The sequence below is a fragment of the Pseudophryne corroboree genome, chromosome 10 (assembly GCF_028390025.1).
Source record: "Pseudophryne corroboree isolate aPseCor3 chromosome 10, aPseCor3.hap2, whole genome shotgun sequence".
NCBI classification, from domain to species: domain Eukaryota; kingdom Metazoa; phylum Chordata; class Amphibia; order Anura; family Myobatrachidae; genus Pseudophryne; species Pseudophryne corroboree.
The window spans coordinates 221,606,107-221,678,195 of record NC_086453.1 but is presented as its reverse complement, the minus strand read 5'-3'; positions in this window follow the sequence as shown (position 1 = coordinate 221,678,195).

Genomic DNA, 72,089 nt, shown 5'->3' with positions numbered 1-72,089 from the left:
TTTGGTATTTTGCCCAGGCATCACAATGGACTTATTGATCCCACGGACAACTGCTTCCACCGGTGCCTGATTTAAACAAACCACATCACCATCAGAATCCTCATCGTCAACTTCCTCCTCAGCGCAAGCAACACCCATATCCTCATCCTGGTGTACTTCAACAGTGACATCTTCAATTTGAATATCAGAAACTGGACTGTGGGTGTTACTTCCAGCACTTGCAGAGCGCATGCAAATGGTGGAAGGAGTCACCTCTTCTCATCCAGTGTTGGGAAGGTCAGGCATCACAACCGCTGACACACTTGGGCTCTCCTTGGGGATTTGTGATACCATCTTAGAACGCACAGTTCTTTGCTGTGCTTTTACCAGCTTAACTCTTATCATTTTTCTAGCGAGAGGATGAGGGCTTCCATCGTCATGTGACGCTGAACCACTAGTCATGAACATAGGCCAGGGCCTTGCCACTCCGTATCGTAAATGGCATATTGGCAAGTTTAAGTTTCTCCTCAGACCATTTCAATTTATTTTTTTGGGTCTTTTTACTGAACTTTGGCTTTTTGGATTTTACATGCCCTCTACTATCACATTGGGCATTGGCCTTGGCAGACGACGTTGATGGCATTTCATCATCTATGTCATGACTAGTGGCAGCAACTTCAGCACTAGGAGGAAGTGGTTCTTGATCTTTCCCTATTTTATCCTCCAAATTTTTGTTCTCCATTATTTTTCTGGAGTTATATAACACAATATGCGGCACAGGACAGCGTATACCTACACCACACAGGGCAAACCATGTAAAAATGATTTTGATTAAATATTAATAATCCCTTTAAATGGAGTAAATAATATACAGCACAGGACAGTACCACTGGATTTATATAGCAGTACCACTGGAATTATATGGCAGTATCACTGGAATTATACGGCAGTATCATTGAAATTATATGGCAGTACCACTGGATTTATACGGCATTACCACTGGACTGGATTTATACAGCAGTATCACTGGATTTATACGCCAGTACCAGTGGAATTATACGGCAGTATCTCTGGAATTATACGGCAGTACCACTGGTCTTATATGGCAGTACCACTGGACTGTATTTATATTGCAGTATCACTGGAATTATACGGCAGTATCACTGGAATTATATGACAGTACCACTGGATTTATATGGCAGTACCACTGGACTGGATTTATACAGCAGTAACATTGTAATTATACGCCAGTACCACTGGAATTATACGTCAGTATCACTGGAATTATATGGCAGTACCACTGGACTTATACGCCAGTGCCACTGGAATTATACGGCAGTATCACTGGAATTATATGGCAGTACCACTGGATTTATACACCAGTACAACTGGAATTATACGGCAGTATCACTGGAATTATGCGGCAGTACCACTGGATTTATACGGCAGTACCTCTGAACTGGATTTATACGACAGTATCACTGGATTTATAAACCAGTATTACTGGAGTTATACAGCAGTATCACTGGATTTACTGTATATGGCAGTACCACTGGATTTATACGCCAGTGTCACTGGAATTATATGGCAGTATCACTGGAATTATATGACAGTACCACTGGAATTATATGGCAGTATCACTGGAATTATATAACAGTACCACTGGAATTATACGTCAGTATCACTGGAATTATATGGCAGTGCCACTGGATTTATACGGCAGTACCACTGAAATTATATGACAGTATCACTGGAATTATATGACAGTACCACTGGAATTATATGGCAGTATCACTGTAATTATACGGCAGTACCAATGGATTTATACGGCAGTACCACTGGATTTATACGGCAGTACCACTGGATTTATACGGCAATACCACTGAAATTATACGGCAATATCACTGGAATTATACGGCAGTACCACTGGACTTATACGGCAGTACCACTGGACTTATACGGCAGTACCACTGGACTGGATTTATACGCCAGTACCACTGGAATAATATGGCAGTACCACTGGACTGGATTTATATGGCAGTATCACTGGAATTATACGGCAGTACCACTGGAATTATACGGCAGTATCACTGGATTTATATAGCAGTACCACTGGATTTATACAGCAGTACCACTGGATTTATACAGCAGTACCACTGGACTGGATTTATACAACAGTTTCACTGGATTTATACTCCAGTACCACTGGAATTATACGGCAGTATCACTGGAATTATACAGCAGTACCACTGGACTTATATGGCAGTACCACTGGACTGGATTTATACGGCAGTATCACTGGATTTATACGCCAGTACCAGTGGAATTATACGGCAGTATCTCTGGAATTATACGGCAGTACCACTGGTCTTATATGGCAGTACCACTGGACTGGATTTATATGGCAGTATCACTGGAATTATACGGCAGTATCACTGGAATTATATGACAGTACCACTGGATTTATATGGCAGTACCACTGGATTTATACGCCAGTACCACTGGAAATATACGTCAGTATCACTGGAATTATATGGCAGTACCACTGGACTTATACACCAGTGCCACTGGAATTATACGGCAGAATCACTGGAATTATATGGCAGTACCACTGGATTTATACACCAGTACCACTGCAATTATACGGCAGTATCACTGGAATTATGCGGCAGTACCACTGGATTTATACGGCAGTACCACTGGACTGGATTTATACAACAGTATCACTGGACTTATACGCCAGTACCACTGGAGTTATACAGCCGTATCACTGGATTTACTGTATATGGCAGTACCACTGGATTTATATGCCAGTGTCACTGGAATTATATGGCAGTATCACTGAAATTATATGACAGTACCACTGGAATTATATGGCAGTATCACTGGAATTATATGACAGTACCACTGGAATTATACAGCAGTATCACTGGAATTATACGGCAGTACCACTGGACTTATACGGCAGTACGACTGGAATTATATGACAGTATCACTGGAATTATATGACAGTACCACTGGAATTATATGGCAGTATCACTGGAATTATACGGCAGTACCAATGGACTTATACGGCATTACCACTGGATTTATACGGCAATACCACTGAAATTATATGGCAGTATCACTGGAATTATACGGCAGTACCACTGGACTTATACGGCAGTACCACTGTACTTATACGGCAGTACCACTGGACTGGATTTATATGCCAGTACCACTGGAATTATATGGCAGTACCACTGGACTGGATTTATATGGCAGTTTCACTGGAATTATACGGCAGTACCACTGGAATTATACGGCAGTATCACTGGATTTATATGGCAGTACCACTGGATTTATACAGCAGTACCACTGGACTTATACAGCAGTACCACTGGACTGGATTTATACAACAGTATCACTGGATTTATACTCCAGTACCACTGGAATTATACGGCAGTATCACTGGAATTATACAGCAGTACCGCTGGATTTATATGGCAGTACTACTGGACTGGATTTATACAGCAGTATCACTGGAATTATACGGCAGTATCACTGGAATTATACAGCAGTACCACTGGACTTATATGGCAGTACTACTGGACTGGATTTATACAGCAGTATCACTTGAATTTTACAGCAGTATCACTGGAATTATATGGCAGTACCACTGGAATTATACGACAGTATCACTGGATTTATATGGCAGTACCACTGGATTTATACAGCAGTACCACTGAATTTATACAGCAGTACCACTGAACTGGATTTATATGGCAGTATCACTGGACTTATACTCCAGTACCACTGGAATTATACGTCAGTATCACTGGAATTATATGGCAGTACCACTGGATTTATATGGCAGTATCACTGGACTGGATTTATACCGGCAGTATCACTGGATTTATTTGCCAGTACCACTGGAATTATACGGCAGTATCACTGGAATTATACAGCAGTACCACTGGATTTATATGGCAGTACCTGGACTGGATTTATGTGTCAGTATCACTGGACTTATACACCAGTACCGCTGGAATTATAAGGCAGTATCACTGGAATTATATGGCAGTACCACTGGAGTTATACGGCAGTACCACTGGACTGGATTTACATGGCAGTATCACTGGAATTATACGGCAGTATCACTGGAGTTATACGGCAGTACCACTGGATTTATACACCAGTACCACTGGATTTATACGGCAGTATCACTGGACATATACGGCAGTATCACTGGAATTATATGGCAGTACCACTAGACATATACGGCAGTATCACTGGATTTATATGGCAGTACCGCTGGACATATATAGCAGTATCACTGGACATATGCGGCAGTATCACTGGACATATACAGCAGCACAGGGACACCACCACTGGACTGATGCAGGACAACACAGAACCACTGCAATGGACTGGATTTATACAGCAGCACTGGACATATGACAGCAGAGGACACCACCACTGTGACTGGACTGATGCAGCACAAGACACCAGCACTGGACTGATGCAGGACAACACAGCACCACTGCAATGGACTGCACTTATACAGCAGCACTGGACATATGGCAGCAGAGGACACCACCACTGTGACTGGATTGATGCAGCATAAGACACTACACTGGACTGAGCAGCACAAGACAGCACTGGAATCGCCACCCCACTTTCCCTCCCGCACAATGACGACGGAGACATGTCCTCTCATTACACTCTCCTGGATTGGAGTGAAAATGGCAACGCGCAGCTCCTTATATGGAATCCAAACCCCGCGAGAATCCGACAGTGGGATGATGACGTTTTACCTCGTTCTGGTTTCTGAGTCAGGTGGGAAAACCGGAGCCGGGCTTGGAACCGGGCTTGGGTAGTAAAGTTTGTATGGGTTCGGTTCTCAGGGAACCGAACCCGCTCATCTCGAGTTCTTGGGCACTCTGAAGCCTTCTTCACAACTATTGAACCTCTCTCCTTGAAGTCCTTGATGATCCGATAAATGGTTGATTTAGGTGCAATCTTACTACAGGTTGAGTATCCCATATCCAAAATGCTAGGGACCAGAAATATTTTGGATATTGGATTTTTCCGTATTTTGGAATAATTGCATACCATAATGAGATATGATGGCGATGGGACCCAAGTCTAAGCACAGAATGCATTTATGTTTCATATACACCTTATACACACAGCCTGAAGGTAATTTTAGCAATATTTTAATAACTTTGTGCATTAAACAAATTTTGTGTACATAAACACAAATCATTTATGTTTCATATACAATTTATACACACAGCCTGAAGGTCCTTTAATACAATATTTTTTAACAACTTTGTGCATTAAACAAAGTTTGTGTTCATTGAGCCATCAGAAAACAAAGGTTTTACTATCTCAGTCTTACTCAAAAAATTCTGTATTTCGGAATATTTGGATATTGGATACTCAACCTGTATCAACAAAATCCATGCCTGTGAAGCCCTTTTTGTACAAACCAATGATGACTGCATGTGTTTCCTTGCAGGTAACCATGGTTAACAGAGAAAGAACAATGATTTCAAGCACCACCCTCCTTTTAAAGCTTCCAGTCTGTTATTCTAACTCAATCAGCATGACAGAGTGATCTCCAGCCTTGTCCTCAACAATACTCTCACCTGGTTAACGAGAGAATCACTGACATAATGTTAGCGGGTCCTTCTGTGGCAGGGCATAAATGCAGTGGAAATGTTGTTTTGGGATTAAGTTCATTGTCATGGCAAAGAGGGACTTTGCAGTTAATTGCAATTCATCGGATCTCTCTTCATGACATTCTGACTTTGTGAAAATTAATATTTGTGTAATTCTCAAAACTTTTGGCCATGGCTGTACATACCACCAGGGACTGGGAGGTGGGAGCAGATGGGCAGCACTGTGAGGACGATGGGAGCTGGTGTGGCTGAGCATGCGCAACCAGCAGCTCCTCCCGGACTTTCTGTATACAGAGAGCTACATAGCTAACTGCTGATGCAGCAGCTCTTTTACTGAGATGGAGACTGAGACTGCTGTCTACGTATTAGAAGTAAAAAATGTGGCTCATCAGTGGTGTTCCAGGTACTTGGAAACCCACATGCGTTTGCCACTGAGAGGGGTATTTTCAGATCCCCTCCCACTGTGTCCCTGCTACCTTCGGCTCCAGCAACATTACCTCCCTTCTCCCCATCCACGGCACCTGCAGCTGCATGTCAGTCCAGGACAGCTTCACATCTGGGTATCTATCTGCATGGTTGGCAATAGTGAAACCTCAAAGGGGGAATGGGTGTGTGTGTGTGTGTGGGGGGGGGGGGTGCTCCATGGGACCTTATGCTAAGGCTAATAACAACATTATTTACATTATTTATTCATATATGATTTATTTATTAACATTTTCTTACATAGCGCATCATATTCTGTTACGCTTTACAATTGGAACAATAGTAATAGAACAAAACTGGGTTAAAAGAGATAGGCATAGAGGTAGGAAGGCCCTGCTCGCAAACTTACAATCTATAGAGAAATAGGCATTGATACACAAGGATAGATGCTACCTATTACATAATGGCCAACCAGAGTGCAAAGGTTCTTAATTGGCTGTATGATATGGTCACCCAGCAATGTTGGCCAAGGGTCAGGAGGATATGAAAGTAAAGAAAGACAAAATATATGAGATGATGTGTGGACTGTACAGATGGGATGTAATTAGATAGGGAGGCATTGAAGGTTATGTTGGTGGGTCCAGAATTTGATAAGCTTGCCTGAAGGGGTGAGTTTTCAGGGAACGTTTAGAGGGCATTCCACAGAGTGTGCAGTCCAGATAAAGGGAGTTATCCAGAGATGAACGCAGATGGCTGCATACGCAGCCAGATCTGCATTCATCTCTGCACACGCTGGGAACCAGCCAGCACAGGGCAGGGTCACCCTGCATGTTAGGCCACCTCCCAATGTGTCTGCAGTCTAATTGTGGATGCATCAGAACCAAGGTTGACCCCTGGCAGTGTAGCCTTCCTGCGCTGTCAGTGGCCATTTTTTTTATTAGAGCGGCTGCATGTGACATCACATAGTTGCCCCAAAAAGGGTCCCAACATGCCCCTCAACACTACGTCACCGCCCCGCAAACACCCACCACTGTCAATCACATTGTAGCCACATCCATCGGGCATGCGACCGCAATGTGTGTGTCCACGCACCCACTGTGTGGCCACTGCGCTATGCGGGCCGCATTAGCTGCTGGGTCTGAATGACCCTCCAAGTCTGTAATTTTGAGTGTGAACAAGTAATGCGTGTGGATGAGAGACACAGATCTTGTGCAGAGAGGAGAGGTTGGGTAGGGAAATATTTTGAGATGAGTAAAGAGATGTATGTTGGTGCAGTTTGGTTAATAGCCTTGTATGTAAGTAAAAGTATTGTATATTTAATATGGTAAAATATCGGTAACCAATGAAGGAACTGACAGAGTGGATCCGCAGACAATGAACGTCTAGCTAGAAAAAAAATCAGTCTTGCATATGCATTCCAAATGGATTGTAGTAGTGAGAGCCTATGTTTGGGAAGAGCAGTAAGGAGACTATTGCAATAATCAGTGCTGGAAATAATGAGAGCATGGTTTAGAGTTTTTGCTGTGTCTTGTCTTGTGTAGGGTATGGTCGTATTTTGTACATGATTCTTAGATGTACGTAACATGATTATGAGACAGATTGAACATGGGGAACAAAGGACAGTTCAGAGTCAAGAATGACACCTAGGCAGCGAGCTTGTGGTGTAGGGTTGTTTGTTGAGTTATCAACAGTGATAGAGATATCAGGTTGGTAACTATTATTGGACAGTGGAAATATAATTAATTCTGTTTTGGAAATATTACGTTTGAGATGGCGAGAAATCATCCCAGATGAAATGGCAGAAAGACATTCAGTGACACAGTCCAATTCAGATGGTGACAAATCTGGGGAGGATAGGTAGAATGATAAATATTTATCACTTAGTGCTTACAATCTATAGTCCGTACCACATGTACACATGTCCTACAAATTGTGAGATATGGCTCGGACTTGTTTTTCCAGCAGATCCCACAGATGCTTGATCTGATTGAGATCTGGGGAATTTGGGGCCAAGTAAACACCTTGAACTCCGTCAAGTTTCCTCAAACCATTCCTGAACAATTTTTGCAGGGTGACAGGGCACATTATCCTGCTGAAAAAAGCCACTGCCACCAGATAATACAGCTGTCATGAAGGGATGTACTTGGTCTGCAACAATGTTTAGGTAGTTGGTACATGTCAAAGTAACATCCACATGAATGCCAGGACCCAAGGTTTCACAGCAGAACATTGCCCAGAGCATCACACTGCTTCTGCTGGCTTACCTTCTTCCCATAGTGCATCCTGGTACCTTATCTTCCCCAGGTAAATGACGCACACACAGCTGGCCTTCCACTTGATGTAAAAGAAAATGTGATTCATCAGACCAGGCCTTCTTCCATTGTTCCATGGTCAAGTTCTGACACACACCTGCCCATTGTAGGTGCTTTCAGTGGTGGACATGGGTCAATATGGACACTGTGACCAGTCTGCGGCTACGCAGGCCCATACGCAGCAAGCTGTCATGTACTGTGTGTTCTGCCATCTTTCTGTCATAGCCAGCATTTACCTTTTCAGCAACTTTTGCCACAGTTGGCTTCGCTCCCCACGTTCATCAAATAGCCTTGCTCATCCATGACCCTGTTGCTGGTTCACCAGTTGTCCTTTAGATCACTTTTGGTAGGTACTAACTAACCACTGAGTACTGGGAACACCTCATAAGACCTACTGTTTTGGAGATGCTCTGACCCAGATCCATATGCTTGCCCATTTTTCCTGCTTCTAACACATCAACTTCAAGAACTGAATGTTCACTTGCTGCCTAATATATCCTTCCCCTTGACAGGTGTCATTGTAACAAGATAGTCAATGTTATTCACTCTGCCTGTCAGTGGTTTTAATGTAATGGCTGATAAATGTATAAACTGGGCTTCATTTTTGTCAGAGGACAGTTAGCCTACCAGTATGTCTTTGACTTACGGCAGGAAACCAGAGTGCCCGGAGGAAACTTACGCAAAGGGAGAACATACAAACTCCACACAAATATAACTCTTAACTTAATATAACTCTTAACTTCTATATATGCTGTTTATATATATAGACAGCAAAATAATTGTAAGAAGTCAATTTAATTAAGTGTGAGAGGGACGAGTTGTCATTATAATGGCATGGAAATGCTGGCTACCTCACCTCATCTAAACCCCCTCACGCCCTGATCTCAACCCGTATTCACAGATATTTGTACACAGCTCTGTTGGGCTGCGAACAAGAATCAGTGAGTCCAGAGGTACTGTAAGTGTGGCATATAGCCACACTTACACGCACACACTCGCGGGACAAGACTAATTGAATGAACCCCTAAGTGTCTGTTCTGTAGGTACAGGTGCATCCATCCTCCCTCCTCCCCTTCAGTGTCAGAGAGGATTTATACTGTAACCTCCAATGGGGCAGATAGTGATGTGGATGACAAATATTCTGTGATCATCGTAGTAATTGGTGGCGCTATACAAATAAACAATAGTAATAAAAGGATGCATCTACCAGTGAGGCTGGAGCTTTATAAACTTGATAAAATTGTGCCCCATTGTATAACTTTTATGGGGGTCAAATGTATTTAGGCACCTTGCGATGCTAAAGACCCTTATTATACAGGTATGGGTACTTCATTTTTCAAAGTAAACTTCAGAGTCTTGTCCTTTAAATTAGCTATACTTGTCAAAAAATTACCGAACACATGGCAAGCCGTCCACCATAAAAGAGCTTTTTATTTTAGTATGTATTGATTTTCTGGTGGGTGAACTTTGGCTGACTGTTTCTATTGATAATCCCAGACTCTGTGACCCTGAGAATCTAGTCTAGTGACCACAAGATGAGCTTGGACCCGGAGACCTCAGAACAGTGAGAGCAATTGCAGGGGGTGAATGATGAATAGACCCTGCTGTTGTCTGTTACATTTTATTCTGAGCTGCAAACATAGGGCCTAATTCAGTAAGGATTGCAAATTCTGCTAATTAGCAGAATTTGCAATCGTTTGGATCGCATGCTGGGGGGGGGGGCGCCTATCGCTGGGCAAGTCCGCCCAGTATGCTGACTGGCACCTCCCCCGTTCAACAAGCAGAGATTGCGAACGCATCGCATTGCCTTCAACCCCCCCCCTTCGCCCTGCAACGCCTCTACCTGATTGACATGCGCATGCACCCGCATCTTTTTCTCATTAGTTGCGGATGGATCGCAAACTGCGATCCAACCTGAATTAGGCCCATTGACAAATGGGCAACCGCTGCCTGCAGCACACAGCCGCCTGGAGAGGAGAGGAGCGCAGCCGACACGAGGGGAAGGAGGAGGAGGGAGGTGGAGGAGGGAGCCGCAGCAGCGCCTCAACCAATAAAACAGCGCTGCTGCGGCTCCCTCCTCCACCTCCCTCCTCCTCCTTCCCCTCGTGTCGGCTAGTAAGTAAGGTGGAATGCACAGGCCAGATGTGGCTGCGCTAGACCGGATTCCAGGCCCCGCCCAAGCAGGAAGTGGTGTGCAGCCTCCTCCCGGTTACTGGCAGCAGCAGGTAATGTCCTGTGTTATTGGTGCTGATCACGTGTACGGCTTCTTATCTCACTCATACTGTGTATAAGGGGCAGGGGACCTGTGGTACTACATAGCCCAGCATGCCCAGCCGCAGTGTTCTGGTTAGGGCATGCTGGGATGTGTAGTGCCACAGGCTGCCTCCCCCTGCTGTATATGGGGGGTTACAGGCATGTCAGGCAGTAAGTGCCTCTTGTGCTATAGCAGTGTCATTATACAGTATGGTCTGGGAGCTCAGGGGCCTATTTACTAAGCCTTGGTTGGAGATAAAGTACCAACCAGTCAGCTCCTAACTGTCCCTCTGCTTCACTATAGGCTGTCTTCCGCCGCTGTGAAGCGCATCCCAGCATTCACTGCGGCGGAGAACAGCCTATGGTGAAGGACTGGGACAGCAGCAGCAGCGCCTCCACCAATAACACAGCGCTGCTGCGGCTCCCTCCTCCACTTCCCTCCTCCTCCTTCTCTCCTACTCGGGAATCGTGATCTCTGCCAGAAGCTGCACCGAGGAGCCTGAGCCAGCGGAGAGAGTAAGTATAATTCTTTCTTTCTTTCTTTCCAAAAAGGGGGACTGTCTGCCGTAAGGTGTAAAAAGGGGGACTCTGCCAGCCTGCCATAAGGTGTAAAAAGGGCACGCTGTCTGCCGTAATGTGTAAAAAGGGCACGCTGTCTGCCGTAATGTGTAACAAGGGCACGCTGTCTGCCGTTATGTGTAAAAAGGGGTAATCTGCCAGCCTGCCTTAATGTGTAAAAAGGGCACGCTGTCTGCCGTAATGTGTAACAAGGGCACGCTGTCTGCCATAATGTGTAAAAAGGGGACGCTGTCTGCCGTTATGTGTAAAAAGGGGACGCTGTCTGCCGTAATGTGTAAAAAGGGGACGCTGTCTGCCGTTATGTGTAAAAAGGGGACGCTGTCTGCCGTAATGTGTAACAAGGGCACACTGTCTGCTGTAATGTGTAAAAAGGGCACGCTGTCTGCCTTAATGTGTAAAAAGGGGACGCTGTCTGCCGTAATGTGTAAAAAGGGGAATCTGTCCGCTGTAAGTTGTAAAAGGGTCTCTACCTGGTGTAGTGGTGCTACTGTGCGGCATAAATTGAATAATGGAGACTACTGTGCACCGTTTTATGAATTGGTATTATTTTGTGGCCACACCCCTTCCCCACGAAGCCACACCCCTATGTATTTTTGCGCACGCCTACGCCACGCACTGCCCCTGTTTTGCATGTAGGGGTGGGGCTCCGATGCCGTTTCTTGCACACAGTGCTAAAATTAGAGATGAGCGGGTTCGGTTTCTCTGAATCTGAACCCGCCCGAACTTCATGTTTTTTTACACGGGTCCGAGCGACTCGGATCTTCCCGCCTTGCTCGGTTAACCCGAGCGCGCCCGAACGTCATCATCACGCTGTCGGATTCTCGCGAGGCTCGGATTCTATCGCGAGGCTCGGATTCTATATAAGGAGCCGCGCGTCGTGGCCATTTTCACACGTGCATTGAGATTGATAGGGAGAGGACGTGGCTGGCGTCCTCTCCGTTTAGAAATTAAAATAGATAGGAGAGTGAGAGTGAGACACTTCATTTACTTACTGGAGCTTAGGAGGAGTTATACTAGTGACTGATGACCAGTGACCTGACCCACCAGTGCAGTTTTATAATTTATTATTATTTAATAATCCGTTCTGTTCTTGTTCTCTGCCTGAAAAAAACGATACACAGTGACTCAGTCACACTCACATACCATATCTGTGCTCAGCCCAGTGTGCTGCATCATCTATGTATAATATCTGACTGTGCTCACACAGCTTAATTGTGGGGGAGACTGGGGAGCAGTTATAGGTTATAGCAGGAGCCAGGAGTACATATTAAACAGTGCACACTTTTGCTGCCAGAGTGCCCCTGCCAGTGTGACTGACCACTGACCACTGTGACCAGTGACCTGACCACACTGACCACCAGTATAGTATATTGTGATTGTCTGCCTGAAAAAGTACACTCGTCGTGTGACTTGTGTGGTGTTTTTTATTCTATAAAAATTAAAAAACTCATTCTGCTGACAGACAGTGTCCAGCAGGTCCCTCATTATATAATATATACCTGTCCGGCTGCAGTAGTGATATATATATATTTTTTATATCATTATTTATCATCCAGTCCATACTAGCAGCAGACACAGTACGGTAGTTCACGGCTGTAGCTACCTCTGTGTCGGCACTCGGCAGTCCATCCATAATTGTATACCACCTACCCGTGTTTTTTTTTTTCTTTCTTCTTTATACATACTACATCTCATTATCATCCAGTCTATATTAGCAGCAGACACAGTACAGTACGGTAGTCCACGGCTGTAGCTACCTCTGTATCGGCACTCGGCAGTCCATCCATAATTGTATACCACCTACCCGTGGTTTTTTTTTTCTTTCTTCTTTATACATACTACATCTCATTATCATCCAGTCTATATTAGCAGCAGACACAGTACAGTACGGTAGTCCACGGCTGTAGCTACCTCTGTGTCGGCACTCGGCAGTCCATCCATAATTGTATACCACCTACCCGTGGTTTTTTTTTTCTTTCTTCTTTATACATACTACATCTCATTATCATCCAGTCTATATTAGCAGCAGACACAGTACAGTATGGTAGTCCACGGCTGTAGCTATCTCTGTGTCGGCACTCGGCAGTCCATCCATAATTGTATACCACCTACCCGTGGTTTTTTTTTTCTTTCTTCTTTATACATACTACATCTCATTATCAACCAGTCTATATTAGCAGCAGACACAGTACGGTAGTTCACGGCTGTAGCTACCTCTGTGTCGGCACTCGGCAGTCCATCCATAATTGTATACCACCTACCCGTGGTTTTTTTTTCTTTCTTCTTTATACATACTACATCTCATTATCATCCAGTCTATATTAGCAGCAGACACAGTACAGTACGGTAGTCCACGGCTGTAGCTACCTCTGTGTCGGCACTCGGCAGTCCATCCATAATTGTATACAACCTACCCGTGGTTTTTTTTTTCTTTCTTCTTTATACATACTACATCTCATTATCATCCAGTCTATATTAGCAGCAGACACAGTACAGTACGGTAGTCCATGGCTGTAGCTACCTCTGTGTCGGCACTCGGCAGTCCATCCATAATTGTATACCACCTACCCGTGGTTTTTTTTTTCTTTCTTCTTTATACATACTACATCTCATTATCAACCAGTCTATATTAGCAGCAGACACAGTACGGTAGTCCACGGCTGTAGCTACCTCTGTGTCGGCACTCGGCAGTCCATCCATAATTGTATACCACCTACCCGTGGTTTTTTTTTCTTTCTTCTTTATACATACTACATCTCATTATCAACCAGTCTATATTAGCAGCAGACACAGTACGGTAGTTCACGGCTGTAGCTACCTCTGTGTCGGCACTCGGCAGTCCATCCATAATTGTATACCACCTACCCGTGGTTTTTTTTTCTTTCTTCTTTATACATACTACATCTCATTATCATCCAGTCTATATTAGCAGCAGACACAGTACAGTACGGTAGTCCACGGCTGTAGCTACCTCTGTGTCGGCACTCGGAAATTCCATCTTGCACCTCTTTTTTCTTTAATTTTTCTTTGCGTCATGTGCTGTTTGGGGAGGGTTTTTTGGAAGGGACATCCTGCGTGACACTGCAGTGCCACTCCTAGATGGGCCCGGTGTTTGTGTCGGCCACTAGGGTCGCTTATCTTACTCACACAGCTACCTCATTGCGCCTCTTTTTTTCTTTGCGTCATGTGCTGTTTGGGGAGGGTTTTTTGGAAGGGACATCCTGCGTGACACTGCAGTGCCACTCCTAGATGGGCCCGGTGTTTGTGTCGGCCACTAGGGTCGCTTATCTTATTCACACAGCTACCTCATTGCGCCTCTTTTTTTCTTTGCGTCATGTGCTGTTTGGGGAGGGTTTTTTGGAAGGGACATCCTGCGTGACACTGCAGTGCCACTCCTAGATGGGCCCGGTGTTTGTGTCGGCCACTAGGGTCGCTTATCTTACTCACACAGCTACCTCATTGCGCCTCTTTTTTTCTTTGCGTCATGTGCTGTTTGGGGAGGGTTTTTTGGAAGGGACATCCTGCGTGACACTGCAGTGACACTCCTAGATGGGCCCGGTGTTTGTGTCGGCCACTAGGGTCGCTTAGCTTAGTCATCCAGCGACCTAGGTGCAAATTTTAGGACTAAAAATAGTATTGTGAGGTGTGAGGTATTCAGAATAGACTGAAAATGAGTGTAAATTATGGTTTTTGAGGTTAATAATACTTTGGGATCAAAATGACCCCCAAATTCTATGATTTAAGCTGTTTTTTAGTGTTTTTTGAAAAAAACACCCGAATCCAAAACACACCCGAATCCGACAAAAAAAATTCGGTTAGGTTTTGCCAAAACACGGTCGAACCCAAAACACGGCCGCGGAACCGAACCCAAAACCAAAACACAAAACCCGAAAAATTTCCGGCGCTCATCTCTAGCTAAAATGTCTAGTTACGGCACTGTTGCTAGGTATCAATTTCTCTGGCCCTGAGCAGGTCCCCCTCGCGAGATCCAGGGGTGAGGGGGTGGACTTGGATGGGATGTGGGGGGGCCCAAAGCATTTTGTCGCACCTGGGCCCATCGCTCGCTTGTTCCGCCACTGAATGTTGCCTCTTTTGTTTGTGCAAAGGCTTAGGGGACGATTTGATTAGCCAAGGGTTGTGTCACATGGTTGCTTCTCCCAGGGAAGTACTGGGAGCTATTCAAGATAAAACCTACCCACGAGCAGCCCCAAAACATCTATCACTCATTTCTGCTTGCAGCCTCCAGATGTGTGAGCAAACATAAGCAGAAACCCCGTCTCAGGGCTGCTCGCATGTTGATTACAGGTTTCCTTGTGTATGGGTAATACAAAAAAGAGTAGTAGAACATAACAATGTGGGGGGGAATGCAATTGGCAGCAGTAAATTACAGCAGCTAATTGATACTCGTGGGGGGGGGGGGGGGGGGGGTGGAGGGTATTTTAGTTGGCCAGCACCATTGGGAATTTTTGTTTCATCTGCCCAGAGGCAGGAGAAACAAAATCCCCAATAAGTGCCATGTTTTCGTGGGCGCGATTGCGAAAACACATGGTCCGAGGAAATCATCCCAGGTCCTGTGTGTTTTCGTGCGCAAAAAAGCTGGGTGTAAATTAATTACCCTGAAAAGAATAGCAGTAAAATGGGAATTTGTGAGATATTCAATTAGAGACTACAAAGTATTCATTTATTGCGTATATCACCCGTTAATTTCACTTATTGCCTGCTATTGGGTTTTTTAACTGATCATGCAATCCAAATAGAAAATGGGTGCTTTACCACATAATTCTTGCTGGTTTTTCACATCTTAAGTATAAGTGTAAATGGGGAAATCTGCCTGTACCCCAACGACAAACTATTATCATACCTCCCAACTTTTCTGTCCTGTGAATAGGGACCCTCGCGCCGTAGATGTGCGGGACCAAGAAAGGTGGCAGGGTAAGGTGGCATCGCCTAGGGTGGGAGGGGTGTGGCTGCTGCCGAGTGGCCATGTCCTTGCATCACGGACCTGTTTTCAAACATTTTGGGGGCGTGCCCAGCATGCCTCAGCAGCTGGGTATCCCCCGGCTCACCTCCCTGTACTGTATAGTTGCTGTGCGCATGTGCAGAGATTAATTACTGTTTTGCAGATCACTATATTTGTATAATTTTAAGCTACTTCAAAAAAACACCTCTAAAAGAATTCGATGGCCAAATAGGACTGAGAATAAATAAGCGTCCTGGTTTTTTAAAAGAAGGAAGCCTGGGGCAGGGAATGGGAGAAAGGGGGAGGGGAGGGGAAAGGGGAGGATAGAGCAGGTAGCATAGCAGCATCCTGTAGGAAAAAGGGGAGGAGAGTTACCTGGGAGGTACAAAAGACCAGGAATGCCAGGCAGGCTCCCTCTTTCATGCTGAACAAGGATCCAAGAAGGCACCACCCTCACAGCTCCTGGAATCAAAGGAAGAATAAGTACAATTTTAATAATTAATCCTCCCCGCGCTCCCCCTCTCCTACGCTGCAGGTATAAACACACGGCAGCAGTATACCGCAAACCACATTTAAACAACCCTCTATACACTGCAGCGTTTATTAAGCCATACCCACACACTTCCCCATACGCAGCAATATCAACCAGCACCCACCCCGCAACATGCCCAGGCCCAGGAGGAATGCCCCCCCACCCCGGCGGCTCATACAAGCGGATGCGACCATGTCCACGCCAGCGCGCGGCACAGCATCCACCCGAGGGCCACGGACGGGGACGGCGGGACCAGCGCCCGCTTCACCCCTCCACACTTGGCTATCACGCGGCGGGCCGGAAGCAGGCTCCGGCGCGCCAGCTCACAGCCCGTCGCAGGGCACGCCCCCCCCTCTTCCGGCGCCGAGCGATCGCGTCACGCTCGGCGCCGCCCAACAGCAGCAGCAGCCGCATATCTCGGCTCCGGCGGGACAGGCCCCACCGCCGGAGCCCGTGCATACACCCCCCGCGACGCTGCAGATGAGCCACTCGTACCTGGTACGTGGCAGCCTCACACCGCACACACAGGCAGCGCAGCCAGCCACAATACACCGCGGCACAGCAACTGGGGTGGGGGCAGCAGCCTGCAGCGCTCCCCCCCCCCCTGGTGGCAGGCAGGGCTGCACCTCCCCCCGGCCCATTACTCTCAATGGGCAAACTACTGGCCCACCACTGCCCAACCCCCATGGTACCCACCCCCGTTGCACCCCGCAGGCGCGAGCCAATACACACACCCGTTAGGAGCCCACCACAGCCCAACCCCCCACCAGCCATGCGGGCTACCCCTCCCCTTAGAGATCGGCCCGCAGCAGCAGCAGGGTCAGATAATGTCTGCAGGGGTCAGCGGAAGTTTGGGGTCAGGAGACCGCGAACAGAACCGTGGGGCACAGGCCCTCCAGCCGCTGGAGGGGCAACAGCAGCAGCACCCGACGGAGCAGCCTCAGTCGCAACCAGCGGATACGTTACATATTTCCTCTGTGAGATTACAGGTTCCAGCCACCATAGATGGTAGCCAACCGGCAGCCGGGTCATCATCGGATCAAGTCGCGGCGGGCGCGCTGCGCGACGAGGGACAGAAGGGAGCGGCGGAGAAGGTCAGCCATACACCCTCGGCTTCAGGAACAGGTGAGCAAAAATCTTCTTCAAGCAGTAGCGACTCATATACTGACTCTAGCGACTCATCAAGTTCCGCCGAAAGGCGGCGACAGTTCAGAAAATATTTTAAGCGCAAAAGGAGTAGCAAGAAGCGTAGCAAGGAAGCGGGGAAGAAGGGGGACGCGGGGCCAGATTCGCAAGAGAGCATGGTGCACTGCGCCAATACAGCGATATTGAGGGGGATTAGGCCAAAGATAAAGGATGGTATACGTAAGGGGAAGTTCGTGGACGTCTTCGCAATGACTGAGGAAGCAAAGCGCAGTCTAGATGCGGCTAAGGCACCGGGCACAAGGGAGGAGGAGGTGCGGAGAGATTACGCGCATTGGACGGAGGGTATGTATGTTTTCGCGGCATGCTACATTGAATCGAGGCCGGCCGAAGCCTTGAACATCCTCCGTTACATGCACATGATACATAGCATGTACATGACGGCCAGAGCGTGGGTTTGGAGGCAATATGACGAGAAATTTAGAAAAAAGCAGGAAGGGTTGAAGGTTATTAGCTTTGGGGTGAAAGACGTAGAAGTTTGGCTGGAAGTCACAAATCAGGCGGCGCAAGCAGCAGAGCGCAGGCAGCCCTTTCTGCCAAAATCAAGCGGAAGCCCCGCAGCAAAAGGAAAATGCTATGCGTTTAATTTCGCACTATGCAGCAGGGGAGCGGGTTGCCGCTACAAACACTCATGCATGCGCTGCAACGCAAATCACCCAGCCAAAGACTGCAGTCGCGCCCAAGGCAAAGGGGGGGATAAGCAAGGCGCCCTCCCCAATAAATACTGAAGCCCTACAGCGTTGGCTAGGCCGCTACCCGCTAAGAGGGGAGGCGGCCATTTTGGAAAAAGGGTTCATGGAGGGTTTCAAGTTGCCACTAGAGAGGCCAGTGTCAGCAGTAGCTAAGAAGAATTTAAAGTCAGCTAGAGATTTCCCGGAGGTGGTCAGGGCCAAAATAGACGGGGAAATTCAGTTGGGGCGCATGGCCGGCCCATTCCCCTCGCCGCCCCTCGAAGGTCTGTGCATCTCACCGTTAGGGGTCGTCCCTAAGAAGGAGGCAGGGAAGTTCCGGTTGATTCAGCACCTATCTTTTCCAGAAGGCGAATCAATAAACGATGCCCTAGACCCCCAGGCTTGTAGCGTCTCATACCAATCGTTCGAGCAGGCTCTAGCAATGGTACAGGGATGCGGCGAAGGGGCGTTGCTAGCGAAAGTGGATATCGAGTCCGCATTTCGCCTGCTACCACTCCACCCAAATTCCTTCAAGTACATGGGTTTTAAACTAGGGGACCAATACTACATAGACAAATGCTTGCCAATGGGTTGCTCTATTTCCTGCGCTTTCTTCGAGCGGTTCAGCTCATTCCTAGAATGGTGCGTGAGGGCAGGGACAGGCACGAAGGGGGTAACACATTACCTAGACGACTTCCTGCTAATGGGCCCTAAGGGCAGCCAGGAGTGCAAGGAGCTATTATTCTCGACACAGGCTCTTTTCCGGCAGCTAGGGGTCCCGATAGCGGCAGAGAAGACTGAGGGGCCCACACCAAGGCTAACGTTTCTGGGCATAGAGATCGACACGGAGCTTGGCCTTTGCCGGCTACCGGTTGAGAAGATAGAAAAGCTGAGGGGCAGGCTGCAGGAATGCGCAGGAGCGAGAAAAGTCACTCTTAAACAGATGCAGTCACTGTTAGGGTTGTTGAATTTTGCATGCAGGGTCATTCCCATGGGCAAAGTGTTTTGTCGCAGGTTAGAGAAGGCGACCTGCGGGGTCAAAAAAGCGCGATATAGGATACGCATGTCAAGCGAGCTGAGGCAGGACATGCAGGTATGGTTGGAATTCCTAAAGGGCTTCAATGGGGTCTGGATATGGCTGCCCGAGCCGGTACACAGCACAGGGCTACAATTGTACACCGACGCCTCTGGGGCAGTCGGCTTTGGGGCTTACTTGGGAGGGGAATGGTATGCACAGCCCTGGCCGGAGGCATGGCGAGCGGCCGGGTGGACAAAAAATATGTTGCTGCTGGAGCTCTTCCCGATAATAGTGGCGGTGGAGTTATGGGCAGACAGGTTGGCAAACAAAAGCATAGTATTCTGGTGCGATAACTTAGGGGTGGTACAGGCGATAAGCAACCAGAAAGCGGAATCACCACAAGCGCTTAGGCTACTGAGGCACCTAGTGCTGCGCTGCTTGCAAAAGAACATAGACTTCATAGCACGCCACGTCCCGGGGGTGGAGAATGAGATTGCGGATGCGCTTTCCAGGTTCCAGTGGGGTAGATTCAGGACGCTCACGCCACAAGCCAGGTCAGAGGGTTTACACTGTCACGATTATATCTGGCAGATTATCAAGCCAGGCTAGCAAGGCTAGCACGAGAGGCAGTGGCACCGCGGACGCTGAGGACGTACGAGGCGGCTTTCAGCAAATGGCAGGCATTCAGGATAGAAAAAGGAGAGGCGGGTAAGAACGCTCGCGAAGAACTGTTGGAGTACGTGTGGCAGGGGTATAGCGAGGGGAGATCTAAGGCGACAATGTCCGCAGCATTGGCAGGGATTGCATACGTCTCAAGGCTTAGAGGGGAGGAGGACCCAACAAAGTCATTTTTGTTGGCAAAAGCCCTAAAAGGGTGGGCAAGAGAGCAAGCAACGCCAGGCGACGTACGCAGGCCCATAGGCCGCCCCATGCTTAAGAACTTAATAGAAGTAGTCAGCCACATCGCAGCGGACGAGTACGAAACAGGGCTATTCCGCCTGGCTTTTTCCCTCGCCTTCTTCGGAGCCTTCAGGGTAGGGGAGCTGGTAGCGAGCTCCAAGAGTTCAAAGGATTCTGGCCTATTGTCAGGCAACGTAGCGGTGGAAAAGGATAGGGTGCTCTGCAAAATACACAAGTCAAAAACAGATCAGTTGGGCCGGGGGCGCTGGGTAGCGATAGGCAGACAGGAAGAAGAAAGCACATGCGCAGTGACACTAGCAAGTGATTACGAACGGAAACGCCCGCAAGGGCCCTGGCCGCAGTGGCTCGTGCATGGTAGCGGATCCCCCCTGACTACATTTCAGTTCCAAAGCATATTCAAGAAAGGCCTGCGGGCTTTGCAGCTTCCCGTCGGGCAGTACGGGACCCATTCCTTTAGGATAGGAGCGCAACTTGTGCGGAGGCCGAGGGGTTGTCAGCAGGCGAGATTAAAAAGTTGGGCAGGTGGAAATCAGGAGCGTACAAGGTTTACTTGCGCGCAGAAAAGCAAGACTAGGAGGCAGGCGCGCGTCGGCTTTCGCGAAACCCAAGGCCTTAAGCTGCCCGCCATAACTGGGGGAATGAAGGACTTTACAATTTTGCCCTCAAACAAAAAGAGGTTTTGTGGTTTTCACCTTCATATGGGTCGCGCGAAAGTTCGCACTATAGGTCCGTATAGAACAGGGGGTAACGAGTATGTGTAATTCTGCTTTTCAGGAGGGCAAAAGAAGGACTGGAGAGTCTGGATGGTCGGCCACTCGTATATTTACTGGGCCAGCAGACACAAATCAGCAGGGAACTTAGCACAAAAGTGGGGGGTGAAGGTAGAATGGATAGGCATCAGGGGTTTGAGGTGGAACGGGCTACGGGACCTGTTGCTAAGGAACGAGCAGGCACAGGGGATACCAGAGAGGGTTGTCATACACCTAGGGGGCAACGATCTAGGAAAAAGCAAGGGGAGCGAGCTGATTATGGCAATCCAAGCCGACATACAATAGTTGAAGGGCCGGTGGCCTAGTACAGGGATCACATGGTCAGATATAGTCCCAAGGGCACAGGGGGGCCCGGGGTTAGAAAGGGTCAGAAGAAAGGTGAACAAGGCTGTAGCCCGTCTCTTGACGGGAGAAGGCGATACGATCGCCAGACACCCGTTGTTGAGGTTCGGAGAAGAAGGGCTGTTTAGGCAAGATGGAGTACACCTGACAGAGAGGGGTTTAGCTTTATTCTTGGGCGACATCACAGAAAGCGTCAGTGGGAGGCCGGTGGTAGCAGCGGGTGGCGGGCCTGGGTTCTAGGAACCAGGCTATGACGGCAAGCAGTGCTCCTCGGCAGTCTGTAGTAGCGCAACGTCGGTTGGCCGGCACTTCCCCCAGATACTCGGCGAGTTTGTCGTGGCCTCAAGGGCCGACACGGTCGTCATCTTAAGGGTGGACCGGTGCTATGCCAATGGTGGGAAGTGGTACCGCTCAGCTAACTTGCGCAAGGGCGGGACTTAGGTTCCGCCCCGTTGTTTAATTTAAGAGAAATTTAATATGTAGGCTGTAGCCGGGGGTACGCACTGCTTTCTCGCCACCCACTTATAGAGTACCAATTCTAATTCGATCAATAAATTTGGCTGTGACCTTTTAAATCGCAATTCAGTTGTCCGAGTGATTATTGGGGTGAAAAGGTGGTAGGGGGTGAGGGGCGAGAGCATTAATAAAATCAATGGACGGCTTACAGCCACCTGCAATCTTAAAAACACCTGTCCCATTATACAGCACATCCATATACCTGCCCCACATCAATTAGCCCATTTTCCTGATATTTGCACATTTTCACCCTACAAATGACATGTCATTATTGGCCAAATGAAGATAATGAAAAAATAAAATAAAGTAGCTAATTAATCAATATGGAGGGTGTCCCATTGGCTGTGAACCATGTTCATACATGTTTACCTTAAAATAGGAATATTTCTCCAACTTTTACATGCTCAGGAGGTGGTGAAAAAAAATTGTGTCAAATCCTGTGGAGAATTAGGAGTACCAACCTGGCTTTGCCTTGTAAATAATTGGCGCTTTAAAAATATAGTCACCTCCGGGCGAAGGCTATTACATTTAGTCCATGGTTTGAAAATACTGCCCAAGTTTAATTCATGATAACTGACCACAGGGTGGTACTGTTTTATTGCTATCTAGCCTATAGATGATTTTTTAATTTGACAGGAAATAAGTATAGTATATGGCAACAAAAACCAGTGTTATCAAAGGTTGAAGACGGGCTTGTGTGCAGCAGACCACCCAGGACCCTAAACATCTCACCTTTTGCAGGCATGTGGGTGCCCCGTCCTTCATGATATTCATGAAGATTGCACATGTGAAAAGTTTTTTTAAGATGTCACTGGAAAGATGTCTCTGTCACAACTCCGGCGCGCCAATCCTCCAGATATGCCAATCTGAGAATAGTCTCCCATGACACCTTCTGGTTACCTCAGCGCGTGTGTTTAATCACTGCCACCAGCTAAAGTGACTTTTTGAGACACGTCCAGGGCAAGCTTCACGTCTCACCCGCACACACAGTTATTTATAAAATAAATAGGTAACATGGGCCACTTGAGGTCTTGGGTCAGGAAACACAGAAGCAGGACTATAATTATGGTATTTAATTCAAGAATATCTTCAAAGCTTATAGTTACAAAAAAGGTTACAAGATTATGGGGGTAATTCAGATCTGATCGCAGCAGCAAATTTGTTAGCAGTTGGGCAAAACCATGTGCACTGCAGGTGTGACAGATATAACATTTGCAGAGAGAGAGTTAGATCTGGGTGGATTATATTGTTTCTGTGCAGGGTAAATATTGGCTGCTTTATTTTTACACTGCAGTTTAGATTTCAGATTGACCACACCCCACCCAAATCAAACTCTCTCTGCACATGTTATATCTGCCCCCCTGCAGTGCACATGGGGGGGGGGGGGGGTAATTCAGAGTTGATCGCAGCAGCAAATTTGTTAGCAGTTGGACAAAACCATGTGCACTGCAGGTGTGGCAGATATAACATCTGCAGAGAGAGATTTGGGTGGGTTATTGTGTATCTCTGCAGGGTAAATACTGGCTGCTTTATTATTACACTGCAATTTAGATTTCAGTTTGAACACACCCCACCCAAATCTAACTCTCTCTGCACAAGTTATATCTTCTCCCCCCCCCCCCCCCCCCCGCAGTGCACATGGTTTTGCCCAACTGCTAACAAATTTGCTGCTGTGATCAGATCTGAATTAGGCCCTATAATAGTTTAAATAGTCACACAAGTAATCACAATTTCAAGAAATAAAGGGAAGAAACAACATTCATTTCACCTGTAGTATCGAACGATGGTATGGAAGTGAAGTCTCTTCCTGTGGTTTTGGTTCCATCATGATCCAATGGATCCCTTCACGACAATGAACACTATCTGTGGAGTGTTTCTCATATTTCAACCCACTGCAGTTCACTCGCAGCCCCCACTCCTTGGGATTCCTTTTAACCCTTTCAAAACGACAATTGATTAATTCTAAGGTTATGCTATGGGGTCTCTGGGTCACTCGAGCAGGGGCGGATGCTATTATTTGTGTTACTATTTGAAGACTGGAGACCAGGCCTGTGTCAACAAACTCTAGCTCCTTTATACACCAGCTCAGGAAGAAGGTTTTACACCTTGGTAGACAATGTGTCTTTCTCTGGGCAGAGCCGGCCCTAACCAATATGATGCCATAGGAAAGATTTTGGCTGGGCTGGTGCCACCTAACACCACCACTAGTTCCATCTCTGACCCTGCACCCCTTTCTGAGCACCATCATACTTCACCCATAGCAGTCCTCATTTTGGTGCTCCTACCCCCTATATTTTAAATAGGGGCGTGTTCTTACTGGGAAGGGGCATGGCCACACAGTAGTATTCCCAATTCAAATTACGTCACACAGTAGTGCAACTTTATTCACATTATATCATGCGATAGTGTCCCTTATTCATGTTACATCACACAGTAGTACCACTTCACCTTATATACGTTACTCCTCACATTAGTGACCCTTATTCACATTACAACACACTGAATTGCTCCTTATTCACATTACACCACACTGCCCTTTCTATATGTTACGCCATGCAGTAGAGCACCTTATACACATAATGCCACACATTAGTACTGCTTTTATACACATAATATCACACAGTAATGTTCCTTACACATATGACACACATTATTAATGTCCTTATACACATAATGACATGCATAATGCCCCCTTACACCTATGCCAAACACTATTGTACAACCAACCCACCTGTACACAACACTCACATGGCCGCTAACACTGTGACCTCTGCCTCTGCCTGGATACAGATGTGTCCTCATACATCTATGCCATGCAGCAGGAGCCTGGCATGAGTCACCTGGCAGCTATAGGCCAGCTCTGCTAACTTCGTACACCTTTTTTGCTGAAAATGCATCTTATTTGCATTGCTATGTGACTAGGATGCACAAGCAGCTGCTACTGATTAAAATGATATGCGGTATGCTTATATTCTGTGTGCAACTGTGGCTTTATCTTCATATGAAATGCTACGCTACAGTGATTTTCAGGAATACACTGTAACGTAGCATTTCGTATGCAGATAAGGGCGTAGCTACCATAGGTGCAGAGAGTGCAGCTGCTATGGAGAGCTCAGAGCTGAGAGGGACCCACTTTCCCTGCCAAAGTAACATTTTTCACCATTGGGTGATACATATGGGCCCTTACAAACTTTAGTCTTGGGGTCTGCAATATATATTTTGGTAAACCTTGGACCTTCTTATTGTAATGTTGTATAAAATTACCTGGAGGGCATTATAATGTTACATAATATGAACTGGGGCATTGTAATGTATCACAATATGAAGTGGAGGAAGTGGAGGCACTATAGTGTGTCATAATATGAATCTGGGGCATTATAGTGTGACATAATATGAACTGGGGACACTGTACAGGTATGTCGTAGTGGCCAAACCCCCCCCCCCCCCCCCCTCTTTCCCTCATTCTGCAGGAGACTCCCTGAAGTGGTAGCAATCTCCCGGACTCCCTGAATAGACCAGCAAGCTCCCTGATGGCACCTTACCCCCATTATGTAGCTGTTACATTCTTGGGAGAGAAAAAAATAATCAGAGATACATACATTCAAATGGGCTCATTAGTGCAATTTCCCTGCATTGGTTATAAGGCACAATGAACCCTATGTCTACATGCATCTTAAATAAGGTTCTCGTGGCCACTTACAGTATATGGAACCTCTTGTAAGACATAATACACAAACAAATCCTGAAAATTATCAGTGTCCTTTCTTCAACAAGTAGGTAGATCTTACTAACTTTGGGGTCATTTACATTTGGATGTAAGTAATTTTTATGACACGCCTCTCAGATGTAGCAGTACACATTCGCGCTGACAAGTGTCACTTTCACAATCTCCCTGAAATGCTTTTTCTCTAGCATCCATAAGGGATATTGGGGACAGAATTAGTACGATGGGGTATAGACAGGTCCAAAGGAGCAAGTGCACTTTAAAATTCTTCCACTGGGTGTGCTGGCTCCTCCCCTCTATGCCTCTTCCTGCAGCTCAGTTAGAAAAAAGTGCCCTCAGGAGAGGATGCACACTCTGAATCTCCAGAGTTTTTCTTCATTTTCTTTTAAAGTTTTATTTATTTCAGTATGCTGTTTGGGCTACAGCATACCTTCGCCGTGGAAGATGGGGAGGGGGGGGGGTCACCGGCCCCTTGAGGTGCAGAGCCGCATCTCTGCTGCAGGACCACCGTCCTGAGGGGCTGTTTGTTCAGCGGGGCATGGCGCCTTGGCTGTCGCAGCCACAGCATGCCACACACCTCTAACGCTGCCTGAAGGTGATAATCGGTGGTGAGTACTAACCCGCTAGGGGGGTCCCCCGGTTTAATGTGCGGCTGAGGCGCGTGTGAGGCATACGGGTCCCTCCTGGGGGGACCCGCTGTAGCCCCTGCGTGAGTCTGGCTAACACTAAGGTAAAGCAAGCATTTATGTGAGGTTTTTATATGCTGGGAGACATGGCCAGTATAAATATACAGCAGTAGCTCCGGCGCCATGGCGGGGGCCGAAGCTACATTAAAGCGGGCTCTGCGGCATCTTGGCGCCTTCCTCTGCATAAGCAGCAGCTGCAGCAGCCTCCACAGCTCCTCCACAACTGTCCCTGGATATGCTGGTACCGGGTATAGGGGGGAGAGCCGCTATCATTGTGCACAATAATCCCCTTTGGGATTTTATCAGTAATCTCACTGTGTTTACACTTATGTAAAACCGCTGACAGCCTCACTGGGGCAGTACAGCGTTGAGTGCGCTGGAGTTCTCTCTTCCCTGTCTCCTCTCACATGCAATAGGGCAGGCTTGTAATATATATATATATATATATCAGGCTGTATTGTGTGTGCATATTGGGGGTAATTCCAAGTTGATCGTAGCAGGAAATTTTGTAGCAGTTGGGCAAAACCATGGGGGTAATTCCAAGTTGATCGCAGCAGGATTTTTGATAGCAATTGGGCAAAACCATGTGCACTGCAGGAGGGGCAGATATAACATGTGCACGGAGAGTTAGATTTGGGTGTGGTGTGTTCAATCTGCAATCTAAATTGCAGTGTAAAAATAAAGCAGCCAGTATTTACCCTGCACAGAAACAAAATAACCCACCCAAATCTAACTCTCTCTGCAAATGTTATATCTGCCTCCCCTGCAGTGCACATGGTTTTGCCGAACTGCTAAAAAAAATTCCTGCTGCGATCAACTCAGAATTACCCCCATTGTACCTGTTTTTCTGATCACAATGGTAAAACAGACGTCATACAGTGTATGTAATGCCAGGTTCTCTCATAGTACATCCAGCTCAATATCATGTGAGCAGTGTAGTCAGACATCTCAGCATGCTGATAACAATGTGGGGGAGAATCCAGAGCCCTCCTGGTTGGGGGCTATCAAAACTATGATGTCGGATATGTCATCTCAGCTCACTGCAAATGCCAATAAGACACAAGAACTGCAACAAGCAGTGGCTACCCTTACTGCTAAGCGTCCCTCCCTGCCTGCTTCAGGCGCACAAAAACGTGCTCTGCCTGCACTCCTATCAGATACTGATGATGATATACAGGATACTGGGGATGATGTGGATCCCATAAGTGGGGATCCCACCCTGATTCAGGGTATCGAACCCCTCATATTGGCTATTAGGGAGGAGTTAAAGCTCTCCCTAGGGGATGCAACTACTCAACAGTCATTTTTCCTCCCTCAAGAGGAACCAAAAGTCACATTCCCTGATTCCACGGAACTGGATGACTTATTTAAACTAGCCTGGAAGAATCCAGCTAAAAAATATCAAGTGTCAGAAAGGTTTTTGAATACCTTACCCTTTGCCTCTGAAGGCAGGAAATTCTGGGAAGAATCTCCAGCAGTAGACGTCTCAGTCTCTCGCCTTTTTAAAAAGGCAGTGCTCCCTGCTCCGGGCTCCCTTACTGTAAAGGCGTCGGTGGATAGGAAAATAGAGACCACTCTAAAATCTATTTACATTGCTGCAGGTGTTGCACAAAGGCCGGTCATTGCAGGTTGCTGGATGACACATGCAATTCATTCCTGGGCCAGCCAAATTAAGGGGCGGGTCTCTCGGGTGATATGACCTTAGTCGATATTGTTGCTTTTCTGACTCACATTCAGGACACGGCAAGAGTCCTCTGTGACTCCCTTAAATAGATTGGCACTATTAATGCTAGAAACACGGCTATGGCTGTGTCTGCGGGCAGAATCATATTGTTACGTCAGTGGATCGCTGATGTGGACTCCAAACGTAATGTGGAATCTCTCCCATTCACAGGTGAATGGCTCTTTGGTGGTGACTTGGACGCATAGATTTCCAAAGCTACGGCTCGGAAATTCACGTTTCTTCCTTCAGGGGACCCACCTGTTAGACGTACCTATCCGGGACCGTCTACCAGGGGTGTATCTACCCATTGGCCAGGATGGCACTCACCAGGGGCGCCAGGCAAGGAGGGGGCGCCGCCTGGCAGTGCCACCCGCGGCCAAAGGGTTAGAAAAGTAGTACTGTCAGACTGTTCCTGGTCAGAGTCTGTTACTGCCGCCGCAGCCCCGGTTTCTGTCAGCACCGCACTGCACTAGTGATCAGACTAGTGTCCAGTACCTGGAAAACTACACGATTTTCATGCATGTTAGATGTAAGTAAGCAAAAACTTTAACTTGTGTGTAATAAAGAAAATACATATCTTACCTATTTCAAGGCCAGGTTCAAGGAAATGTATATCAGTTAATTGTATAATTGATCATTTTATCTAGGAAACGATGGCACCCTGATCTTTTTTCTAACAGGAAGCACTTCTACCATCCAACTAATGGTGTTTGGTTAATGGCTGGGTCAATTTGAGGTTCATCTCACAGCATCTCATTAGCATTTCATTCGGGATGCAGTCAAGATGCCGGTGTTTGGCATCCCGGCGGTCAGAAAGCTGACGCCAGCATCCCGAAACTGCTCAGAATGCTGATGCTGGCATCCCAACATAGATAGCGATGCAGATTGCCAAAATCCGGATCGAGTTGGTGCCAAAGTCTCCACTGGCAAGCCACGTGGGAGGGTTAGGGTTAGGCTGCGAGGGTGGGAGGGTTAGATTTAGGCTGCGAGGGTGGGAAGGTTAGGGATAGGTTGCAGGGAGGGAGATTAGGAAGGGTGGGTCAGGGTTAGGCACCACTGAAGAGGCTGTGGGGGCGGGTTAGGGTCAGGCTGTGGGAAAGGTGGGTTAGGATTAGGGGGGAGGGATGGTGTAACGTGAATACGAGACACTACTGTGCGGTGTAATGTGAATAAGGGACACTACTGTGTGGCATAATTTGGATTGGAAGTACTATTGTGACCACACCCTTCCCCTACAAGACCATCCCCCATTTCCAATACTCACACCTTATTTCAAATGTGTGTAGGGTGTGTGTGTGTGGGGGCAGCCCCTTACTTTGCCAGGGGCGCTCAGACCCCTAGATACACCCCTGCCATCTACTCAGTCCTTTTGGTCCTCCAGATTTTGAACTAGAGCCAGAGGGGCCAGCTAGAGGCTCCAGAGGAAAACCTAGAAAACCAGCAGTGGCTGGGTCTCAGGACCAGAACACCAGTTCTGCTTCCGCAAAAACTTCAGCATGACGGTTCCCACCCACCTCGTGGTGGGAGCCTGGTTACGTCACTTCAACCACATCTGGGACGGTTCTTGCCAAGATGCTTGGATAAGGCACCTTATATCTCAGGGCTGCTGTCACAACTGATGGCTGAGGCTGACCTGGGGAAGCCTCAGGTGTAGGGGCTGGCGTGTAGGTGAACCGGGGAGGTAGAATTGGGTTCCTAGACATACTGGAGATCTAGCACCATCTGCCCGAAGGCGTGACCATGACAACAGAGTTGTAAAAATAAAAGTCAGTTTATTGAACACACAGTATAGACACCTTGGTTATGCAATGACTTCAACAGTAAATGTGCAGAGAGATATTACAGTACAGTTCCTAGAAGCGCAGAGGTAATAAGTGCTGTGGCTTTGCAGAACAGTATATTAAAGTCCTTGCCAAATCCAGAGCTGGTAAGTCCATATGCCACAGCTAACTGCTGAAGTGAGGAACGAGCTGGTACTGCCCAGCAGATGATGCACAGAGGCTGGGGTAAACACAGGTGCACAGAAGTTGAGATGGTACTTGGTAGAATTGCAGAGAATACCGGATGGAACCGGTGTGAACAAAAGGTGTACTGAACTCACTGCTGAAGTTTAGAGTCCGATGGTGAGCATTGATGGAAATTGTGGTTCGATGTTTTGTGGTCACAGATGCAGAGCGATATTGGAATACCGCTGGTAACGTAGAATGATACAGGAGATAATGTAGAACACCGCTTGAAGGCTGATATTGATACAGGAGCACTGTAGAAAGCTGGTAACCAGTGATGAATTCACTATGAAGCATAGAGAGCGATGCTGCAGGGAATAGAAGCTAGAAGCGATACCAGGACACCGCTGGAGGCTGGAGGTGAAGCAGGACCAACGCTGTGAGTAGTGTCCGATCACAGCAGGTAACCGGGAGCAATGCTGGAACACTGCAGAAGTCAGGCGGCACTGCAGGATGGTAACTGGTACAAGTCTCTTAGTGGAGCTGGATCACAGGAGCTGGAATACCTGGAGGAACAAGCTGTAGAATCCTCAAACAGGAGAGACATGTGTACAAGGTTAGACAACCAAAGCACTGACAACTATCCAGCCCCAGAGCAGGATATTTATACCAGCTGGTAAGCAGGTATTGGCTGGATAATGATGCAGAGTCCAGAGTGCAATGGATAGGCTGCAGAATAACGTGACGGAAACAAACATGGCTGCGCCCATATTTAAATCTGGAGGGAAAGTCTGTTTGTACATTACATGTTGTAATCAGTAGTAATGGCAACGGAGGCCGCGGAGGGCAGGAGATGCCATTCTTTAAAACATGTGGGATAAACTGTAAAGTTGCCATGACAGTGCTGCCGGGATCACAGAGAAGAGACTTGAGGCAATGATATACAGCGCGCTGCCCGCAGACAGCGCAGGTGAAATTCAGGCTTGGAATGCTGGGCCAGTCTCAGGAGACACTTAGAAGGTAAATAGTGGCTAATTACCCAGATCGTGACAGCACCACCCCTTTAGGAGTGGCCCCAAGACACTTCTTAGGCTTGCGAGGAAATCTGGCATGGAAAGCCTGGACCAACTTGAGAGCATGGACATCCGATGCATTTGTCCAGGAGCGTTCCTCAGGGCCATAGCCCTTCCAATCAATCAGGTACTGGAGGTGACCGTACCAGAAGCGTGAGTCCAAAATCTTGGCGACCTCATACTCAACACCACGTTGAGTCTGGACCTTAGGTGCAGTGGGGAGCGCAGAATGAAAATGATTCAGGACCACCGGCTTGAGGAGAGAGATGTGAAATGTCCTAGGGATCTTCAGAAATGGAGGCAATTTGACTTTATAGGCAACTGGATTGACGACTTGTTCAATCTGGAAGGGACCGATATAACGAGGAGCAAACATCATACTTGGAACTTTCAATCTTAGATTTTTGGTAGACAGCCAAACACGCTTCTTGTCCGCAAACTTCTTGTACCTTGAGGATGCTTTTAAGAGAGCTGCCCGGATATTCTTCCAGTTTTGGGAAAACTGACGAAGGGTGATATCAGCTGCAGGTACTGATGTTGCTGGAAGTGGTTGAAACCCTGGCACCTTTGGATGGAACCCGTAGTTGGTAAAAAATGGCGTAGAAGAAGATGAAGAATGGTACTGATTGTTGTGACAGAATTCGGCCCACGGAAGAAGATGAATTCCGTTGTCTTGAGAAGAGGATACATAAATTCGGAGGAAGGCCTCCAAGTCCTGATTCACCCTCTTGGTTTGCCCATTGGTTTGGGGGTGATCAGCAGTAAAAAACTTTAGTTTGTCTTGGAGTGCCAAACACAGACTTCGCCAGAATTTGGCCACGAACTGGACACGTCTATCGGAGATAATCTCTTCAGGAAGACCATGTAATATGAAGATCTCTTGAATAAAGACTTGAGCCAGCTTGGACGCTGATGGAAGACCAGTGAGAGGGACGAAGTGAGCAATCTTGGTGAACTGGTCAACTACCACCCAGATGGTATTATACTTGTTACACTCAGGAAAATCTGAAATAAAGTCCATGAATAAATGGGTCCATGGGCAGTGAGGAATAGACAAGGGTCCAGCGGGCGACTGGCGAGGTACCTTGTGCTGAGCACACTTGGGGCAGGATTCAATAAATTCAGTAGTGCCCTTCTTCGGGGTCGGCCACCAGTATGATCTGGAAATGAATTTGAAGGTTTTCTGAATACCCGCATGTCCATCGAAGCGAGAGGAATGTGCCCATTGCAAGAGCTTCCTTTTGAGAGCTGGTTTTATGAAGCTTTTCCCTGGCGGAGGCATAGAGTCCACTCTCACAGCGGAGAATGCCACTGGATCGAGAATAGGATGTTTACCAGTAGATTCAGACTCGTTTTCTTGCTCCCAGGAACAGGAAAGAGCATCAGCCTTGCGATTCTGTGACCCTGGACAAAACGAGAGTTAAAAGTCAAACCTGGAGAAGAAGAGTGCCCATTGGGCTTGACGTCGATTGAGGCATTGGGCGGCTTTTAAGTACAGGAGATTCTTGTGGTCTGTCAGTATAGTGATGGTATGAGAAGCTCCCTCCATTAGATATCTCCATTCTTCGAGAGCAAGCTTGATAGCCAGAAGTTCTTGGTCACCAATAGCGTAATTGCGCTCAGCAGGAGAGAACTTCCATGAGAAGAAGCCACAGGGATGTAAGTGGCCATCATCGGCTATTTGAGACAGGACTGCGCCAACTCCAGCAGAAAAGGCATTCACCTCCAGGGTGAAGGGCGAGCTGGTATCAGGCTGTTTCAGAACTGGAGCAGAGACAAACTTTTGTTTAAGTAAATAAAAGGCTTGAGTAGCTTCTTCCGACCACTTGGAGGGATTAGCACCTTTCCTCGTAAGAGCAGTGATAGGTGCCACTATAGTAGTGTTAAGTTCATTTAACTTTCAGGGAAATGCAATACCTTATAATACTATGGTTCGGGTCGCTGCGGCCGCTGAATGCAGATAATACCTCTACGATGTGAATGCACATAGCGTATACACGCCAACACGCTATGCGCACTATACAGCGACACGTGTGGCTGAATACACCTCTATACCCAAACAAGAATGGAATACGACACCAATTGTATATGTTATGTTGTGGTCCAACGCAGCAACAAATATTTACTAAAAGGGATATACACAGAAATACAACAATATCACAAGGGAAGAGCTACAACCAATAGTACATACGTTTGTTCGCCTGCTCCTCCCGGATCCGGTCCTCAGTCAGTCTTAGCAAGATGACCTTCAGAGAATTAGACTGAGACCAGCCAGGAGGCCTTGCTTTTATACAATGGTCCAAAACACAATACAAAGGAAACTGTAAGCTCTTCTTCCATAGGTCAAGGGGCAGGTCATTTCCAGTACGTGAGGGGTCATAGGTTGGTTTGAATAGGTGGGCGATGCTTGGTCCAGGTGTACTTGCAGAGGTCCTCCACTGGGTTCCCACCGAATATCACGAGTACAGTTATTACAGTAAGTTATGAATATTGTATTCCTGCGCATATCTATGTGCAGGAGCATGCTATAATCTGCAAACTGTGATCGGAATGTAGCCCTTGAAATACTGTACATCTGGATACCAAACACTATGTCCTAACCTAGTTCTGTCCCCTCACATCCTGTAAAGCTGGATATCTCTGTTGTTCTATTTCCTAAGTAAATGTAACTTGCTGGGGTGGTGTGTGTAGATTATGTGTAAATTATGCACTATGTGGATAAAATATTGAATATGTCTTAGTGGCTCTTCTATGCAAATGCGTATACTACCGTATTTACTCATACCACGCGCTAATACGCAGGGCTTTGTGAGCCAATGTACGTAGCATGCAGGTATACGCACGCACAGCAGAACACGTACACGCACAGAGGCCACTCTGTGTACTGTTTGCACGTGCTGAGTGTAGGTGTAATATTTTCGACTTCGACAGCCCACCCTTTGGCAGTAAACAATAACTGCCATAAATTATTAACAAACAGAAAATATTTCATATACAATATGTACAACATTCGAGTTGGTACCTTTGAACAGGAGGAAGAGTTGTAGGTGGGAAATTTATGGCCTATTGGGATAGGAAAAGTGTGTATGTATTAGTAAATGTTTGAGGGGGATGTATCATCGTGCCGTTTAAGTTCTATGAAAGCTTCAAGGTTCTGCGAAGTATACATTTAATCCTTCTCATCCCGTATTAAGGGTCTGTACATGGTCAAACAAACATTACCGAGCTCTTTCTAGACAAGGGCTTTTCGCCCTCACCTTGTTTGGCTTCTTCCAATAATAAATGGGTAGCACATTTATCTGATGATACATGCGGGGAGATGTATGTGTATGCCATTATATGTGGGTAACGTTTATCGGCTATGTGTGTTATTAACTGAAGATTGCAGAGATGAAGGTAAGACATATAACGGTACATACACCTAAATCAAGGTACACTGATGTTTCTCTGACGTCCTAGTGGATGCTGGGAACTCCGAAAGGACCATGGGGAATAGCGGCTCCGCAGGAGACTGGGCACAAAAATAAAAGCTTTAGGACTAGCTGGTGTGCACTGGCTCCTCCCCCTATGACCCTCCTCCAAGCCTCAGTTAGATTTTTGTGCCCGAACGAGAAGGGTGCAATCTAGGTGGCTCTCCTGAGCTGCTTAGAGTAAAAGTTTAAATTAGGTTTTTTATTTTCAGTGAGTCCTGCTGGCAACAGGCTCACTGCATCGAGGGACTAAGGGGAGAAGAAGCGAACTCACCTGCGTGCAGAGTGGATTGGGCTTCTTAGGCTACTGGACATTAGCTCCAGAGGGACGATCACAGGCCCAGCCATGGATGGGTCCCAGAGCCGCGCCGCCGTCCCCCTTACAGAGCCAGAAGAGCAGAAGAGGTCCGGAAAATCGGCGGCAGAAGACGTCCTGTCTTCAATAAGGTAGCGCACAGCACCGCAGCTGTGCGCCATTGCTCTCAGCACACTTCACACTCCGGTCACTGAGGGTGCAGGGCGCTGGGGGGGGGGCGCCCTGAGACGCAATAAAAATACCTTAGATGGCAAAAAATACATCACATATAGCTCCTGGGCTATATGGATGCATTTAACCCCTGCCAGTTTTTCCTTAAAAAAGCGGGAGAAAGGCCGCCGAGAAGGGGGCGGAGCCTATCTCCTCAGCACACTGGCGCCATTTTCCCTCACAGCTCTGTTGGAGGGAAGCTCCCTGGCTCTCCCCTGCAGTCCTGCACTACAGAAACAGGGTAAAACAAGAGAGGGGGGCACTAATTTGGCAGATAAATCAATACAGCAGCTATATAAGGGAAAAACACTTATATAAGGTTATCCCTGTATATATATATAGCGCTCTGGTGTGTGCTGGCAAACTCTCCCTCTGTCTCCCCAAAGGGCTAGTGGGGTCCTGTCCTCTATCAGAGCATTCCCTGTGTGTGTGCTGTGTGTCGGTACGTTGTGTCGACATGTATGAGGAGGAAAATGGTATGGAGGCGGAGCAATTGCCTGTAATAGTGATATCACCCCCTAGGGAGTCGACACCTGACTGGTTGGTCTTATGGAAGGAATTACGTGATAGCGTCAGCACTTTACAAAAGACTGTTGACGACATGAGACAGCCGGCAAATCAGTTATTACCTGTACAGGCGTCTCAAACACCGTCGGGGGCTCTAAAGCGCCCGTTACCTCAGATGGTCGACACAGACCCAGACACGGACACTGACTCCAGTGTCGACAGTGAGGAAACAAACGTATTTTCCAGTAGGGCCACACGTTACATGATCACGGCAATGAAGGAGGTTTTGAACATTTCTGATACTATAAGTACCACAAAAAAGGGTATTATGTGGGGTGTGAAAAAACTACCCGTAGTTTTTCCTGAATCAGATGAATTAAATGAGGTGTGTGATGAAGCGTGGGTTTCCCCCGATAAAAAACTGCTAATTTCTAAAAAATTATTGGCATTATACCCTTTCCCGCCAGAGGTTAGGGCGCGTTGGGAAACACCCCCTAGGGTAGATAAGGCGCTCACACGCTTATCAAAACAAGTGGCGTTACCGTCTCCTGATACGGCCGCCCTCAAGGAACCAGCTGATAGGAAGCTGGAAAATATCCTTAAAAGTATATACACACATACTGGTATTATACTGCGACCAGCAATCGCCTCAGCCTGGATGTGCAGTGCTGGGGTGGCTTGGTCGGATTCCCTGACTGAAAATATTGATACCCTGGACAGGGACAGTATATTATTGACTATAGAGCATTTAAAGGATGCATTTCTATATATGCGAGATGCACAGAGGGATATTTGCACTCTGGCATCAAGAGTAAGTGCGCTGTCCATTTCTGCCAGAAGAGGGTTATGGACGCGACAGTGGTCAGGTGATGCGGATTCCAAACGGCATATGGAAGTATTGCCGTATAAAGGGGAGGAGTTATTTGGGGTCGGTCTATCGGACCTGGTGGCCACGGCAACGGCTGGGAAATCCACCTTTTTACCCCAGGTCACCTCTCAGCAGAAAAAGACACCGTCTTTTCAGGCTCAGTCCTTTCGTCCCCATAAGGGCAAGCGGGCAAAAGGCCACTCATATCTGCCCCGGGGCAGAGGAAGGGGAAAAAGACTGCAGCAGGCAGCCTCTTCCCAGGAACAGAAGCCCTCCCCCGCTTCTGCCAAGTCCTCAGCATGACGCTGGGGCCTTACAAGCGGACTCAGGCACGGTGGGGGCCCGTCTCAAGAATTTCAGCGCGCAGTGGGCTCACTCGCAAGTGGACCCCTGGATCCTGCAGGTAGTATCTCAGGGGTACAAATTGGAATTCGAGACGTCTCCCCCTCGCCGGTTCCTGAAGTCTGCTTTACCAACGTCTCCCTCCGACAGGGAGGCGGTATTGGAAGCCATTCACAAGCTGTATTCCCAGCAGGTGATAATCAAGGTACCCCTCCTACAACAGGGAAAGGGGTATTATTCCACGCTGTTGTGGTACCGAAGCCGGACGGCTCGGTGAGACCTATTTTAAATCTGAAATCCTTGAACACTTACATACAAAGGTTCAAATTCAAGATGGAGTCACTCAGAGCAGTGATAGCGAACCTGGAAGAAGGGGACTATATGGTGTCTCTGGACATCAAGGATGCTTACCTCCATGTCCCAATTTGCCCTTCTCACCAAGGGTACCTCAGGTTTGTGGTACAGAACTGTCATTATCAGTTTCAGACGCTGCCGTTTGGATTGTCCACGGCACCCCGGGTCTTTACCAAGGTAATGGCCGAAATGATGATTCTTCTTCGAAGAAAAGGCGTCTTAATTATCCCTTACTTGGACGATCTCCTGATAAGGGCAAGGTCCAGGGAACAGTTAGAGGTCGGAGTAGCACTATCTCAAGTAGTACTACGACAGCACGGGTGGATTCTAAATATTCCAAAATCGCAGCTGATTCCGACGACACGTCTGCTGTTCCTAGGGATGATTCTGGACACAGTCCAGAAAAAGGTGTTTCTCCCGGAGGAGAAAGCCAGGGAGTTATCCGAGCTAGTCAGGAACCTCCTAAAACCAGGCCAAGTGTCAGTGCATCAATGCACAAGGGTCCTGGGAAAAATGGTGGCTTCTTACGAAGCGATTCCATTCGGCAGATTCCACGCAAGAACTTTTCAGTGGGATCTGCTGGACAAATGGTCCGGATCGCATCTTCAGATGCATCAGCGGATAACCCTGTCTCCAAGGACAAGGGTGTCTCTCCTGTGGTGGTTGCAGAGTGCTCATCTTCTAGAGGGCTGCAGATTCGGCATTCAGGACTGGGTCCTGGTGACCACGGATGCCAGCCTGAGAGGCTGGGGAGCAGTCACACAGGGAAGAAATTTCCAGGGCTTGTGGTCAAGCATGGAAACGTCATTTCACATAAATATCCTGGAACTAAGGGCCATTTACAATGCCCTAAGTCAAGCAAGGCCTCTGCTTCAGGGTCAGCCGGTGTTGATCCAGTCGGACAACATCACGGCAGTCGCCCACGTAAACAGACAGGGCGGCACAAGAAGCAGGAGGGCAATGACGGAAGTTGCAAGGATTCTTCGCTGGGCGGAAAATCATGTGATAGCACTGTCAGCAGTGTTCATTCCGGGAGTGGACAACTGGGAAGCAGACTTCCTCAGCAGACACGACCTCCACCCGGGGGAGTGGGGACTTCACCCAGAAGTCTTCCACATGATTGTGAACCGTTGGGAAAAACCAAAGGTGGACATGATGGCGTCCCGCCTCAACAAAAAACTAGACAGATATTGCGCCAGGTCAAGGGACCCTCAGGCAATAGCTGTGGACGCTCTGGTAACACCGTGGGTGTACCAGTCAGTGTATGTGTTCCCTCCTCTGCCTCTCATACCCAAGGTACTGAGAATCATAAGAAGGAGAGGAGTAAGATCTATACTCGTGGCTCCGGATTGGCCAAGAAGGACTTGGTACCCGGAACTTCAAGAGATGCTCACGGAGGACCCGTGGCCTCTACCTCTAAGAAAGGACCTGCTCCAGCAGGGACCATGTCTGTTCCAAGACTTACCGCGGCTGCGTTTGACGGCATGGCGGTTGAACGCCGGATCCTGAAGGAAAAAGGCATTCCGGATGAAGTCATCCCTACCCTGATCAAAGCCAGGAAGGAAGTAACTGTGCAACATTATCACTGTATTTGGCGTAAATATGTTGCGTGGCGTGAGGCCACGAAGGCCCCTACAGAGGAATTTCAACTGGGTCGTTTCCTGCATTTCCTGCAAACAGGACTGTCTATGGGCCTAAAATTAGGGTCCATTAATGTTCAAATTTCGGCCCTGTCGATTTTCTTCCAGAAAGAACTAGCTTCAGTCCCTGAAGTTCAGACGTTTGTCAAGGGGGTACTGCATATACAGCCTCCTTTTGTGCCTCCAGTGGCACCTTGGGATCTCAATGTAGTTTTGGGGTTCCTAAAATCACATTGGTTTGAACCACTCACCACTGTGGACTTAAAATATCTCACATGGAAAGTGGTAATGCTGTTAGCCCTGGCTTCAGCCAGGCGTGTCTCAGAATTGGCGGCTTTATCCTATAAAAGCCCTTACCTAATTTTTCATACGGACAGGGCAGAATTGAGGACTCGTCCTCAATTTCTCCCTAAGGTGGTTTCAGCGTTTCACTTAAACCAGCCTATTGTGGTACCTGCGGCTACTAGGGACTTGGAGGATTCCAAGTTGCTGGACGTAGTCAGGGCCCTGAAAATATATGTTTCCAGGACGGCTGGAGTCAGAAAATCTGACTCGCTGTTTATCCTGTATGCACCCAACAAGCTGGGTGCTCCTGCTTCTAAGCAGACTATTGCTCGTTGGATTTGTAGTATAATTCAGCTTGCACATTCTGTGGCAGGCCTGCCACAGCCAAAATCTGTAAAAGCCCATTCCACAAGGAAAGTGGGCTCATCTTGGGCGGCTGCCCGAGGGGTCTCGGCTTTACAACTTTGCCGAGCAGCTACTTGGTCAGGGGCAAACACGTTTGCTAAATTCTACAAATTTGATACCCTGGCTGAGGAGGACCTGGAGTTCTCTCATTTGGTGCTGCAGAGTCATCCGCACTCTCCCGCCCGTTTGGGAGCTTTGGTATAATCCCCATGGTCCTTTCGGAGTTCCCAGCATCCACTAGGACGTCAGAGAAAATAAGAATTTACTTACCGATAATTCTATTTCTCATAGTCCGTAGTGGATGCTGGGCGCCCATCCCAAGTGCGGATTGTCTGCAATACTTGTACATAGTTACAAAAATCGGGTTATTATTGTTGTGAGCCATCTTTTCAGAGGCTCCTCTGTTATCATGCTGTTAACTGGGTTCAGATCACAGGTTGTACGGTGTGATTGGTGTGGCTGGTATGAGTCTTACCCGGGATTCAAAATCCTTCCTTATTGTGTACGCTCGTCCGGGCACAGTATCCTAACTGAGGCTTGGAGGAGGGTCATAGGGGGAGGAGCCAGTGCACACCAGCTAGTCCTAAAGCTTTTATTTTTGTGCCCAGTCTCCTGCGGAGCTGCTATTCCCCATGGTCCTTTCGGAGTTCCCAGCATCCACTACGGACTATGAGAAATAGAATTATCGGTAAGTAAATTCTTATTTTCTAATTGTAGATCTCTGGGTAGAGGAGAAAACAAAAATAGTGAAGAGAAACAGATCATGAAATTCATTTACATTCCTTATCACAACACTGTTTCTATGGTTGGGTCGTATATCAAATCTGCCGCATTTACAATGCACCCGCTCCTTAGACTCATCAAATTTGTATTATGTATTTTTCGCTGCGTCAAAATTCGAACACATTTAAATATCAGGCCGATAATTATGACAACACCCAGGATACAGAGGAGGAACTTTCCTACACTTGCAATCACACTTTGTGCCCACTCTCCTAAGCCAGAGAACCATTTGAGTGGGTTCAACTATGAGGCCCATCCGGTCAATTCATTACCCACTGCCGCTAAAGTGAGGTTGTGTTTCCTTCTGAACTCCCACTTCAACTGCAAGATCTCGTCCATCTTTTGATCGATGATCTCCGTTGGGTCCTCGGTACTGTTCGTAATATACGTGCAGCACTTCACACCATATTGAGTCGCCAAAGTAACACAATACCCACCTGTCATGGCCGTGACATAGTTTAAGACCATTCTGTGCTGGACCAGTTCCTTCTTGTAGGCCTGTAGTTCCCTACCTGTATACCTGAAGGTGTCATCATACATCTCAGTGATATTATCTATCAAGTTCGCTAGCGCATGGATGTACCTATAATTTATAATTCCTCTGGCAGTATGGGTGATATCTAATGAGAGAAGAATCTGAATCCCGGTAGATTCATGGATCAAATTGGAGGCTGCGAGCTCTCACCTATGAGGTGTCTCTTGAAAATGTGTTCATAGTGGGTGTGAGTATAAGGAGGCGGAGCGCTGCGGTGAATATCTTTCATTTTGTCATGTGCGATGGTCATGACCTCTGGTAGTACTCTGCCTATGTAACACAACCCTTCAGAGCTCGGAGTAATCCACTTGTACGCCTTCCTTTCACATATGAAATAGGCATCGTCTGGAAGAACATGGGACAAAATGCATCAAGATCATGTCACAAATAACTTTCACGAAGAAACCCGTCCCCAGCTCTTCCATCTGTTTGATACAAGTATCGGGCTGGATGATGTGCGCACAATATCCCTGTGACACTTTTCAAGCCCACATGGTTTTGATCCCACGTGTATACCTGTATCGGAAGCACTTCCCACTGGTGGCTATCCCACGTACAAGTTCGGAGTTGATGGGTTCTTTATCAGCTCTATGTGAGAAGGTCATTGTCTGATTGTTCCATGTCACCTCCCAATTTCCTGGTTTCCGGAAACTGGATACGTTGAAACACAGTAGTGACCTATCGACGTGGTACTGGTGGGGCTTCAAGCTAGGGGGCCAAGATATATTGAATTTTCTGTCCACCGGTCTCCCCCCATGCAATTTGAGTGCCTCATTTACTGTTAAGGGGTATGGCACTAGTCCCGATTTACTCTGTCCTTGAGGTACTTGTGAGCACACCCAGCATTCCGTCTGGTTTAAGACCGCACCCACTAATGAGTGATAGTCACTGAAAGGATGTCTGTCAATATTGATATTATTGTTTGAGTGACATCTCTGGATGCACCTATCTTCGACTATGTTATCGCAGTACTTACATATGCAGTATTCATCAGACAATAACCCCTCACATTGCTTCCGAGCTCCGTGACTACCAGATCTCTTACTGATACCAGCTTTGACAAAAGTGATGGACTGATCCTAGGGTCCTACAAATTCATCCTCTCCATCAGAACCCATTCCAGATCCTTGCTCGACGTCTCGGGGGCCCTCACAAAAACAAATTGTCCTGATCAAAAACAGAATCACAAGAAAAATCCAGAATACAGTCTCTTGATGTGGATCCATTTCGTTAAGGAAAAGAGGAAAAGGAAAAAAAAAGGAGGGTAGGAAAAAAAAAAAAAAGGGGGGGGGGGGCGTTTGGAGAGAATTTTTTTTTAAGACAACCGTCCTTGATTTTGCTTTTCACCATGCTCAGGTGCCGTTCAACAGTCCTGCCTTTCAGCCTTCCCAGAACAGATTCTCTAGTGATATGAGGTTCTCTTCACCTTTCTCCTTCTCACGAGTTTTCTCCGGGTCAGCGACCTTCTTGCAGTGGGATGAGTGGACCCTAGTCTCTCTCTCGGCAACCTTTAGTGCTGTCGTGCTGGCCAAAAAAACTTTATACGGTCCTTCCCACCTGTCTATAAGGCAACCTGAGCGTAGAAAATTTTGAATCATCACATAGTCCCCAGGTTCAATTTCATGACTTTGCTGGTTTCTCAGTTGCTGGCTCATCCTAACCAAATATTGCACAGTCATTTCATTATTGCACTTCTGATCATCCTGGGGGTCTATCATTACATGGGGCTGTCAGAAGAGGTGACCTGGGAGTGGTTCTGATGCTGTACTAAACTAGTGGCAGTGCTTCCGGCCACAACAGTCCAGTTTCAGCCATCACTTTTCTCAGCTTGTTCTTAATAGTGCTATTCGTTCTCTCCACCTTCGCACTGGCCTGTGGCTGGTAGGGAGTATGTAGCTTACTATTAATACCCATAAGTTTGCACATGCTTTGAAAGACTTCACCTGTAAAATGGGTACCCCTATCACTTTCAATCATTTTAGGGATACCATATCTACACACAAATTCTTGTACAATTTTCTTAGCAGTGAATACGGCAGTATTTGTGGCGGTGGGGAATGCCTCTACCCAGTTCGAGAAGACATCAGTGCATACCAAAATGTACTTTAAATTCCTACAGGGTGGTAGCTGTATGAAGTCAATTTGTATTACCTGGAAAGGTCAGTCTGTAGGAGGGATATGGGATGGTTCCGTTGGTATTGTCTTACCAATATTCTTCCTCAAGCAAGTAACACATGTCATTGCTTTCTTGCTCGCCTGAGAAGAGAACCCTGGTGCACTCCAGTAGGCTCTTACCAATTTGCACATACCTTCCTTGCCCAGATGAGTCAGACCATGTGCCGCTTCAGCTAGGCTTGGGAGATATGCCCTGGGGGCCACTGGCTTACCTTGTCCATCCCTCCAGAGTCCTGAGGACTCCTGGCCATATCCCTTCACCTACCAGACTGCCTTTTCCTGTAGGGAACACAAATTTTGCATTTTAATTAATTGTTGCATGTTTACCGTGTTGAATGTCATCAGTTGTGTGGTGTTAATTTGTGTGGTAGTGATTGCTGCTGATTTTGCAGCTTCGTCCGCTTGGCTGTTACCAAGTGAAATTGGGTCTTGGTTGTAAGTGTGTGCTTTACACTTGCTAACAGCCACTCTGTCAGGTTCCTGTATGGCTGTCAGGAGCCTTTTGATGTGTGACACATGCGCCACAGGTGTGCCAGCTGCCATCATGAAATTTATGAGGCGCCACAGGACTCCGAAATCATACACCACTCCAAAGGCATATCTAGAGTCCGTGTATATATTAGCTGACTTACCCTTTGCCAGCACACATGCTCTGGTCAGTGCTACCAGCTCAGCGACTTGTGCTGAGTGAGGTGGACAAAGGGGTTCAGCTTCTATGATACATTCGTCATCTACAACTAGTGATGAGCGGGTTCATTTCTCGGAATCCGAACCCCCCCGAACTTCAGCCTTTTTACACGGGTCAGAGCCGTGCTCGGATTCTCCCGTGTGGCTCGGGTAAACCGAGCGCGCCCGAACGTCATCATCCCGCTGTCGGATTCTCGCGAGATTCGGATTCTATATAAGCAGCCGCGCGTCGCCGCCATTTTCACACGTGCATTGAGATTGATAGGGAGAGGACGTGGCTGGCGTCCTCTCCGTTTATATAGTTGATAATAATTATATACACTTACAGTTGATCTGATTGCTTATGCTTAGCTTATTGTGGGGAGGTTTGGGGAGCAGCTGTTAGGAGGAGTACAGTGCAGAGTTTTGCTATCCGTTCTCTGCCTGAAAAAAACGCTCCATACCATATCTGTGCTCAGCCTCAGTGTGCTGCATGATATATCTGACTGTGCTGAGTGCTCACACTGCTTAATTGTGTGGGAGACTGGGGAGCAGCTATAGCAGGAGTACAGTGCACAGTTTTGCTGACAGTGACCACCAGTATACGTTTGTCTGCCTGAAAAACACTCCTGTGGTGTCTTTTTTTCTTTACACTATAAGTATAAACGCAGTCTGCTGACAGTGTCCACCAGGTCCATTATACTGTATATAGCAGTACGGTAGGCCACTGCTGTACCTACCTCTGTGTCGTCACTCGTCGTCATACATAAAGTATACTATCCATCCATCTACATTGTATACCTGTGGTGTCTTTTTTTTCTTTATACTATAAACGCAGTCTGCTGACAGTGTCCACCAGGTCCATTATACTGTTAATAGCAGTACGGTAGGCCACTGCTGTACCTACCTCTGTGTCGTCACTCGTCGACATACATAAAGTATACTAGTATCCATCCATCTACATTGTATACCTGTGGTGTCTTTTTTTCTTTATACTATAAACGCAGTCTGCTGACAGTGTCCACCAGGTCCATTATACTGTATATAGCAGTATGGTAGGCCACTGCTGTACCTACCTCTGTGTTGTCACTCGTCGTCATACATAAAGTATACTATCCATCCATCTACATTGTATACCTGTGGTGCCTTTTTTTTCTTTATACTATAAACGCAGTCTGCTGACAGTGTCCACCAGGTCCATTATACTGTATATAGCAGTACGGTAGGCCACTGCTGTACCTACCTCTGTGTCGTCACTCGTCGTCATACATAAAGTATATTAGTATCCATCCATCTACATTGTATACCTGTGGTGTCTTTTTTTCTTTATACTATAAACGCAGTCTGCTGACAGTGTCCACCAGGTCCATTATACTGTATATAGCAGTACGGTAGGCCACTGCTGTAACTACCTCTGTGTCGTCACTCGTCGTCATACATAAAGTATACTATCCATCCATCTACATTGTATACCTGTGGTGTCTTTTTTTTTTCATTATACTATAAACGCAGTCTGCTGACAGTGTCCACCAGGTCCATTATACTGTATATAGCAGTACGGTAGGCCACTGCTGTACCTACCTCTGTGTCGTCACTCGTCGACATACATAAAGTATACTAGTATCCATCCATCTACATTGTATACCTGTGGTGTCTTTTTTTCTTTATACTATAAACGCAGTCTGCTGACAGTGTCCACCAGGTCCATTATACTGTATATAGCAGTACGGTAGGCCACTGCTGTACCTACCTCTGTGTCGTCACTCGTCTTCATACATAAAGTATACTATCCATCCATCTACATTGTATACCTGTGGTGTCTTTTTTTTCTTTATACTATAAACGCAGTCTGCTGACAGTGTCCACCAGGTCCATTATACTGTATATAGCAGTACGGTAGGCCACTGCTGTACCTACCTCTGTGTCGTCACTCGTCTTCATACATAAAGTATAGTATCCATCCATCTACATTGTATACCTGTGGTGTCTTTTTTTTCTTTATACTATAAACGCAGTCTGCTGACAGTGTCCACCAGGTTTATTATACTGTATATAGCAGTACGGTAGGCCACTGCTGTACCTACCTCTGTGTCGTCACTCGTCGACATACATAAAGTATACTAGTATCCATCCATCTACATTGAATACCTGTGGTGTCTTTTTTTCTTTATACTATAAACGCAGTCTGCTGACAGTGTCCACCAGGTCCATTATACTGTATATAGCAGTACGGTAGGCCACTGCTGTACCTACCTCTCTGTCGTCACTCGTCGTCATACATAAAGTATACTAGTATCCATCCATCTACATTGTATACCTGTGGTGTCTTTTTTTCTTTATACTATAAACGCAGTCTGCTGACAGTGTCCACCAGGTCCATTATACTGTATATAGCAGTACGGTAGGCCACTGCTGTACCTACCTCTGTGTCGTACTCGTCGTCATACATAAAGTATACTATCCATCCATCTACATTGTATACCTGTGGTGTCTTTTTTTTCTTTATACTATAAACGCAGTCTGCTGACAGTGTCCACCAGGTCCATTATACTGTATATAGCAGTACGGTAGGCCACTGCTGTACCTACCTCTGTGTCGTCACTCGTCGTCATACATAAAGTATACTATCCATCCATCTACATTGTATACCTGTGGTGTCTTTTTTTCATTATACTATAAACGCAGTCTGCTGACAGTGTCCACCAGGTCCATTATACTGTATATAGCAGTACGGTAGGCCACTGCTGTACCTACCTCTGTGTCGTCACTCGTCGTCATACATAAAGTATACTAGTATCCATCCATCTACATTGTATACCTGTGGTGTCTTTTTTTCTTTATACTATAAACGCAGTCTGCTGACAGTGTCCACCAGGTCCATTATACTGTATATAGCAGTACGGTAGGCCACTGCTGTAGATGGATACTAGTAAACTACCTCTGTGTCGTCACTCGTCGACATACATAAAGTGTACTAGTATCCATCCATCTACATTGTATACCTGTGGTGTCTTTTTTTCTTTATACTATAAACGCAGTCTGCTGACAGTGTCCACCAGGTCCATTATACTGTATATAGCAGTACGGTAGGCCACTGCTGTACCTACCTCTGTGTCGTCACTCGTCTTCATACATAAAGTATACTATCCATCCATCTACATTGTATACCTGTGGTGTCTTTTTTTTCATTATACTATAAACGCAGTCTGCTGACAGTGTCCACCAGGTCCATTATACTGTATATAGCAGCACGGTAGGCCACTGCTGTAGATGGATACTAGTAAACTACCTCTGTGTCGTCACTCGTCGACATACATAAAGTATACTAGTATCCATCCATCTACATTGTATACCTGTGGTGTCTTTTTTTCTTTATACTATAAACGCAGTCTGCTGACAGTGTCCACCAGGTCCATTATACTGTATATAGCAGTACGGTAGGCCACTGCTGTACCTACCTCTGTGTCGTCACTCGTCTTCATACATAAAGTATACTATCCATCCATCTACATTGTATACCTGTGGTGTCTTTTTTTTCATTATACTATAAACGCAGTCTGCTGACAGTGTCCACCAGGTCCATTATACTGTATATAGCAGTACGATAGGCCACTGCTGTACCTACCTCTGTGTCGTCACTCGTCGTCATACATAAAGTATACTAGTATCCATCCATCTACATTGTATACCTGTGGTGTCTTTTTTTCTAAATACTATAAACGCAGTCTGCTGACAGTGTCCACCAGGTCCATTATACTGTATATAGCAGTACGGTAGGCCACTGCTGTACCTACCTCTGTGTCGTCACTCGTCTTCATACATAAAGTATACTATCCATCCATCTACATTGTATACCTGTGGTGTCTTTTTTTTCTTTATACTATAAACGCAGTCTGCTGACAGTGTCCACCAGGTCCATTATACTGTATATAGCAGTACGGTAGGCCACTGCTGTACCTACCTCTGTGTCGTCACTCGTCTTCATACATAAAGTATACTATCCATCCATCTACATTGTATACCTGTGGTGTCTTTTTTTTCATTATACTATAAACGCAGTCTGCTGACAGTGTCCACCAGGTCCATTATACTGTATATAGCAGTACGGTAGGCCACTGCTGTACCTACCTCTGTGTCGTCACTCGTCGTCATACATAAAGTATACTAGTATCCATCCATCTGCATTGTATACCTGTGGTGTCTTTTTTTCTAAATACTATAAACGCAGTCTGCTGACAGTGTCCACCAGGTCCATTATACTGTATATAGCAGTACGGTAGGCCACTGCTGTACCTACCTCTGTGTCGTCACTCGTCTTCATACATAAAGTATACTATCCATCCATCTACATTGTATACCTGTGGTGTCTTTTTTTTCTTTATACTATAAACGCAGTCTGCTGACAGTGTCCACCAGGTCCATTATACTGTATATAGCAGTACGGTAGGCCACTGCTGTACCTACCTCTGTGTCGTCACTCGTCGACATACATAAAGTATACTAGTATCCATCCATCTACATTGTATACCTGTGGTGTCTTTTTTTCTTTATACTATAAACGCAGTCTGCTGACAGTGTCCACCAGGTCCATTATACTGTATATAGCAGTACGGTAGGCCACTGCTGTACCTACCTCTGTGTCGTCACTCATCAACATACATAAAGTATACTAGTATCCATCCATCTACATTGTATACCTGTGGTGTCTTTTTTTCTTTATACTATAAACGCAGTCTGCTGACAGTGTCCACCAGGTCCATTATACTGTATATAGCAGTACGGTAGGCCACTGCTGTACCTACCTCTGTGTCGTCACTCGTCAACATACATAAAGTATACTAGTATCCATCCATCTACATTGTATACCTGTGGTGTCTTTTTTTCTAAATACTATAAACGCAGTCTGCTGACAGTGTCCACCAGGTCCATTATACTGTATATAGCAGTACGGTAGGCCACTGCTGTACCTACCTCTGTGTCGTCACTCGTCGTCATACATAAAGTATACTATCCATCCATCTACATTGTATACCTGTGGTGTCTTTTTTTTCTTTATACTATAAACGCAGTCTGCTGACAGTGTCCACCAGGTCCATTATACTGTATATAGCAGTACGGTAGGCCACTGCTGTACCTACATCTGTGTCGTCACTCGTCGTCATACATAAAGTATACTAGTATCCATCCATCTACATTGTATACCTGTGGTGCCTTTTAGTTGTGCACATTAAAATATGGAGAACAAAAATGTGGAGGTTAAAATAGGGAAAGATCAAGATCCACTTCCACCTCGTGCTGAAGCTGCTGCCACTAGTCATGGCCGAGACGATGAAATGCCATCAACGTCGTCTGCCAAGGCCGATGCCCAATGTCATAGTACAGAGCATGTAAAATCCAAAACACAAAAGATCAGTAAAAAAATGACCCAAAATCAAAATTAAAAGCGTCTGAGGAGAAGCGTAAACTTGACAATATGCCATTTACGACACGGAGTGGCAAGGAACGGCTGAGGCCCTGGCCTATGTTCATGGCTAGTGGTTCAGCTTCACATGAGGATGGAAGCACTCAGCCTCTCGCTAGAAAAATGAAAAGACTTAAGCTGGCAAAAGCACAGCAAAGAACTGTGCGTTCTTCGAAATCACAAATCCCCAAGGAGAGTCCAATTGTGTCGGTTGCGATGCCTGACCTTCCCAACACTGGATGGGAAGAGCTTGCGCCTTCCACCATTTGCACGCCCCCTGCAAGTGCTGGAAAGAGCACCCGCAGTCCAGTTCCTGATAGTCAAATTGAAGATGTCAGTGTTGAAGTACACCAGGATGAGGATATGGGTGTTGCTGGCTCTGGGGAGGAAATTGACAAGGAGGATTCTGATGGTGAGGTGGTTGTTTTAAGTCAGGCACCCGGGGAGACACCTGTTGTCCGTGGGACGAATATGGCCATTGACATGCCTGGTCAAAATACAAAAAAAATCAGCTCTTCGGTGTGGAATTATTTCAACACAAATGCGGACAACAGGTGTCAAGCCGTGTGTTGCCTTTGTCAAGCTGTAATAAGTAGGGGTAAGGACGTTAACCACCTCGGAACATCCTCCCTTATACGTCACCTGCAGCGCATTCATCACAAGTCAGTGACAAGTTCAAAAACTTTGGGTGACAGCGGAAGCAGTCCACTGACCACTAAATCTGTAACCAAGCTCCTGCAAACCACACCACCAACTCCCTCAGTGTCAATTTCCTCCTTACCCAGGAAAGCCAATAGTCCTGCAGGCCATGTCACTGGCAAGTCTGACGAGTCCTCTCCTGCCTGGGATTCCTCTGATGCATCCTTGAGTGTAACGCCTACTGCTGCTGGCGCTGCTGTTGTTGCTGCTGGGAGTCGATCGTCATCCCAGAGGGGAAGTCGGATGACCACTTGTACTACTTCCAGTAAGCAATTGACTGTACAACAGTCCTTTGCGAGGAAGATGAAATATCACAGCAGTCATCCTGCTGCAAAGCGGATAACTGAGGCCTTGGCAGCCTGGGCGGTGAGAAACGTGGTTCCGGTATCCATCGTTACTTCAGAGCCAACTATAGACTTGATCGAGGTAATGTGTCCCCGGTACCAAATACCATCTAGGTTCCATTTCTCTAGGCAGGCGATACCGAGAATGTACACAGACCTCAGAAAAAGAGTCACCAGTGTTCTAAAAAATGCAGTTGTACCCAATGTCCACTTAACCACGGACATGTTGACAAGTGGAGCAGGGCAGACTCAGGACTACATGACTGTGACAGCCCACTGGGTAGATGTATTGCCTCCCGCTGCAAGAACAGCAGCGGCGGCACCAGTAGCAGCATCTCGCAAACGCCAACTCGTTCCTAGGCAGGCTACGCTTTGTATCACCGCTTTCCAGAATACGCACACAGCTGAAAACCTCTTACGGCAACTGAGGAAGATCATCGCAGAATGGCTTACCCCAATTGGACTCTCCGGGGGATTTGTGGCATCGGACAACGCCAGCAACATTGTGCGTGCATTACATCTGGGCAAATTCCAGCACGTCCCATGTTTTGCACATACCTTGAATTTGGTGGTGCAGAATTATTTAAAAAACGACAGGGGCGTGCAAGAGATGCTGTCGGTAGCCATAAGAATTGCGGGCCACTTTCGGCGTACAGGCACCGGGTACAGAAGACTGGAGCACCACCAAAAACGCCTGAACCTGCCCTGCCATCATCTGAAGCAAGAGGTGGTAACGAGGTGGAATTCAACCCTCTATATGCTTCAGAGGATGGAGGAGCAGCAAAAGGCCATTCAAGCCTATACATCTGCCCACGATATAGGCAAAGGAGGTGGAATGCACCTGTCTCAAGCGCAGTGGAGAATGATTTCAACGTTGTGCAAGGTTCTGCAACCTTTTGAACTTGCCACACGTGAAGTCAGTTCAGACACTGCCAGCCTGAGTCAGGTCATTCCCCTCATCAGGCTTTTGCAGAAGAAGCTGGAGACATTGAAGGAGGAGCTAAAACAGAGTGATTCCGCTAGGCATGTGGGACTTGTGGATGGAGCCCTTCATTCGCTTAACCAGGATTCACGGGTGGTCAATCTGTTGAAATCAGAGCACTACATTTTGGCCACCGTGCTCGATCCTAGATTTAAAACCTACCTTGTATCTCTCTTTCCGGCAGACACAAGTCTGCAGAGGTTCAAAGACCTGCTGGTGAGAAAATTGTCAAGTCAAGCGGAACGTGACCCGTCAACAGCTCCTCCTTCACATTCTCCCGCAACTGGGGGTGCGAGGAAAAGGCTACGCCAGTTTGTGCAAGGAGTGATTGATTGCTTCTTTTTTGGTGGGGGCCCAAACCAACCAGTCATTTCAGTCACAGTCGTGTGGCAGACCCTGTCGCTGAAATGATGGGTTCGTTAAAGTGTGCATGTCCAGTGTTTATACAACATAAGGGTGGGTGGGAGGGCCCAAGGACAATTCCATCTTGCACCTCTTTTTTCTTTCATTTTTCTTTGCGTCATGTGCTGTTTGGGGAGTATTTTTTTGAAAGGCCATCCTGCGTGACACTGCAGTGCCACTCCTAGATGGGCCAGGTGTTTGTGTCGGCCACTTGGGTTGCTTATCTTAGTCACACAGCTACCTCGGTGCACATTTTAGGACTAAAAATAATATTGTGAGGTGTGAGGTGTTCAGAATAGACTGAAAATGAGTGGAAATTATGGTTATTGAGGTTAATAATACTATGGGATCAAAATGACCCCCAAATTCTATGATTTAAGCTGTTTTTTAGGGTTTTTTGAAAAAAACACCCGAATCCAAAACACACCCGAATCCGACAAAAAAATTTCGGCGAGGTTTTGCCAAAACGCGTTCGAACCCAAAACACGGCCGTGGAACCGAACCCAAAACCAAAACACAAAACCCGAAAAATTTCCGGTGCACATCACTATCTACAACTGCGTATCCGGTGCACAGGTCTCCTGAGTCCGTCTGTCTGTGACAACTACCGTCAGTGTAGAAGGTAAAGTCTACACCTTCCAGTGGGTTGCCACTGATGTCAGGTCTTGCAGTGAACGTCTGGTTCAGGTATTCCATACAGTCATGTGCATCAGTGTCTGCACTAAATCCTCCTTCACCATCATTCTCATCCTCCACCCTTTGTGCATGACAAGGCACACTCGCAAGTAAGTTGCAGGATTTAGTGTGCTACACCTCTTTATGATGATGTTTACATCAGTGATAGTTCCCACTTTGTAAACCGAGCTGATGAGACATGTCTGGTTTGGGTAGAGTTTAGCAAGGCTGATACTGCATGAGGTGTATGGATTGTCAGGTCATGTCCTAACACTACGTCTTCGCTTTTACTTACCAACAAAGCTATGGCTGCAACACTTCGTAGGCAAGTGGGGAGAGACCGTGCTACAGTGTCCAGTTGTGCACTGTAGTAGGCTACCGGTCTGCTGGCATCACCATGTTTCTGGGTTAAGACTCCTGCCGCGCACCCAGCACTCTCGGTACCAACTCAAAAGGTTTCCCATAATCTGGCATCCCCAATGCTGGTGCTTGGGACAAACACTCTTTTAGTCTCTCAAACGCCAGTTCGGACTCCTCTGTATGAGATACCCATTCTGGTTTGTTTGAAGAGACCATTTCTTGCAGTGGTAGTGCCAGAATAGAGAAGCCCGGAATCCAATTCCGACAATACCCGCACACTCCTAGAAAAGTGCAAATTTGTTGCTGGGTTTGCGGCAGAGTCATGTCACGGATGGCCTGTATCCTGTCTGTGGTCAGGTGTCTGAGTCCTTGCGTCAAGCAGTGTCCCAAGTATTTAACCTTAGTCCGGCACAACTGTAACTTATCCTTAGAAACCTTGTGTCCTGTCCATTCTCAGGTTGAAAGGATTGCAAACAGTCATGTAGGGCCTGGGAGAAAATACTTGGGCTGTCAATGAAACCTTGGGGAAGACAGGTCCAGGTGTACTGTACTCCCCTGTAGGTGAAAGCGAAAAGGTACTGACTGATGGGGTGAAGAGGGACAGAAAAGAAAGCAGAACAGAGGTCAATCACAGTGAAGTACATAGAGGTGGAGGGAATCTGCATGAGGATGACCGTTGGATTTGGCACTATGGGGAATTGGCTCTCGACTATTTTGTTTATCCCCCTTAGATCCTGCACTAGTCTGTAACCCCTTCCCCCACTCTTTTTCACAGGGAAGATGGGACTATTGGCTGTGCTGGACGTCCTGACTAGGATGCCTTGCTATAGCAGCCGTTCTATGACGGGGTATACTCCTAATTCCACCTCTGGTTTCAGAGGGTACTGGGGGATTTTTGGAGCTATCTTGCCATCTTTTACTTGCAATATTACTGGGGCTACATTTGCCATCAATCCAGTGTCCTGTCCATCTTTGGTCCAAAGGGACAGATCTGGCCGCCCCTGTATCTACAAGAAAAGGTTGTAGTGTACCAGCTACGTTGACCATGACCTCAGGTTCATCTCCAAGGCCAGCAATCAGTTTCACCAGCTACAGACTACAGGTATGACCTGACCTCTATTGTGGTTTTGGGCCCTCCCACAGAGCATTGGCAGCTACCATATGTGTGGGGGATAGCTGTCAGTTTTCAGATGCCTGCCAGTCCCTCCTTGGTGGGTACCTCCGTGTTTCCCCTCTATGTGGCTCGCAATCTCTCCTCTATGTTCCCTGATCCCATCTATGTGTTTGGTAGTGTGGTTCATGTTGTTGTCTAGGGGATCTATACTTATTATGTGTCCCTGTACTCCTACAATCCCTGGCAAAGTGTCCCTCCTTTTTGCAAACATAACATGCTATTACCCGTTTCCAGTCTTCATGGGTCTGGGGTTGTGGTTGGTTGGACATCCCTTCAAGAGCCTGTATACTTACCAGCATCAACCTATCCCCTTGAGACTCCTTGTGCTTATGGATATTACGGTCGTGTTCGATAGCAGAATCTCTCAGGGCATCTACCGTAATTCTCCTCCAATTTGGCAAAGAGGTTTGAGCCCGTCCATTAGAACAGAGACAGCTACCTCCCTGTGGTTGCCATTTTCCTTTATATCCCCTATCCCAGTGTATCTAGCCATTTCCTGTAAAGCTCTATGGAAATATTCGGATGCCGTTTCACTTTCTTTCTGTCTTATAGAGAAAATTTTATACCACTTGACAACGGTGGGGAAATACAATCCTAGTTGTATGTTAATTTGCCTAACATTCTCATGATTGTATTCATCAGTGAGATGCACGTCTGCATCTATCTTGCAGTCTGTTATAAATTTCTGGGTGTCAATATTTGATGGTAAGCTCTCTCGTAACGCTATCCACCAATCTTTGTTTGTGGGCTCATGGGCATTACCCAGTTCTTTATTAAATTTCTGGCATCCGACTAAATCTTTCTTGGGATCGGGGAATTCTGCCATAATTTACCTCAGTTCAGACCGGGACCATGGACAATGCATTTCAATGTTCCTGATGGGGGTTACTCCCTGGTTATCAGTTCTCCCATTGGGGACTACTATTGCCCGAACAGGGTTTAACTCAACCACTTCACCCTTGTTTGTGTCAGTGCGGAGGGCTACTGTCTCTGTATAATGAACAGTCCCGTACTTACCTGTGGATACGATCTCATCCCTTCCTGCAGTGGAGGGTATTGCCACTGCTCTTACTGGTTGTGCCGTGCCCACCTGAGTTTCCTGTATGGTAGCTACCAGGGAGAGGGTTGAGATCACGCTGGACTCGTCGTCTTCCTCAGAACTACAACCTTTGGGAACATTTAGAACAGGGTACAACTTGCATGGGTTATGATTAGTACAATTTGCATGTGTGTTCCTATCATATCCCGATATACCATTGGTTGTAACTATCTTCTCTCCATCGACATATGGCAGTGGTGGTGGTGCACTCGCATTCACATTCCTGTTTGGTTTGGAATTCGCTGTGCGAGCAAGTTCCCTTTGCATATCTCCCTCTTGTTGCCATATGTTTAAAAAGTCGTTATGTCTGATCCTTTGTTTCTTAGATTTGATCAGACATATTCTATTCCTACATTCTGCAGCACCTCTGGTTCAAAACTACCAACCCTAGGAAATGATGACCTATCATCCACAGTCATTCTCACCCATTCATCACAAAAAGCCTCTCCGTGTGGACCATATTTCCCACACATTATCAACCGAGCGGACCCTCTTGGTCTCAGCTCTCCAGCCTGAACCCTGGCTGCCGAACGTTTCTCGCTTGTGCACTTGGCTCCCATCGCGGACTTTTGACACGATCCCCAAATGCACAATATGAGCAAACAGTGAAAGTCCTCTGAGTTCTCTCACCAACTCCTTCTCCGTTGGCCGTACCATGACTCACTCCAATAGTGACCACCGCGTACCCAGTGAGGATCCCTACCAGGCCCATCTGCACTGTAAGTATTGACGTATTAACAGCAATAAATCAATACGCCACCTTTTCAGTGGAGGTTAAAAATCAGCCTGATCTTTGTGGTTTCTTTCCACAGGAATTCCGCCTGGGAAACGTCACCAAGCCTTCCTATGGACTTCCACCAGGAATATTTCCTGAGAGAGAGTCAGCGAAAAATTCCTTCTACTTTACACAAATCACTTCTGCGTATGCCCCACACAGCACGTATGATGACGCAATTGCGAAAAGAATGCAAATGGTATCACGTAGCACCGCTTAACACACACACAGAGGTGCGGTCCAATCGCACAGCCTATAGATACTTGTTATCTATATGCCCTACGATCACAGGAGTTGAATTCACAAGCTGCGCACCACAGACGGAGAGTAACACTAAAAACCTTAAATCAAATCCTCTACACGTTTTAGTACATGCCTACTTCATCAATACGTAAGATTGCGACCCTTTCACGCCGCCGAGCTTCTGCTAACTCAGCGTCTCCCACGGGATCCCGGTTTCACCGGGGTTCAATACATCCACACCTACAGTACTTTCAGCTCACACTAATACACAATGTTTTCTGTACAGAAAATATCACTCCCTTTGATTGATAGCTTGTCCCAGAGGTAGTACACTTTAAACAAAATATTATAATAATCCGCTTTTAAAATCAGATAGTTACTTGCTATTGTATAAATATGTCTCTATCCCGCCTTTAAATTTATTCCTATTGTGTGGTTAAACTTGCGCTCGCAACTTTCACGCAACCTTGCATAAGCATGCGACTTTGCGCGTTCCTGCGCCACGTGTGCGCTCCCGTATGCTTACATCACGAACCGTACCACGTGTACACCGTGCGTTCGCAACTGACTATACCACACTTATCACGATCACTGTGAGCAAAATTCTACTGCTCACTACACAATACACTCTTGTTCCTCACTCCCGCTGGAAGTCGCCCACAAGGGTAATCCTCATTTGAGTGTTTACCTAACTTTTAGGCCGGAATTGTGTTTTTTATGTTTTTATAATTACTCCCTTAACAAAATATATCAAATATATAACAAATAAATGTATCCGATTCTATGCAGATCTATTATGACTATTACAACCTATGGCAACAATATGTGAGAATACAAGCAAACTATCAGTATGCTTTGTGCGCATTTTCGCACCAAAATTACAAAAGAAAATAAGTGGCTTTTCCCTGTTTTCCCTTGGTTCGCACCAGCACCTCAGAGACTATACAGGACAGATGTGGTTTAACAACTTTATATAGTTTTAAACACAATATAAAATTACTTAAGACGCGTCTCCACCCTTTGTTGGTAGACCAAAGTCTGTTAGGCCCTGCAAGTTGTGAGTATGTGGTGAACTGGACGAGCCGCCAACTGTTAAGTTCGTTTAACTTTCAGGGAAATGCAATACCTTATAATACTATGGTTCGGGCCGCTGCGGCCGCTGAATGCTGATAATACCCCCTACGATGTGAATGCACGTAGCGTATACACGCCGACACGCTATGCGCACTATATAGTGACACGTGTGGCTGAATACACCTCTATACCCAAACAAGAATGGAATACGACACCAGTTGTACATGTTATGTTGTGGTCCAATGCAGCAACAAATATTTACTAAAAGGGATATACACAGAAATACAACAATATCACAAGGGAAGAGCTACAACCAATAGTACATACATTTGTTCGCCTGCGCCTCCCGGATCCGGTCCTCAGTCAGTCTTAGCAAGATGACCTTCAGAGAATTAGACTGAGACCAGCCAGGAGGCCTTGCTTTTATTCAATGGTCCAAAACACAATACAAAGGAAACTGTAAGCTCTTCTTCCATAGGTCAAGGGGAAGGTCATTTCCAGTACGTGAGGGGTCATAGGTTGGTTTGAATAGGTGGGCGATGCTTGGTCCAGGTGTACTTGCAGAGGTCCTCCACTGGGTTCCCGCCGAATATCACGAGTACAGTAATTACAGTAAGTTATGAATATTGTATTCCTGCGCATATCTATGTGCAGGAGCATGCTATAATCTGCAAACTGCGATCGGAATGTAGCCCTTGAAATACTGTACATCTGGATACCAAACACTATGTCCTAACCTAGTTCTGTCCCCTCACATCCTGTAAAGCTGGATATCTCTGTTGTTCTATTTCCTAAGTAAATGTAAATTGTTGGTGTGGTGTGTGTAGACTATGTGTAAATTATGCACTATGTGGATAAAATATTGAATATGTCTTAGTGGCTCTTCAATGCGAATGCATATGCTGCTGTATTTACTCATACCACGTGCTAATACGCAGGGCTTCGTGAGCCAATGTATGCAGCATGCGGGTATTGCGCACACACGACAGAACACGTGCACGCACAGAGGCCACTCTGTGTGGTGTTTGCACGTGCTGAGTGTAGGTGTAATATTTTCGACTTCGACAGTAGAGAAGCCCCGAATGAACCTCCTGTAATAATTGGCGAACCCCAGGAATCTTTGAACACCCTTGAGTGTCGTGGGTATTGGCCAATCACGGATAGCCTGGAGTTTCTCAGGATCCATCTCTAATCTGGAACCGGACACGATGTAACCCAGAAACGGAATTGACTTGACCTCGAAGACACATTTTTCCAACTTACAATAGAGATGATTGGCACGAAGACGAGACAGGACCTCCTTGACCCAGTGACAATGTTCCTTTAAATCATTAGCGAAGATGAGGATATCATCGAGGTAGACCACCACATGTCGGTAGAGGATATCTCTGAAAATTTAGTTCACAAAGTGTTGAAATACCGCTATCCGAAAGGCATGATGAGGTACTCATAATGTCCATCATGGGTGTTAAACGCGGTCTTCCACTTGTCACCCTTCCGGATACGGATGAGGTTGTACGCATCTCTCAGGTCCAACTTGGAAAAGATGGTGGCTCCACTGACACGATCAAATAGCTTGGTGATAAAAGGCAAAGGGTACTGGTTTTTCACAGTGATGTCGTTGAGCCCAAGGTAGTCAATACAGGGTCGCAGACCACCGTCTTTCTTTTTCACAAAGAAGAAGCCTGCGCCAGCTGGAGAAGAGGAAGGCCGGATAAAACCTTTGGCAAGGTTCTCTTTAATATACTCCTCCATGGAGTGAGTCTCTGCAAGTGACAGCGGATAAGTGCGTCCCCGTGGTGGAGTCTTCCCTGGAATGAGATCAATAGGACAATCCCACTCCCTATGAAGAGGAAGAATATCTGCGGAGGACTTGCTGAATACATCAGTGAAATCTTGGTACGGTGGAGGTGGAACATCTGGAGACTTGGAAGAAGAGGTGCAAACTGGAAGTACCTTTTGAAGACAGGTCTCCGAACAGGAAGGACTCCATGCCAGGATATGCGTAGTCTACCAATCAATTTGTGGATTATGGAGACGAAGCCATCGAAGGCCTAGAACCACAGGATGCATGGCTTTTGGAATAACCAGGAATAATATCAATTCGGAGTGAAGAGCTCCTACCTTCAGATGGATAGGCAGGGTCTTGAAGTTAATGACTGCATCGGAAATCCTGCTGCCATCCACAGCTGTCAAGCATATAGAAGACGAAAGTCTCTAGGTGGGTAGGGACCACCGCTAAAACAAATTCCTCAGTCACAAAGTTTCCAGCTGCTCAAGAGTCCAGCAAAGCAATGGGTATCTGAAGCGCTGGGACACTTGAAGAGAAACTGAAGATTGCAGTCACATGAAGATGGAGAGGAGTTCATTACTCCTAGCCAGCCCTCTCCTTGACTGGCTAGGATTTGGAGTTTCCCTGATGCTTCGGACAGGCGTTGATGACTTGAGATGGAGCAGCACAATATAGACACAGGTGTTCGGACAGGCGTCTTCTACGCTCTGCAGGCGACAGCAATTGATCTGCATGGGCTCATCTTTGGGCGGAGATAGCTGACGAGGAGGATTAACAGCAGAGGTCTTAGGAAGCGTGGACCTTCCTCGCTCAGTCGCCCTTTCGTGGAATCGAAGATCAACTTTGGTGCAGAGAGATATGAGCTCATCTAGTTTTGGAGGTAAGTCTCTAGTAGCAAGTTCATCCTTGATTTGTTTGGATAACCCATACCAGAAGGCTGCATAGAGAGCGTCATCATTCCTGGAGAGTTCAGATGCTAGGATCTGGAATTGTACCAGATATTGGCCGACTGTCCATGTCCCCTGACGCAGCTGGAGAAGATCAGTGGAGGCAAATGTCACACATCCTGGTTCGTCAAAGATGCATATGAAGGTCGCCACAAAATCTGCATATGAAGAGAGCAGAGCATGCGACTTCTCCCATAGAGGTGATGCCCAATCCAAGGCAGAGCCACTGAGGAGGGAGATGATGTAGGCAACCTTGGTGCGGTCAGTTGGAAAATTGCCAGGCTGTAACTGAAAGTGTATTTCACACTGATTTAGAAAACCTTGACGGGCTTTAGGGGAACTATCGAACTTGGCTGGTGTCGGCAAATGGAGACGAGGTGCAGAAACAGGAATGGTGAGTGGGCTTACCACCTGAGGTACTGTAGTATGAACACTGGGCACCCCTGAACCACGGAGGGTTGCTTGTATTCCATCCAGCCGGGAGGAGAGGTCCTGGAGACAGCAAATCACTTGACCCTGTGCAGCCTCCTGATGTTCTAAGTGGATTGCAAGTTGTTGCATAGGGTTGGTCGCTTAGGCCTGGTCTCCGGTCGGATTCATTAGGTCAGTGCTTACTGTCACAACTGAGGGCTGAGGCTGACCTGGGGAAGCCTCAGGTGTAGGGGCTGGCGTGTGGGTGAACCGGGGCGGTAGAATTGGGTTCCTAGACATACTGGAGAGCTAGCACCATCTGCCCAATGGCGTGACCACGACAACGGAGTTGTAAAAATAAAAGTCAGTTTATTGAACACACAGTATAGACACCTTGGTTATGCAATGACTTCAACAGTAGATGTGCAGAGAGATATTACAGTACAGTTCCTAGAAGCGCAGAGGTAATAAGTGCTGTGGCTTTGCAGAACAGTATTTTAAAGTCCTTGCCAAATCCAGAGCTAGTAATTCCGTATGCCACAGCTAACCGCTGAACTGAGGAACGAGCTGGTACTGCCCAGCAGATGATGCACAGAGGCTGGGGTAAACACAGGTGCACAGAAGTTGAGATGGTACTTGGTAGAACTGCAGAGAATACCGGATGGAACCGGTGTGAACAAAAGGTGTACTGAACTCACAGCTGAAGTTTAGAGTCCGATGGTGAGCATCGATGGAAACTGTGGTTTGATGTTGTGTGGTCACAGATGCAGAGCAATATTGAAATACCACTGGTAGGGTGTAGTATGGTATGCCGGCGGCCGGGCTCCCGGCGACTAGCATACCGGCGCTGGGAGCCCGACCGCTGGCATACCGACAGTGTGGTGAGCGCAAAGGAGCCCCTTGCGGGCACGGTGGCGCGCTACGTGTGCCATGCTATATATTCTCCCTCCAGGGGGGTCGTGGACCCCCACGAGGGAGAATATCTGTCGGTATGCCGGTTGTCGGGATCCCGGCGCCGGTATAATGTGCACCGGGATCCCGACATTCGGCATACTGAAGACCACCCCACTGGTAACGTAGAATGATACAGGAGATAATGTAGAACACCGCTTGAAGGCTGATATTGATACAGGAGCACTGTAGAAAGCTGGTAACCAGTGATGAATTCACTATGAAGCATAGAGAGCGATGCTGCAGGGAATAAAAGCTAGAAGCGATACCAGGACACCACTGGAGGCTGGAGGCGAAGCAGGACCAATGCTGTGAGCAGGAAGCCGGTGTCCGATCGCAGCAGGTAACTGGGACCAATGCTGAAACACTGCAGAAGTCAGGCGGCACCGCAGAATGGTAACTGGTACAAGTCTTTTAGTGAAGCTGGATCACATGAGCTGGAATACCTGGAGGAATAAGCTGTAGAATCCACAAACAGGAGAGACATATGTACAAGGTTAGACAACCAAAGCACTGATGACTATCAAGCCCTGGAACAGGATATTTATACCAGCTGGTAAGCAGGTATTGGCTGGATAATGAGGCAGAGTCCAGAGTGCAACGGATAGGCTGTAGAATAACATGTGATGGAAACATACATGGCTTCGCCCATGTTTGAATCTGGAGGGAAAGTCTGTTTGTACATTACATGTGGTAATCAGTAGTAATGACGGCGGAGGCCGCGGAGGGCAGGAAATGCCATTCTTTAAAACAAGTGGGATAAACTGTAAAGCTGCCATGACAGTGCTGCCAGGATCACAGAGAAGAGACTTGAGGCAATGATATACAATGCACTGCCCGCAGACAGCGCAGGTGAAATCCAGGCTTGGAACGCTGGGCCAGTCTCAGGAGACACTTAGAAGGTAAATAGTGATGGCTAATTATCTGGATCGTGACAGCTACAAGCTGGAGTTCGACGGTACTCCTCCCCAATGATTTTTCAAATCAGGCTTACCAGTTTTGGAAAGTATGCATGGTACGCTACTACTTGCCATAAACAAGTTGGTCTAGTCCCAGGTCATTGTTCCAGTACCACTCCTGCAACAAGGATAGGGTTACTACTCCAGTCTGTTCGTAGTACTGAAACCAGATGGGTCTGTGAGACCCATTCTAAATCTGAAGTTCCTGACTCCTCACCTAAAGGTGTTCAAATTCAAGATGTAATCCCTGAGGGTGGTTATCGCAGGCCTGGGACAACAGGAATTCCTAGTGTCTCTGGATATCAAGGATGCTTACCTACATATCCCAATTTGGCCTCCTCATCAGGCCTATCTGGGGTTTGCCCTGCTAAACGATCACTACCAATTTCAAGCGTTACCTTTCGGCCCTTGTCCGAGAGTGTTCACGAAGCTGATGGCAGAAATGATGTTTAAGCTCAGGGTCCAGAGGGTCATTGTGATTCCATACCTGGATGATCTCCTGATAAATGCAAGCTCCAGGGAGCTTTTATTGCTCCATATAGATCGCACTATCCAACTTCTGTCTCACCATGGGTGGATCCTCAATCTACAGAAGTCCCATCTGAACCGTCTCAACGGCTCCTGTTTCAGGGAATGCTACTGGATACTGTATTCCCAGAGGAAAAAGCACAAACGCTCCAGGAAATGGTTTGCATGGTACTCAGACCTGCTCGAGTCTCCGTTCATCTTTGCATAAAATTATTGGGAAAGTTGGTGGCCTCCTACGAGGCGATACAGTACGGAAGGTTCCATGCCAGACCCTTCCAATTTCTACATCCTGAACAAGTGGTTCGGTTCCCATCTTCAGATGCACCGGATGATTCAGCTGTCACCCCGGGCCAGGTTTTCACTCCTGTGGTGGCTACAGTCTTCTAACCTCCTGGAAGGCCGAAACTTTGGTATTCAGGATTGGATACTCCTCACGACGGATGGGAGTCTAAGAGGATGGTGAGCTGTCACCCAAGGGGCACAGTTCCAGGGCAGCTGGTTTGCCCAAGAGGCCCTACTTCCGATCAACATTCTGGAACTTCAGACAATCCACAATGCTCTGCTTCAGGCGTCTCCTCTACTACGGGATCGGGTGATCCAGGTGCAGTCGGACAATGCCACAGTGGTGTACATCAATCAACAAGGAGGGACAAAAAGAAGGGCCTGCATGCGAGAAGTGTCAAGAATACTCCTCTGGGTGGAAATAAATGCAAATGCACTGTCCGCAATCTTCATTTCGGGAGTGGACAACTGGGAGGCGGACTTCCAAAGTCGCCACGACCTCAACCCGGGGGAGTGGGGACTACACCCTCGGGTGTTCCAGCTGATCGTCGACAGGTAGGGTTATCCACAGATCAACTTGATGGCCTCTCGTCTCAACAAGAAGCTTCGCTGCTATTGCTCACGAACCAGGATCCCTCAGGCGAGCGCAGTGGATGCGGTGACTTCGCCTTTGCCTTACAGGCTGGTCTACCTGTTTCCTCCGAGTCCTCTGATCTCACGGGTGCTCAAGCGGATCAGACATCAAAGAGTGGAAGCAATCTTGATTGCCCCATGTTGGCCCCGAAGAGCGTGGTACACAGCTCTCCTGGACTTGTCCGTAGCGGACCCTTGGCCTCTACCACTAAGAAGGGATCTTCTTCAACACGGACCGTTCATCTACCAGGACTTACGGCAGCTTCGTTTGATGAGATGGAAATTGAGCGGAACATCCTAGCTCACAAACGGCTTTCCAAAAAGGTAATTGCCACTATGGTGCAAGCCAGAAAACCTGTGACGTCAGAACACTCTCATCGTATCTGGTGGAGATATGTCTCTTGGTGCGAGGAACGCAAATATCCGTCTGCGTAACTCCACTTAGGAAGGTTCCTCCGTGTCCTGCAGGCTGAAGTGGATAAAGGCTTGCGTCTGGGATCCATTAAGGTCCAGATTTCAGCTCTTTCCATCTTCTTTCAGAAGAAGTTGGCTCTCTTGCCAGAAGTTCAGACCTTCTTGCAAGCGGTGCTTCACATACAACCTCCATTCGTGCCGACTATGGCACCTTGGGATCTGGATGTAATGTTACGCATTCTACAGTCCTCCTGGTTTGCACCTCTGATGACGGTAGAAGATAAGTACCTCACGTGGAAAACAGTGATGTTACTGCACTGGCCCTGGCTTCTGCTAGGTGTGTCTCAGAATAGGGGGCCTTGTCGTGCAAAAATCCATACTTGGTCTTTTACGAAAACAGCGGAGCTCAGGACTAGACAGCAGTTCCTACTGAAGGTGGTCTCCGCATTTTACTTGAATCAACCTATTGTGATTCTGTCCGGTTCTGACACTGCTACTCTTCCGGAGGCTTTGAATGCTGTACAAGCCTTGAAAATCTGTGTCAAGAGGACGGCTCGGATCAGAAAGACGGATTCCTTGTTCGTGCTCTATGATGCGCAAAAAAAGGGTTGCCCTGCTTCAAAGCAGTCCATCGCTCATTGGATTAGGCTTCTTATCCAACAAGCCTATGCATCGGCAGCCTTACCGGTTCCACGGTCTCTGAAGGCCCACTCCACTAGATTGGTGGATTCTTCCTGGGCGGTTGCCCGTGGCATCTCGACCATGCAACTATGCCGAGCTGCTACCTGGTGGGGGACGAACACCTTTGTGCAGTTCTACAAATTTGATACCCTGACCAAAGAGGATACCCAGTTTGGGCAGGCGATGCTGCAGTTGTCTCTGCACATTCCTGCCCATTCTGGAAGCTTTGGGATGTCCCCATCGTACCAAGTCTGTCCCCAATATCCCTTATGGATGCTAGAGAAAATAGGATTTTAATATACCTACCGGTAAATCCTTTTCTCGTAGTCCATTAGGGATATTGGGCGCCCACCTCTGTGACTTTCTGCAGGTTCTCTGTTACATGTTCCTGTTCAGCTGTTGCTGTAATGTTGCCAGACTTTGCTGGCTAAGATTCTGTTAATGTTACCAGACCTTTCTGGCTAAGTTATGTTTTGGTGTACTGGTGTTTAAATCTTACCACACCTGTTGTTGTTGTTGTTGTTGTTGTTGTTGTTGTTGTTGTTATGTTCCTTCTCTCAAGTATGTCATTCTCCTTCAGGCACTGTTTTACCTATAACTGAGCTGTATGAGGAGGCATAGAGGGGAGGAGCCAGCACACTCAGTGGAAGAATTTTAAAGTGCACTTGCTCCTTTGGACCCGTCTATAACCCATAGTACTAATTCTTTCCCCAATATCCCTTATGGACTACGAGAAAAGGATTTACAGGTAGGTATATTAAAATATTTTCAAAAGTAGGCAAATATGCTGTATGTTATAATGTACTTTGTTGCATAATGTTTACTGGCAGCCCTACAATGTGACATAACATGAACTAGGACACTACTATGGTTCAGAAAAATTAAGTAGGGCACTATTATGGGGTATAAAATTAACAACTGCTGGGGAGAGGAGTCGCTCTAGAAGCTCTGGGTCAGGGGACCCTCAATATGTTGCTATGGGGCCCATAAAGTTCTGGCTGCGCCCCTGTATGCAGATACAGCCGCAGTCACACACAGAATATATGCATGCATATCATTTTAATCAGCAGAAGCTGCTTGTGCTCCTAGGCATTCCAAATGTCCTAGGCATTTTCCTACTTTGCCTATGCCTAGGGCCGGCTCTGTATCTGGGTTTGTAGGTTTGACCCCAGCTGTGTTATACACAAACTCCAACCTTTGATCAATGTTCCATACAGGATACTAGGGCTATTAGCATCAGAGGCGTAGCGTGGAGACATGACACCCGGAGCAGGGTCATGTCACGCCGCCCCCACCCACCACCACCACCACCGCACATACATACATACATACATAGATTCTCACACATTTAGGCACAGACATACATAAACACACAAGTATACACATATACACACACACACACACACACACACACACACACACACACACACACACACACAAACACACAAATATACACACACACAGATATACACAGACATACACATATACACACAGACATACTCATACATACTGTAAACAAAGATATATATATATACACATAAACACACACATACATGTGTACACATTAGCACACAGACATATACACACTCATTTACACACAAACACAGACATATACACATAAACACACAGTATAAACACATTAATTCTCACCAAGAGGGCAGCAGCAGAGCAGCAGCTCCTCGTTCCTGCCTAGAGAGGTGGAGCTTCTATGTGATTGACAGGCTGGGTCTCGTGGGTAGAAGGAAAGGACTGAGGAAAGGGTGGCCACCACACTGCCTGCATATTCCAGATCACTGAATGCAGAGCCAGGAAAGTTCTGCTGACAAACCTCCAAACCTCCCCTCTACCCTAACAACACCCTACACTGCACTGGACTCTCTGTACTGTGCAATCAGTGATATGCAATATGCAGGCAGTGTGGTGGCCACCCCTTCCCTCTCTTCTAGTCATCTCCTCCTACCCCTGGCCGAGATCCCGGCTCTCAGCTGAGCAGTGAGCCGGCGCCTTCTGTCCCCAGCGGCACCTGGAGCTCAAGCTCCACTTGTTCTACACTCCCTACGCCCCTGATTAGCATTTTTTCTCTGGACTTCTGGTGTGTATGAGTACATTCCAGCAAAGAAATTAACTTTCCAATCATGGCCCTCATTCCGAGTTGATTGCAAGCTGCCTTTGTTCGCTGGGTAGCAATCATTTTAAAAAATGGCAAATCTGAGCATGCGTATGCACCGCATTGCGCACGTGCGATATAAGGGTACAAAGAGCATCGTGGTTTTGCACAGGTTCTAGTGACGCTTTCAGTCGCACTGGCGGACGCAAGGAGATTGACAAGAAATGGGAGTTTCTGGGAGTGTTTGGAAAAACGCAGGCGTGGCCGGGCGTTTGCTGGGCGGGTATCTGACGTCATTACTGTGTTATTCATCTAAGCAATCATCGCACAGAATAAATAACTACAGGGCTGCTCTTGTTTTGCACAAAATGTGTTTGCAGCCGCTCTGCTGCACAGGCGTTCGCACTCCTACAAAGCGAAAATACACTCCCCCATGGGTGGCGACTATGCGTTTGCATGGCTGCTAAAAGTAGCTAGCGAGCGATCAACTTGGAATGAGGGCCTATTTGTCATCCACAGACATTTTCCTGAATACAATATACATTGATACATCACCCAATGCAAATAATATTTTTTTTGAATCATGCCCATTCTGATATAAAATTGGGCATTCCCTACAGTCTCCATGGAGGAGGAGGGACCTGCCTGCTGGCAGAAGGTAAGTATAATCTGCATGCAGGATGTGTGATGCAGGGGCCCATGTGTACCTCACACCATGCACCCATTATAAATACTCCTATGATTGAAGATAAATATAGGCATCTGTGAAAACTAGTTCATCATTGTATATGGTTTGCTGAATGGTTACATAAAAATAATGTAAATAGAAGCCTTGCAAAAAAGAATATATTACACAGTCCATCTAGGAACAAGGACAACCTTAGAGGGAGATTGTATTTCTTACAGACTAGAAGCAGTTGATACAGCAGTATTTTGAAAGTCTAGCTCTGTCAGCCTGATACATTCACAAGGTCTGCACTGCATCCGAAACTTGGAAATTACATTTGATTTATTGTAACCTCTTATTTCCTGCACATCTGCAGTTTTTAATATTGGATACCTAAAAATATTTAAATCATTTATCTGTCTGTGATCCTTCAACTTGTACCAGTTATTTTCAAGTACATATGATATGTATAAAGCATACCTGTCACAACTATACATTAAACAGCTATCTGAGCAGACAGCATATAACTAAACATATAAATAAGGATATGTTACCATGTTTTACAACTAGCTTATTCTGCAGTCACCTTTTCTATGTCTGCAAGAAATTACTTAGAATTAAAAGACACAGGCCTCTTTAAAACCTTACTGAGATAACATTTTTATTGATGCATATACAGTGATAAGAAAAATTGCTGCAATTTATCTGGGTGGTCTTCAGTTTGCCGGCGGCCGGGCTCCCGACGACCAGCATGCCGGCGCCGGAATCCCGACCGCCGGCACAACCGAGAGCTTTTCTCCCTCTTGGGGGTCCATGACCCCCCTGGAGGGAGAGTAGATAGCGTGTGCAGCGTAGTGAGCGCAATGAGCCTGCAAGGGCTCATTTACGCTCGCCCACCTGTCGGTATGCTGGCATTCGGGATTCCGGCACCGGTATGCTGGCCGCCGGGAGCCCGACCTCCGGCATAACATACTACACCCATTTATCTTTTAAATCTTGCTGTGGCAGTTGAGCGTGAAAGTAGCCAAGGGGGCACAGCTTTGTCTGCCGAGTCTGAGAGGATATGCCCATGAAGGACCTGGTGAGCCACTTTACGCCCTGAAGATGACTATTTGGTAAAAAATTTTTAGGTGAGTGGTTAACGTAAGCTATCACTGTAACTTAAATAAACTAAGTATTTTGCAATGAATTTCTGTTTTTCTGATATAAAAATGTGAACATATTTTTCAAGGGAGTGCAAGGAGTTATTTCCAGTTATTCAGTTATTTAACAGTTTAAGAACCACTGTTCTATTAGATAGTAAAAGGTTCAGCAGCGCTCTACTTGGTTTTCAGGTCCATTAAGACAGCTGTGTGGCCCAGGGGGTGGTATTCAGTATGCCGGCTGTTGGGATCCCGGTGCACAGTATACCGGCGCCGGAATCCCGACACCCAGCATGCCGACAACTGTTCTCCCTCTTGGGGTCCACGACCCCCCTGGATTGAGAATAAATAGCGTGGTGCGCGTAGCGTGCCACCGTGCCCGCAGGGGCTAATTTTTACTCGCCCCGCTGCCAGCATTGGGCACGCCGGCATTGGGCATTGTTGGTATGCTGGGCGTCGGAAACCCAGCCGCCAGCAAGTTATACCACACCCAGGCCCAGGTACTGAACAGGGCATGGCCAAATCTTGGGGGAAAAATGATGGAAAATACTGTGTGCAGTGTTGGAATGCAGAGCCTCACATTGTAAAGGGGGTCATTTATTTCCCTTAGCATTAGGCTCGTGCCATAGCCAGGCCTCTACAAGAGCCTCGGACCAGAGGCATAACTACGGCCTCTGGCGGCCAGGGCAAGATGAAGAGCGGTGAAGGCGAGCACCAAAAAATGGGTGTGGCCACATGCTGGAAGGGGCATGACCACTGAAAATGGGGTGTGTAAACATGACACGCCACCCATTTCTCATCACTCTGGTAACATTCCTTTCCATTCCATATGCACCTTACCTATATGATGGTTTCTCACAATGGGAAACTTCTGAAGAAGTGTGTCCTCCCTGGAAAGATGGCGTCTGCAGTCGGTATTCACTACTGTAGGATATCATATTGTCCGGAAAATGCCTTTTTGTGTAGGAATATTACCAAGGTCATCATCATACAAAAGCGGTTCAACCAGGCTCAGGCCCCCTGTGTCACTTCCTGCCCCCTGTGTCTGGTGTTAGCCACACGATTATCTCCCCACTGCATCTCTCAGTCACACCATCTCCCCCCTGCTTCTCTCAGCCACACCATCTGCCCCTTGCAACTCTCAGCCACAACATCATCTCCTCTGTGAGTTGCCTCTCAGCCATACCATCTCCCTCTGCCTTTTTCAGCCACACCATCATCTCCTCCCATGTCTCTCAGCCACACCATAATCTCCCCCTGTGTCTCTCAGCCACACAATCATCTCCTTCCTGCATCTCTCAGCCACACTATCTCCCCCTTATGTCTCCTCCTCACTTCACTCTGTGTCTCTCTGTCTGCGTGCACCCTCTTCATTCTGTGTCCCCCCCCCCCATGTCTCTGTGTCTCACTCTCTTCCCAACTCCCACCCCCCGCCCTCACCTTCTAGGAGTCCCGCCCTAGTTACGTCACTGCCTCGGGCCCATGTAATAAGTACCCCCCCCCCCTTCCCATGCACACATACAACTCTCAGCACCCCAGATGGTTCTGCCATCACTTGCAATCTATTTAAAAGTTTTCATTAATTTGATATATCAATTGCCAATTTTTAATTTTCTGCACCTTATCTCCTCAAAACCCCTCTCCAAGGGCGTAGCTACCATAGGTGCAGGGAGTGCAGTTGCTATGGGGCCCAGAGCTGGGAGAGGCCCACCAAATATGTTATATACAGTTTTCACCATTGGGTGACGCATAGGGGCCCGTATAAAATTTTGCCTTGGGACCTGCATTATATCTAGATATGCCCCTGGACCTGCTCATTGTAATGGGTATAAAATCAGATGGCGGGTATTATAATGTTACATACTGTAATATGAACTTGGGCACTGTAATGTTGCAGAATATGAGGTGGAGACACTGTACAGTATGTCATAATCTGAATTGGGGGTACTGTGTGGCATAATGTATACTATATATCTATATATATATATATATAGATATATGTAGATAGATATAGATATAGATATTGATATATATATATACACACAGGAAATAAATAACTAAGAATATATAAATATCACCTCCTCTCACCACTGGAGTAGTCAGTTGAGAGTGGAGTCTGGTCCTCCATGCACTGAGGCCAGCGTGCCGGATTTCAGGGGCAACAGGTGACGATGCGCGCACAGCCGCCGCCAGAGCTCTGTGCCGCATCTAATGTCCAGTAGGTTGTGAGGACGCGGGAGGCAGGAGGTACTGCCGGGCGGGAGTGCAGAGAACACCGAGCAGCGGCGGGTCAACATACGCGGCTGCGGGACGCAATCGCATGGGGTGGAAGTGAAGGAGCAGCGGTCGTAGGAGCCTGGCAGTGTTTGCCGCGCCCCGTGAACTCCCGCGCCCGGGGCACGTGACCCCTTAGCCCCCCCCCCCTAGTTACGGCTCTGGGCGCAGCATATTAATGCAAGGGAAGGTGGAAAGCAATTGTGCTACAATAAATACCAACCAGTGTGATGTTTATTACGAGATTTTTTGGACAATGTAAAGATTAGAAAAATGTCTGAAACTATGCGTGACACACACATAAACAGCGTGTATTTATGTACTGTACATGTATGAGTATAGTATCTAGAATATGTATGCTTTCAGTGTTTCCTTGAAGTTAAACACAGGTCACAAGCCTACAGAGTCTGGAATAATCTATGTCATACATACATCTGGCTTGAGGTGGATAACGCTGGCATGTGCAATATATAAATTAGGCAGAACATAACATCAGCATGAGAGAGCGGAGAACACCAGCCAGGCTGTGAGTCTGTCCTGTAACCAGGGAGTTGCTAAAACAAGTGAACTCACAGCAGACAGAGGCCCTTTCCAACGCTAGACATACTAAAACAATATCATAAATAATAACTCTTACCAGACCTGTGAGCACGGCAAGCCAAAAGCCTCATGCTTACAGCAACGTATGTGTATGTATATATATATATATATATATATATATATATATATATATTCCCAGCAGGTACACTATCCTGTTGTGAGAATTCTCTTACTGTATGTTTCAGTGTATTAATTAAGCACAATCTATGTGTTCTGACGAGTGTACAAAAAACAATGGTGACACATATGGACATGGACCAAAACACTGTAGGTATCGTATATCCGTACTGGCGGAGATGAGTGTAATATTTGCAAGGTGTAATGTTTTCCTCTTTGAATTAGTTGTCACTATTTCAAAGCTATGTTAAGCTGGTAGGAATGCTTTCCTGTTTTTGCAGATTTCTATTTTTTGCAGTTAGAACACCCCCAACATGGAATCACCATTACAGATGTGATTCGGTGCAATGCCAGTTCCTCAAGTCCTGCTAAACTAAGAAATATTGCCAAAATGATGATAACAAACTACAGAGTCTATTTATTTTACAGTGTAACAGGGGAAG